The 62,013-nt window shown below is 38.2% G+C and overlaps 1 protein-coding gene across 4 annotated transcripts; it reads left to right on the plus strand.

Moving 5' to 3' along the window:
- Positions 1-7,916: 7,916 nt before the first annotated feature.
- On the plus strand, positions 7,917-49,283 carry mybpha (myosin binding protein Ha). 4 transcript variants are annotated; one of them, XR_005633052.1, is made up of 12 exons: positions 7,917-8,316; positions 8,410-8,544; positions 11,499-11,666; positions 20,059-20,147; positions 21,276-21,471; positions 21,669-21,808; positions 25,563-25,722; positions 30,114-30,250; positions 37,728-37,914; positions 40,491-40,538; positions 48,810-48,852; positions 49,043-49,269. XR_005633052.1 is itself a non-coding variant. In XM_039748747.1 (11 exons), the coding sequence occupies exons 1-10, from the start codon at positions 7,998-8,000 to the stop codon at positions 40,514-40,516; spliced, it is 1,557 nt and encodes a 518-aa protein (XP_039604681.1). In that variant the 5' UTR covers positions 7,917-7,997; the 3' UTR covers positions 40,517-40,538; positions 49,043-49,283. The 4 variants fall into 4 exon arrangements, 3 of the variants coding, with proteins under 3 accessions (XP_039604681.1, XP_039604682.1, XP_039604680.1); XM_039748747.1 differs by lacking the exon at positions 48,810-48,852 and having other exon boundaries at positions 49,043-49,283; XM_039748748.1 differs by lacking the exon at positions 40,491-40,538 and having other exon boundaries at positions 49,043-49,283.
- Positions 49,284-62,013: the final 12,730 nt, after the last annotated feature.

The raw sequence follows: 62,013 nt of genomic DNA on the forward strand, positions 1-62,013 counted from the left end.
TGCTGAAAGAGAGAATAACTCCTTAGTTTCTGAGGCAGTAAATTCTTGCAAAAAACACTCCCGCTCTTCTCTTAAGCTAGTCGTTCAAATCTTTTTTTAACTATTTCACTCACATCAATCCCATCAGTCCATCTTGAATAAGGCTCTTGGGGTGTTTGGAATGTAATCTGTGAAATTATTGAAATATTGCATTTAACATTTGAATATGCCTTGTGGTTCTCCTACCTGTGAACATTTGTACAGACCACAGTGAAATTCTTGGCTTTCACTCTAGCATCATTCCAGTTTGTGCCAACCACACATCTTTCTAGTAGAAGTACTCACATTGTCAGAGTAGAAAGTATGGAGAAATTCTTACCTGCATGTTTGACTAACATGTCGCCACTCTCTGGGATAGACAAGAATGCAATTCCATAATGTGTATTCTTGTATAGCATTATTCACTAAGCACAGGCTCCTGAGTGTTTAAATAATTCACAACTATAATCTGATAACAGTAAAGTGCCAGTCTTTGCAACATCTACAAATATAAAAACTAAAATAATTCAAAAGTTACATAAAAGGTAGACAATTTGTAAATTGGGTGCTGGGGCCCAGAGTGCATGTATACAGTGCCAATGCATTCAGTGCTTCAAAGGGCATGCTGATCATTCTAGGGAACACAGTAACTGTCTCAGAATGAACGAACACTGACATCATATCTTGTGATCATTTTTTATGAGCTATCTTGTACCAGACAAGCCCAGGATAGTTTTCAAGACTGTGTAACATTCAAGAACTTGTTCTCAGATCTCCCTGGATTAAGGTGACTCATTTCTCCATCAGGTCTATGGGAACCAAACTCAAGTGGGATAGCCTGCCATGGGGAAATACATCCTCGCATTTAGAGGCATGATTAGCCACTTAAGTGAAAAACTCAACTAAATAAGACATACAAAAATGTACTGACAATACTCCAACATCATATTCAGAAGTTAAATATGATGTCCTGCAAGATTTTACACTTAGACCTTTACTGTTTTCATGTTACATGTTTCCATTAAGAACTATCATAGAAAACATAACATTCATTTGCACTTGTATACTTATATACTTATACTTGTATACTTGCACACGTATATAGACAATACCCAACTATATATTTCTATAAGACAAAGTGATATTTATCCAAGAATGTCCTTAATTAAATGTGTCAGTGAATTTAAAGATATTCACAAAAAAACACAAACATTATTTATTGGGGGAATGATGCAGACTGAAATAATAGTCTCTCACTCTTTATCTAAGTTGGACAACCATTAGTTTTAGTGAATCAGCACACAACTTGGGCATTATCGTTGACAACAGTTTGTGTTTCGAAACACACATTACAAAACCATGTAAAATCTGTTTTTCCTGCTTAAATATATTAGAAAATGAAGATGTTTTCTAATTCATTCTACAATTAGTTGTTGTACAGTTTAAAACATGACTGACTGACTGACAATTAACTATTGTAGTGCATTATTCACTGGCTGTTCAAAACTGTTTTATATATAGCTTTCAGTTAATTCCGTTCCCAGAATCATTACAAGATATAGAAAGTAAGACCACATACCTTCTGTTCCAAAGTCTTTACACTGCCTTCCAGTTAAGCTCAGAGCTGATTTCTAAATCCTCCTACTCACTTACTATATAAAGCTTTAACTGGCGAAGGTGCTGCTTACTTAACTGAACTTATCATTACTTACATTATGATCTCAAGACTTAATGCTTAAGAGATGCCCCTGCAGTCTCACCTTCAAAATCTAGGCTGAAGACTCCCTACTCTAGTGTGGCATACCCTGAATAGAGCAGCTGATTAGCTGTGCATCTGTTTGTTATGAATTTATACAAAAATATAAGGAATACAATAAATATGAACCTTTACTAACCTTCCTGTATTCTGTTTCTCTTCTTCCTGCTCCAGCTCTTGATGCTACTGCTGTATTTCTAAGCTGTTTTCCTGTCCATAAGAAGACATCTGAGACATAGGGAGTGCTGAAATCAAACAGATAGTTAAGATTCTTTCATCACATATGTTTATTTTGTTCAGCAATGCTGCTGAGTGGAGTTTTTGTTTTCATCTCCTCTCTTGTCAACTAGCCATAATTCAATGATAATGTTAATGTATATAGATATTATTGAGTGGTGCAGTGGTAGCACTGTTGCCTCACAGTTAGGAGACCCGGGTTCATTTCCCGGGTCCTCCCTGAGTGGAGTTTGCATGTTCTCCCTGTGTTCCTCCGGGTGCTCCATTTTCCTCCCACAGTCCAAAGACATGCTGGTTAGGTGCATTGGTGATCCTAAATTGTCCCTAGTGTGTGCTTGGTGTGTGTGTGTGCATGCCCTGAGGTGGGCTGGCACCCTGCCCAGGGTTTGTTTCCTGCCTTGCGCCCTTTGTTGGCTGAGATTGGCTCCAGCAGACCCCTGTGACCCTGTAGTAAGGATATAGTAGGTTGGATAATGGATGGTTATTATTAGGTTCCATTTATGTTAATCAGTTGGAATATGGTCTATTTTACTGTGTGTGTAAGCAAATATTGTACATTTATAATTACATTTTATCTGTGAACTTGTTACAATGCTCAGAGTCTGGATTTATTGAAGAGCACCATACAAAAATAAATCCAGTTGAATTGAATTAAGATGGTTGCTTTCTTTTCCTTGCACAGGATGAAAACCCAACTTTGTGTCCTGAGACACCATTGAGGTCAGACCATGATGGCAGCATTATCCATGTAAAGAGAACCTGGTCATACATATCTATTGCATCAGATACTTTTTAACATCATACTAAACCCCTCTCCTCCTGACACTGCGGGTCTCAAATGCCAGTTTGCATTGCCAAGTCTGAACTTAATGGAATCATGCCTAACACCCATATTTTCCTTTCATGAGATAACTTCTAACAACTTCTTTGGGCTAAACTATCCTGGACTATGTTCGTCATCTAGACACCAAGTGCTCATTGTTAAATACCCCAGCCATCCACACAGGGCTTGCTTGAGGAAGGTTTGAACACCCATATTCTAATAAGACTCTTATATTGTTTAGTTGCAACATTAAGGAGTTTCTTTTGGATTATTCTTGTGTGGTCATCTGCGAGGACCAGAAGTAAATCATTAATTATGTTGTATAGGCACATCACAATGTTGAAAAATATTTACATGCAGCATTTTGATTTGGTAACTGATGCAGTCTTTAACACTGACGCTTCAGTGCTCCAGTAACTTGGGTTCAGATTCTGCCCTAGTCGCTGGCTGGGCCCACATTGTAGGTTATTCTCAAGTGTTTTTGGGGTTTTTCTCCTGAATCTTCAAGTTTTCTCCCATATCTCTAAGATATATATTTTAGACTACTTGGTGGCTATAAATTGGCCCATGTCAAAGAAACGACAAAAGAGCCACAAAAAGGTTTGGGGCAGCCTCCCATGTACTTGAACTCAGCTGCAAAACTGGTAAATAAATTGTACAGTACTGTACAGACTGGAGTCCAAAACAGAACTGACTGGGTGAGGTAAAGATTAAAGCAAGGCAGAGGAAGTGACGTCCTCAGGACCAGACGTGATGTTATCAGGGTCAGGACCGGAAGTTGCATCATCAGGGTCATGACCGGAAGTGACTTCATCAGGGCCCGGTGGAATTTCCTGAAACTGGCCTGCAGTGAAAAGAGAGAAAGGATTAGTGCACTCTGCCACCGCCTGGTCTGGCATGGAATTACCCTCATTTAAGCACTTTAGCTGCCTCCCATGTGCACATGTGTGGCACTTGGTATAAATGAGTGTGTAAGTGTGCCTTGTGATGGATTGACTTCCTATCTAAGGCTTTTTTTCTGCTTTAAGTATACCTTTAATATGACCTGGCTTCAGCATTTGGAAAAAATAGATTGACTATATTGGTAAAGGTTTCTTTTTGAAATTACTGAAACTTTTGTGGCTTCTACTTGGTGGGGGAATTGCATGCCTCAATGATCCTTACAATTAGGTTGTCTGGTGATATGTGATCCTAATGGCAAACTGGTTTACCAGGAGGATGCAGAAAAATATCAACCTATTAATGACCCTCATGAAAGGCTACAATAAATTAGAGGATTTCAGTCAGAACAGTGATACAGGATCTCACTCCTGGAGGCAGGCCTTGGAGCGGAGGTCACCAGGAAGTGCACAGTTGATGAAAGGTTAAGAACATTAGCTATATAACTGGATCTGTCTATAATGGGAACTAGACTTCTCTGTCAAAGTTGGTGTCTTTCCTACTCCGGATTTACCCTGCAGAAGAAGCACCCCTGGGAGGATGATAAGATGACTAAATTGCAGAGAGGAAAATGTTGCCTGTTCCATGTGTGTATGCACTGAACAACTGTTCAGAGTATTTAGGTGTTTAGGAGACATAGGATTTAGTGCTTGAAAGGGTACCAATAACTGACTCTACCAGCTGGGAGGCTTCACAACTTACATGGGCAATGATGAAGATATCTGGATGTTCATGATTGGAAGGAATTGATTGCCCAAGTGGCAAACTGTTTAGGGATTTCTGTGCTAACATGGATTGTCCACAACAGTGACATTTCTAAATTAAAGGCCAGTGGGACACAATCCACCAGATGTGACACAAAATACAATAAAATGCTTCCCTCAATAATTTAACTTTATAATGTTTATAACAATCCCAATTTTACATCATAAGCTTAATTTCTATACTGATTTGTTTTAAGAAAAAACATTGCTTTTTTATAACACATGACATGTTTTTTTGTGCCAGGTGATGCAGGCCTGTTTCGGCTCAGGGCTATCACTAATGGCCCTGCTGTGTTCTAGGCGTACCTGAACGTGTGTGCGCATGTGCAACCTGAGCCTGCAAGTTTAGGGATGGGGATTGAAGGCTAGGGCCCATTTGTTTTCTCTGCATTAAAATTAGAATCACCTTGGTTTTTTTTTTATCATGCATGTGCACTGGGATTCAAGATTTTCCCAGTTATGGTTATGCAGAGCAAGTCATTGAAAAGATAAAAAAACTCCAGTGCCATTTGCTCCCTTAAATATAGCCATATATTAAAAAGAAATAAAGATATTATGTAAATTAAAATAGGGCTCAGGAGAACTGGTTAAAAGCATTCATTTGAATAATCCATCAAGAAAGTTTGCTTACAAGCGCTTTTTCCACTTTGAGGCAAATAAGCCAGCAGTATGATGCTCCTGTTTCAGAGAAGTGCAGAGTACTGATGTGAAAGGAACGGTACAAAATTAATTTTTCAGTTGCTTTTTTGTCTTTCATTGACCAGCAAACACCTTCTTGAACAATAGTTAACTCTGCAGCCAGGCAGCCCCACAGTCTTGTGCTAGAGCCATTTAGTGTGTGTAGTCTTTATGTTCCTTCTCTGCTATTGTGTTTTTTGTTTTTTGCCACGACACCATTCGATTATATACATGCTGTTTCAAAGTAGGTAGTTCAGTGTATAAATCTCTATGGCTGTAATTTGTCAAATGATGTTAATGTCTGAGTGTATTGCAGTGATCTGATGCTAGTCTAGACAGACCAGGCATCAGCATCCCATTATTTGGTTGTTATTTGAGTTTGAACTTGCATATCTCATCAGTTGTTAGCAAAATAGGAACAGATGGTATTAGTTAAATGAATATAATATTAGATAAATCTGCACATATTAAATAAAATTCTGGTATGGCCCCACCAGAATTTTCATATATAACACATAATGATCATAAAGAACTCCCTCTCTGAACACAAAAATCCTTAAAGATATACTTGATACCAGAATACCTTGGGCCAAAGATTTATGATGGACTTCTCAGTCATGTCATCGGATATGAGGCTGTATGTTAAGGACACTCAGATAAAGAGGTGCAGAACTGTCATCTGATGATTGCTTGGATTCTCCCACAAACTTCATCCTGTAAAGAGGACACAACAGGGTGATGTATTTTCCATAGATGAGTACAATTTTAATAACCCGGTGTATTAAGTATATTAGATAAAAATATTTAAAGGTTGTTTCTATGCAGAAAAGGAAAGAAGGTTAAACATAATGCTTCAGCTATATAGCCTTCATCAAGTGTGCAACTGAAAAGGAAAGAGCAAGTAATATATATATGTCATGATCAGGGGAGTCCCGAAAGTACAGGTACGAAAAACATATTCCAAAGTTACCCACAGGGTGGGGGGTGGAAACCCAGACAAATACCCAGATGAGATATCCAAAGGGCCAAGACAAATCTTTATAAAAGTAAATGGTTTATTTTAGCAAAAAGGCAGTGCAAGCCCCAAAGCTCCAAATAGCACAAAGGGATTGTCTGAAAGGCAAGGAAATACACAGCAAACAAAAGTCCCAATACAGAATACAGAAGGCAGTGGTCAAAACAGAGCAATATTAAATCCAGAGGCAATGTCAAAAACATAGCAAGGCTTCAAAAAATCAATAATCACAGTCCCAAATCAAAATCCAAAAACAAAGTAGGAAAACAAAGCACAGGGCCAAAAATCCACAAAGCACAAGCAATGGCAATGGCACAGAAACTCACAAAAATTCTCCACTCGTTCAATGAACCACAAGGAATTGTGGGAAGCCCTGCTTTAAATAGGCTATTCCTGCCTGTGATTGGCAAGTGGGGCTGCCCCCTGGAGAGCCACCCACAACACACAACCTAGGTCATGCCCCTTTCCCAAGACACACACACACACACACACACTGAGTAATATGTACATTATAAACACAAGAAACATTAACACAAATAAATGAAACAAAACAGATGAGAAACATAACTGTGAACACCAGCCAGAGAGAAAATGCTGGATGAAACATAACAATATATAGGAAGGAGGAGAAAGGAACAAAGCCAAGGCAGATGATAGGAGACAAGGTGAGGGCAGGTGACAACAATTTGCAATTATAGAAGATTAAGGGAAAGATTAAAAAATTATTTGGTCATTAAGACCTGGAGAAATATGTGATCCCCAGCTGATAGTGAGATTAACTTTTTGTTTTCTTTTAAAAGCATCTTTGAAGCCTGAGAAAGAACACAAACAGAAAGATCAGTGTAGCTACGATCAAGGGATCTGAAGTGTTCTGCAATATGTCATGTGACATCTTTGATTTTTACTGCTTGAATGGGTACCAAGGAGGAGCCGGACTTTTAGTGCATTTCTTAGGAGTGATTCTGAGATGCTTGATAAACGCAGGGCCAGGTTCCTGTCTTAATCAAGTTACTCACCGGTTTTGTATGTGCATGGGAGCACGCTGAAATTTACAGAAATTGGCCTCATCACTGCAGTGGCGACAGACCCTAAAGAACTGTAAAAGAGTACACACAGTACATATCTGGATTTTTCACATTTTTTTCACATTTCTTTCTACTTATTTTTACCCTTGTGACCCTGATGTAAGTAGGTCCAGTAAATTTGTTCAGAAGATGTATCGGATTAATGTCGCAGATTCAGAACATAAATGAAAGCAGCTGCATTTGGCAGATAATAAGCAGTTGTCTCCTTCTAATGAGAATAAACAGGATTTTCTTTATTTGTTTCATCACTTCCTAAATCCGTTTAATCTAATTTATTCTCTTGGGATGCCACGGTCTATCCAAAAAGCATTGCGAACAGAGCAGAGGGCATTGTCTTGCAATGAAAAAGGGCAAATGCCTTAAAAGTGTTGAGTATGCCAGTATTCGAAGAAAGCTTTCCTTTACAAAGTGCCCGCATTAGCGCAGCAGTCGCGTGTTGGAACGAGCGGACTAAGATGTAACCTTTAACCCCCGCGTTCTGCGCGCGTTATTAACGGAACGAGCCAACGAGCACAACAGGTTCGCAGCGCGGCGCCTAAGCTCTGACTTGCTATATAAAGTTCATGAGGGCCGGGCTAGAGCGGTGTCGTTTACTTGGAAGTCTCCAGCTATATAAAGAAGAAGAAGCACCTCCGAGGCTTTCATCTAAAGGACTGGCCGTCCCGCAGGGCATTCCAGAATCATGCCAGCCAAACCTGCACCCATCAAGAAAGCCCCGGCTAAAAAGGCGGCTCCCAAGGCAGCTGAGAAGCCGGCTGCCCCTGCGGAAAAGGCTCCAGCCCCGGAGCCCGCTCCTGCCCCAGCACCAGCACCAGCTCCCGAACCTGCACCAGCCCCTGTTGAGGTTCCCGCACCGGTGGAGGCTCCAGCTGCCGAACCCGCTCCACCCGCCGAGGCTGCTCCTGCTGCCCCAGCCGAGGTAGAGGTTGCCCCGGCTCCCCCTGCAGAAGAGCCAGCGGCTCCTCCACCCCCACCTCCAGAGCCCGAGAAGCCTAAGGAAGGTAATGTGCACTTCGCAGGAGTTGAGACAGAGGTGAAAATCTGTTGACTTTTTAGCAGATTCTCTTAATGTCATTCATTCTGTGCATACACAGAGCCCACGAGCGAACCTGTCAGCGTGTCCGTGGAGGACGTCAATGACACGTCGTTGACAGTCAAATGGAGACCCCCGGAGACTGTGGGCCCCTCGGGCGTGGATGGCTATATTGTGGAATATTGCAAAGACGGAAGTAAGTTGCCTTTCAAACATGTAGAGGGGGTGAGGGGTTTGAACCCAAGTCTGTGCAGCTGCAAGCTGTGCCTTGATATGATTTATGAAATGATCAGTATTGATAAGGAGTTTATTTCCTTAGGAATTTAACTATTCTGGGTCAAAGGTTCATTGATAAAGTGACTATAAAGTCAGCTTTCAAAAGAGTTTAGCATACAAGGCAGTGCCTTTTTAATGGGTGCTGCTCCAGAAAGATAATTTTATTTGCAGATCCCTATCCGAAATGGGACTAAACAAGGCACTATGCACCCACAGGTTTGTGACTGTCTTAGAAACTTACCTGCAAGTTTTTAGTATGTAGGCATTAGAAGCATATTATTATTATTCATTACAGGATTCTGTTCTGATTTTGCTTTGCTCAGTTCAGTGTAACCCAGCTGTTCAAAGATGCAATAGTCTCTGTTAAATTTCACTCCTAAGCAAAAAAAAAAAAAGAACTTCACTTTGACAGATGTCTTCACAGAAGTTGCAGCTGTTCAAACGTTTCATGAAGAACAGGATGAAATAAAGCCAATTTTGGGCGTTTTCTTTGAGTTAAATTAGCCATACAGTATATTGGGCATGGGGCACCTTCCATTTTAGGATTTCCATATGCAGAACTAAACTAAATTTAGCAGGAGAAGAATGTGGAGAAAGACGTTGCAGCTGAAGTGGCTCCTATAGCAGATACTGAAGCAGGAAAGTAGTCAGCACATTCCGAAACGCCTTGTAAGCACATGCTCCATGTGAGAGTCACCTCACCTATCTGAACATTATCCATCTTTTGTTATTTAACAAACAAAGTGTCTGAAATTGGTAGATTTCACACACTGAGTAATAAAAACAGAGTGCTGCCTTAAGACTTCCAAGCTTGATTGTTCTTTCTGCTACTCTGAACTACAGTCTGAAGACTTCATGGTACTGTTAGTATAGGGAATTACTGAAGGCCTGCCCCTGCAAAAAGGCTGAAAAGGTAAAAGATTGCAATGGTTGTGTTTCTAGTCTTGGAATTAAAGTTTAGATATCTCTAAAAGAGACATTATTTACATTAAACAGGTGCCTCTGGGTGTGATTAAGGTGTTGGGAACATCAATTTCCTTGTTTTGCATCGTTCAATTTTGTAAGAATGTGTTGCAACAGTGGGGCGACTGCCACGGTATTCCATTAAATTAACAATATAAGTCACATGAAAGCCAGCAATTTCCCCAAAGTGCAAATTAATTAATATTTATTTGTCAGAGTAGTTATTTATTTTGTTGGTTTACATTGGTTTACAAATCTCTGCATTCACTAACATAACACTGAAATGATTTAACATCAATGCTGGATGAAAAAATGACAAAGTAAAACTGCCTAATAACTCCAGAAACGGCAAATGTTTGGTGTTTGCTTTTTAAAAGATACACGATATTAGGCATATACAGTAGTATGGTGTATTGGTTATGGTGCTGAACATTAACCTAGAAGGCTTCTGGTTTGGTTCTTGACCTGTCCATGCTGCAATTGTAAAAATAAGTTAAAAATTGTAATGCATCCTCATCTTATAATTCTCCTTGAGCAAAATAGTTTGTTAAAGATAAAATGATGTCAGATTCCATCAGTGATGCCATATGTTGCATACATATTTCTTGTAAAGTGGTGTGATGTTGAATTGAATTTAGTGAAGACAATATGTTACTACTGTCCAACACCATGATAAACAACAATGTATTTAAACACAAATATCCATTATATTTACTATCTACACAAATGCTTTTACTCGATGTCCATACCACTTGTTCAGTGTCTGAAACCATGTGAAAGACGTTCCATTGCAGTAGCACTGTATAGAGGTCAAAAGGGAAAAGTTTAAAATGGAGCATCACATCAAAGTGATCCAAAGTACCTGTAAAGAGTTTGAGCATTATGCATTTATGTGTCTGTAGAGTTAGAGGGTAAGAAGGCAGAAGTGATTCTAGGTATACAGTGGCTTGTTTAGATTGTTAGAACTGAAAATGGAAGCCGGGATTTGTTCCAAAAAACCTTTAGGCTGTTCTCATTCAAATTCTTTTACCCAGCTATATTCCGCAAGAGGATTTTTCTTAACTACATTTGTTTCCCTTATTTTAGATTGTTGTATTGAATGGTGCCTGTCTAGGAGTTCTTCCTGTCTGGTATCAATCTGCTGCTATTACTGAAATTGATTAAGTAAATATACTGTACAGACTGATTGATTCATTTGGGCAGCAAAATTGATTGGCATTGCCACTTTACAGATGCAATTTTTCAATCCTACACCCAGGCATTGTCTGTGGATTTTTATTTGATTTATTTTTAAGGAGATCCTCTGGTTTCCCTCCCAAATCCTAAACACCTGAAGGTTAGGTTAATAAGTAATTCTAAATTGCCTAATATGTGCATGAGTGGTTCTCTGGATTGACTGGTCCCCAGTTCAGGGTTGTTTCCTGCTCTGTGACCAATTCTGCCAGGATGGACTTCTTTTCACCTACATTACTGAATTGTTTGAGAGTGTTATATACAGTATAATTGTTACTTTCAGAAGTTGCCCTTAAACAGTTGACTATCTCTCTGTTTATTTTTTTCTTCCTGTAAGTACTCTAGAGAAAAGCCAAGCAAAATGACACCTTTTATTGGCTAACTAAATAGATTACAATATGCAAGCTTTTGAGGCAACTCAGGCCCCTTCCTCTTGCCTGAAGAAGGGGCCTGAGTTGCCTTGAAAGCTTGCATATTGTAATCTTTTTAGTTAGCCAATAAAAGGTGTAATTTGTCTTGGCCTTTCTCTATATTCATAATGGCTAACATGGTACAACACCCTAGTACTATAAGTACTCTATAAAAGTTTAAGACACCTGTGAAATGTTTTGGTTTGCAGACACTGGATTTAATTTAGAAATTGTGAATTTAATAATTGGTTGAACCTTATTTTAAAAGCTCAAGACTGGATCTCTGCCAATCAAGACCTCATCGTCTCCAACCGCTTTGCAATCAAAGGTTTAACAACAGGAGAGAAACTGCATGTCAGAGTCAAGGCTGTTAACCCTGCAGGTCCCAGCAAGCCTGGGGCATTGGAGCAGCCAGTTCTGATTCGGGAGATTGTAGGTAAGACATAATTCCTCCAAAGCCTTAACTTTTTTCTTTGCATTATTTGCTCAATTTTATTTATTTAAATTCTAAATTCTAAATCACCATTTCCTAATTCTTCAGTGTTTTTTTTTCTCTCAATGAATTGACTTCTGATATACTGTAGTATTGCTGCCTTACAACATGGCCAAGAGCAGGGCTGTGGAGTCGGTGCAGAACTTTCAACTTCAATTCTGAATCCTCAATTTATGATACTACTGACTTTGACTTTGCTGTTTAGGTCAATATACAGTACCAGAGGTCACCCAGAAATTTTCATGTTTTTGATAGAAATTCTTACCTTTTTTATCAAGATGCCGTTAAATTAATTTAAAAAACGTAGCTAAGACATTACTAGTGTTTATAAAGGATATTACTGCTTGAAATGACTGATTTCCATCCATTAGCCAACCCGCTATATCCTAACACAGGGTCACGGGGGTCTGCTGGAGCTAATCCCAGCGAAAACAGGGCGCAATGCAGGAACAAACCCTGGGCAGGGCACCAGCCCACCGCAGGGGACACACACACACCATTTAGAATCACCAATTCACTTAATCTGCATGTCTTTGGACTGTGGGAGGAAACCGGAGAACCCAGAGGAAATCCACGCATACATGGGGAGAACATGCAAACTCCACACAGGGAGGACCCGGGAAACAAACCCAGGTCTCCTTTCTGCAAGGCAGAAGCGCTACCACTGCGCCACTGTGCCACCCAATGACTGATTTTTATTTTATTAATTATTTATATGTGACCACAAAACCCCATTTTCAGCAGAAATTGTTTCAGTGTTGTAATGGCAAACTCCTTTAGCCTATCCTTTAATTAGTCTTGTGTTAATGCTAACTGGCTATTAGAGAAACCTTTCTAACTGCATTAACATCAAGATACTGGCATTCTTAAAGGTTCTTGCAGAATGAAGGCTATTCCATTTGACAGACTGCCAAGAAAGTAAACATTTCATTAAATGTTGTACATTACTGTCTTGAGGTGAGAGGGGAAAAATTAACCTAACCAGGACAGAAAAAGGAGCATTTGACATATATTTAAAGGAGAAGTCATTTGAGGAGCAGTAAGGTGTTTGTTTCTTAAACTAGAGATTCTGGTGTTCTTATTTTCTTTTGCAGTTATCCATCTCAACCTTCCCCCCTCCTTTTCTGTCCTGGTTAGATCAATTCACCCTCTTCTCTCAAGAGAGAAATTGACACCTTTGTATGAAATCTTCTGCTTCTTGTCAGTCTGTCACATGGAATAGCCTTCATTCTGAAAAAAAAACAATAAACCAACATGTTTTCTGAGAAAGCTGTTAAATTTTGGCTATTTTAGGACCCAGAACTGAACTTTAGGAATTCCAGTATCTTGCAATACACATGAACAGAATACCAGGTTTCAGTGGTGTTAATGCATTTAGAAAGTTATCTCTAATAACCAATTAGCATGTAAACTTGACTAATTAAGGATAAGCTAAGGGAGCTTACAATTAGAACACTGCAGAAATTGTTGCTGCGAATGGGGCTTTGTAGCCATATGTAATCAATACATTAAAAATCAGCCATTTCAAATTTTTTAAAGGTCATATTTTTTAATGCTATCTAAGTATAAAAAGTCTGCATTTCTATCCAGATATGAACATTTCTGGGTGACCCCAAACTTGTGAACAGTAGTGTATTTACTATATTGACTGAATGCACACAACATACAAGATACAGAGCATTTTATCACTGTCGATGTGAATAACTGGGTTACCTTTTAGTACTCTAACCGGTCAGTTTTGTTTTAAAGGCTGTAGTGATGCCATTGTGGTTTTTTATGCTATTTATTAAAGAAGTTACAAACATTCAGTAACATTAAACAAAAAAAAAGCTTACAGAATAAAAAAAATACATTACATTTTTATCGAAAGGCTAGAAGAAAAAATAATTTATTTGAATTAGTATATGTGACATTGGACATTTTAACACATTATGTTACAATTTACATTTAATCGGAGACAGTACATTTTTACCGACTCCAAATCCAGTAACCCAATAATTGCTTCCAACTCTACAGCTCTGTTCAAGAGAGACTTCATGTCTTGAATTTGCATGTCTAAAGAGCTCTTACTACCTCCTAACTGGTCTGGAGTGGGGACTGTATGTGCAAGTGCCTGATTATGGATAATCTCTTGTCCACAAAGGGTTCCTGGCAAAGAGTTCACTGCACTGCCTTTCCATGTTCATACTACCCTAAAACTCTCCGAGACAACAAGAAGTATTTATTGCAGTTTTACAGCATGAAAATCCATATGCAGTTATAGCTAGAGACAGAGACAGGTGGATAGAAGGAGATTACATGGAACCATTTTTTAAAGGTTTAACATATAATGCATGAAGCACTTCCTGTCATTTTCATTTGTGTTTATCTTTACACATGAAATAATTTGGTCATGCTTATTCAATCTTTGAACTGAAGACATCATAATATTAGAGATTGTCCAGAGTAACATGACAAGGCTGATAATGTGACTGAGTGGCATTACCTATGAAGAAAGACTGAAGAAGTTGAATCTTTTTAGTTTAGGCAAACCAAGATTAAGAGGTAACATTATTGAAGTATTTCAAATTATGAAGGGAATTAGTACAGTAAATTCCAGCCATTACTTTGCAATGAAATATTTGAAAAAACAACTTAGACTTGAAAGGACACTTGTAAAGGGTTAATTTCTCACAAACATTAGAACATTGTTCTTCACACAAAGAACCATAGACACAAGTAATAAGCTGCCAGGGAGTGTTGTAGAGAGTAGGATTTTAGGATCCATCAAATCTTGACTTGGTATTTTTTGGGAGAAATTAGGTGATTACGTTCTAATATTTTAATGGTATAACAGGTCACTAGTACTGCAGTTTGATTGACAATACCTGACATCTAAAGTGATTTAAAAACTGTTAGTCTGTGTTATATAATCTCTACACTGCAGAGTTTTACATCAACATTTTCTTAAGATCTTTTTACATCCCAGTGGTTCTGATTTACTGGTTATAGTTATACAGCATAATAAAAATGTCCACACGCTGTTTATTCATGCTTAGCTATTTCCAAATCCATCATAGGCTCTAGTTAAATCTGATATTAAAAAAAACTGCTCTTGAGCTGCTGCTGAATGCAACATATAACATACACAACACACTTAGTGTGCTAAGATAGCTGCAACTGTTACAAAGAATAAATCCCATACAGATAACTCCTAAATTCATATTTCTTGAATTCTACTTCTGTTTCTCATTCTGTTCAGAAGTTTGACAATTTGTGTGTAAAATGGCAGGAAATATACAAGGTAGATTTTTTCAGTATGATTTCGTGAAGAGAGTAGGAGACTTAACTCAAAACCCAACCTGTGTGGAATATGTCATTCTCCCTGTGTTAGAATTGTTTATTGCCATATTCCAAAGATGCGCCTGTTGGTGAAATTGGCAACTATACATTTGCCTGCTGTTACTATATGTAAATGTGCCCAGCAGTGGAATGGCACTTTGTCTAGCATTGATTCCTGTGTTGTAGTCAGTGCTGTTACAATTTAAATAAGTAGGTTCTGAAAAATTTCTGGTTAGATGGTCAGGAGTATGAGAATGTTGGCACATGGCGAAACTCATTGCCTTTCTCTATGCAACTCAGGTATGTCATGTTAAGAATAGCCACTAAGAGGCAATGCTATATGCATCATTTATTATTTTTTATGCAGCAGTTAAGATTGTTTATTACTGTCCAGTAATAAATTGTGACACACCTAAGTGTTCCTTAACTGTGCAGACTGTTGTTTAGTTACAGTGCTTGTTGTTTGCAATTCCTTTTCCCAGAATTTGTTACAAATTAGCTGGAATGAATGTAGGAAAACAGCCATTGTGCTAAATTTGATACTTTTGTGGAAAAAAAAACTATTTTATTTATTTAGTTATATCTGAATTAATGAACCTGCCCCACCTTACAACAAGACAAATCAAACTGGCCACAGTCTTTGGCAAGTTTTTAATGCACTCACCTAGGACTATCGATTTTGTTTTTTTGATTTCTGGGCACAGTCTGCACAGTTGCAGAATTTCTCATTTAATTTCTTTAAGCTGCTCAGTTATTAAGCATAAAAGTTAAGGGCAGATGCTTTTATGTTCAGTCCTTATAATTACATTTTTTATAATACTTCATGTATATAATTTGTTAACATCATTGTTGTTTATGCTTTTTTTTCTTTGCCTTATTGCTGGTTATGCACTAATGCTGTGAGATGACAGTACATGTGTAGAGGCCATTTTGCAGTGTGCCACCATATCATTTCTTGGAAGTATATATATCATCCACCCATTCTGCTCAAATTCACTTCGAGCTGAAATTCATTACTGTAGCATGTCAGTTAATCTAACAAACCGAGATACACACGCTTCTTTGGGATTTTGGGGGTGGGGGGCCCAAGTGGACATGCAGAGAACACAAAAACTCGGCACAGATAGAAACCAAACACAGTATTTAAATCCAGAACTGTGGAAGTGTACATGCTTATTTATTATGTCAAATATATCAGTGAACGTGTGTGATAATAGAAAGTGTCTCTGGAAAAGAGATTTCTTGATTTACTTTTGTGAAAATTGCAGGTCAGATATCATGAGTGTTAAAAGACAAGTATGCATTCACATTTATGACCGCATACAGGTTCCTTTTTTAATTTCTGCACAAAATGTATTTTTGCAGTTCACTCACTTTTAAAGTAATATTGTGTAAATGTTCATGTGTAGCTCTTAACCATGGTTAGAAGAGGCCATTTCCTTTGCAATAAGAATAAGCAAGAAAAAACTGAAAAAAACATGCCCGATTATTTATAAATCTTTTGTTTGCAGCCAGATGTGCAACTAACATCTATTTAAAAAAATATTAATAGATTTTTGTTTCTATTAAAAAATGCAATGCAGTAGAGAATGTCATTTTAACATTGGCATTTCTGGCCTATTCATGTACTTAAAAGCCCTAACTAACTTTTAAAAAAATGTAATTACTTCCTTTTCTTTGTTGAGCCCCATATAAGAGACACATTATGTGCTGCAGTGGATACAGGCAGCCATTAGGAAACGGGTTCACTTAGAGGTGTTTGGCTGTAGTCACTTAAAGGGGTTTACCAATTATTTCTCGTAAACGAATAGCAACATATAATAGAAATACTTGGAAAATAACTGGGAAGTGTAGTGATTAACAAGGATTAGAAAATAAGAAGTGCATGCAGGTCAGAATCCTTCACTGGAATGTACACTTCAGCTGGGTCACATTTCATGAGTCCCAGAAGAGTGATAGCAACAAGTGTCTGCTCCACTGGAAAAAATGCCAAAGCTCCTGGTGGAATAAAGGGAAGAGAGGAATCATATGTCACAAACATCAATTGGACCTCTTATTTGTCTCTTCACATAGGTCTTCAGGAAAGAGTCCACAAGGATTTAAAAATGGCACTTCTAATTGTTGTCATCAAAATGAACCTGTGAGCTCTTAGATTTTATGTTGCATACAAATGTCAGTATGCTTCTGTAAAGTTGTAGATTGTTGTAGCTTAATCTAAAGGAAGCCATTCTGAGATGGTTCCCTGCTGGTAAGGGTTTGTAAGACCACCAGGCTGACTACTGGCAATTTGTGCCTTTTAGCTAGGGAAACTAGGGCCAGGAAGCTCATTGGAGAATAAGGACAGAAAGGACTGATAGAAATCTAACACTCTCCTTCCTAGTAATAAGGGCAGTACATAGCCCCTGCCTTAGAGGAGAAGGACTGTGGTTTTCTTTTTTCTTTTGTTTTTTACAGGTCCAGCATAGGAAGGCATACTGTAAGGGCAATTGAATGTTCCAGGTACAAAGATGTTGTGAGTTGCTAGCAATTGTTCAAGTCTGATATCACTGTAGGAAAAATAGGGCCATCCCTGACCCTGAAAGTAGTGCCATTGCAGGATTTCAAAGAAATTTGTAGTTTGTTATTGTAGGAAAAAAAGCAAGGGAATCTAACTTGCCCATGGGACTGCAAAACATGGAAGAAAAGAAAGGACTGTAACTTGTGTAATTAATTATCAGTCTTGCCTTTGGCAGTGTCGGCAATTAATTAATTTGGTAAGGCTCCTACTGTATTTTCCTTCCCAGGTGGGACAGAAAAACATGTAATACAAAGTGGCTGGCTATTTACTGCTTATCTTGACAAAAAACATTTTGCAATACCACATCATTAAGGATTCTTCCTGTGCTGAAGTGCACTCTTTCTCTTTGTGACGTGGACCTTTGTTTGTGGTATACTATGCTTTTCTCAGTTCACTGTTGAGCTTTCTGCTGTGTCCTCTGCAACTTCACTGGGTAAAGCATTTCTCTTTCTGGCACAAGAGTTTAGATGCAAAAGTTCCCTTCTTGAAGTGTTTCTCTTGTCTCTGTCATTCCAAAAAATGGTGAATCACAAACAATAACACTGTTTTTACAAATCCCATACCAAGTGACATATAACAAAGATATATGCATTGCATTTTGCTCTGTAAACGTTAATGGTAAGGTCTGCACTGATTACTTAGATATTAACCCATCTTAGACAGGTAGCACAGCTAGTGACACAATAAATGTGCTGGAGTTTGCCTGCAAGAGTGGGTTTAAAGCTGCCTAACTACAGAGAATGTAGAGTTTGGATGAAAGTTAAACCAAAGGTTGACTGGCAGGGAGAAGAGATCATAGTCCTTGAAAGTAAAAAATTAAATGAAAAAAAAAGAAGGATAGTGAGAGTGACAGTAAAGGTAGGAAGTGCAATGGCAGTATTTTAAATTAAGTAGACAAGTAGCCCCACCAGGTACACAAGGATCTTTGTAGAGAGGCCCAACATGGCAGCAGGATTTAGTTTTTGTTGCTTGTTTACTTTTGTCTTTGTAATCTTTCTTTTTTTGTATTTTTGTAGTTTATTATCAAAAAAGACTTCATGTTGTAGATATTTTGCGTCTTTGGACATGTTTCTGGGTGTAGACTCAAACTCAGGACACTAACTCATGCTGCACTGTGTAAGTGAAAAGGGGCTGTTAGTGGGTTATCAGAGCTCAATCTTCAGTCTTACTCTTAATATAGATGTCCAGGCTGTGGTACACTACAAACAGTAGAACATAACATAGGTACATAGCATTTGAGTTCTGTATAGACTTGTACAATTTCAAAAACACCATGCTTAACTGGCTGCTAGTTAACACATTTTGAGGTGTAAGTGGTGATATTGTCTTTAAATTGCCTCGTTATGATACTCATGTAACAAGACACATATAGGTAAACTTGGCAGCCTCAAAATAGTGAGATTATTCTGCCCACGTTTGATAGGACGTCTCTCTTGTGTCAAAGCAAAATCTGTTTATGTGAGTACATTGACCAAAGATTAGAAGCTGTATTTTTTTTCTGCTCTGAGATTTTCATGAGGCATTTTATACTTTGTAGAAGGGTCATCTGAAACCAAATTTTGTAATATTCTGACCTATACACTATGTGATTTAGCCATCCTTCACTCTATAGGTCTCTTACTGAAATCCGAGCCATGTATGTGGTCTAGCAAAGTTATCAATGGTATTTTAATATATTCTTGTTTATCATGGTTCCAGAGAGTGTTGATGTTTTGCATGTTAGTTGGACATATTAGTAAAAATTTCACTCAACTCAAGTGACAATAATGCTGCTACTACTAGTACTACTTTGATGTGCAGTTGGCTTGGCACATATTGGAATTATGCTAGAGTGAAATTTAAGAAATTGTTTTCAGTCCACTTTATTAACATATTGCCAGTCCAAAAATATTTTTTAAATTTGGGATGTCTTTTTGAATCATTAACATTAGAGTTAAATATATCTGAGTTTTATCCTACATACCAAATATATTTTGTACAAATTTGGAATATATTCTAAAAATGTTCTAATTGTGGTAGTGGAACATATGTGATTAGCAGTCTCTGGACCATTTTCAGAAGGGCAATGACAGTACTTCCTCAATGTACATCAGGAGACATAGAAATTTGTAAGGGACAGCAATTAAAAAGCCAGAGAGAACAGGTGGGCTTTCAGTCTGGATTTGAATATCAAGACAGATGGAGCCTCACAAATAAACATAGGAATGAGCATTTGCTCTGAGTTGAAAAACTGTAAGAAGACCAGTGTCAGATGATCTCTTGTTTATAGAGTGTGGTCTGTGTAGACATGTACTGTATTTATTATAGCAAAATCTGGGGCAATTTTGATTTCAATTGCTTGGCTTTTTGATAATTGGTATTTATTCTTTTGAGAGTCACCTACAATGTAATTCAGTAAGCACTGTCACAAGTTTCAACTAAGAATAACAAAGCTTCTCTGCCTTATTTTCTAATTAGACAGACCCAAGATCCGCTTACCTCGCAACTTGAGGACAGTGTTTGTGAAGTCAGTTGGAGAGACCTTGAATTTGGTTATCCCATTCCAGGTATGCATGTTATATTTGTTTGAAATCATTAAGTTATTTTTAGGTGCCCTGCTGTAATGTAGTATAAAATCATAATATGGAGGCAGGTATCTGTCTTAAACTATGAAATAAAATCATTTTTTTTTTCTTGCAGGAGGTAGAGCCAAAGAAAATATAATAAAATTAGACAAACATAAAATGGCATTGGCCATCTTTTATGTGTCAGATCTAAGCAGCAGTTGGCATATAAAATGAAATGATAACTATATTCTAGAGGACTGTCCATTGTTGTACTGTGTTAGCAGTTATTGTTTTTATGTAATATAATCCAAAAAAATGTATTCCTGTTCTGGGATATTGGTGTGCTTAATACAGAGAAAGGCCATAATGAATTGCAGTGTAGGGCTCAGGCTCTCTTTTTATTCAACAGAATGGTTATATATGCTGTAAATATTTGTTTAATATCTTTCATAGATGGGCTTGGGTGCATCCTCTCCTTCTCTTCCTTCACTATCACTATTCTGATAGTATTTAAGAATAAATGAAGCTAGGAATGCAGCATATTAAACATTATCTGATATAGTCTGTGCACTCTTTGGGGAGATAAATGAGGTCTAGTGCCTGAGAATGGCCTGTAACTTATTATGTGACCCAGAGGATGTTTCTTCACCAGTTGCACTTGCAAATGCTGTTTGTTATAATAGATAATTGTAGTTATTTGAATACAATATTGTACATTCCACATAGTATAAAGGGTGTGAACTTCAGGAGAATTATTTTAGAATAATAAAAAGTATTGCTCAATTATATAATTAAGTGTTAGAAACCATTCAGATTGGTGGAATATGGAGGAAAAAATTATTAAATTCAAATGCATATTACAGTTTCCCAAAAAACTCCAAGGTTTAAAAAACAGTGAATAAATACCGTATATCAGTTTTATTCACATCCTACAAAATCTCTTATTCAATGTTCTAGAGCCTGGCAATTTCACAAAAATGTCTTGAACATTTTAGTGAAAGGACTTTGACACACCATGACAGTGATGGAGCGGTTCAAGACATTGACAGAACTCTTGCATTGGTGATAGGCTCAGATTCAGTTGGAAATACTTTTGCTATAAATTAATCAGTCTGCTTTCCTGTTTAGGGAAAACCTAAGCCACAGGTGACATGGACAAAGAATGGACAGCCTTTAGATACCAAACAAGTTGGAGTGCGCAACAGTGATAAGGACACCATTCTCTTTATTCGCAAGTGTGAAAGGAAAGATTCTGGCAAATATGAAGCAACGGTTAAAATTGATACACTAGAAGACAAAGCTACCATTGACATTCAAATTGTGGGTGAGTGACAGGAATGAATGGACCTGTTTTAAAGAGCTATTAAAATATTAATTCAAGAATAGTGCACTTTCAGATTTTGAATTTTTGTTGCGATTTTATTTTCCCTCTTTAAAGTACCAAGGGCAGGAAATGTGAGATGCTCCAAATCTCAGTGTCTATCTTTAATAAACTATGTTTTGCTCTTTTTTCCTTTCCAGAAAAGCCAGGTTCCCCTCAAGGCATAAAGTTGGTGGATGTCTGGGGTTTTAATGTTGCACTGGAATGGACACCACCTAAAGATGATGGGAACTCAGAAATTACTGGCTACACAGTCCAGAAATCAGATAAGAAAACAGGGGTGAGTTGGCAATTTTCAAGTTTTAGCTAAGACATGTATTTGATCAAATAAAGGAGATCCAACGTAAATTCAATTTTTGAAACACCCAGGTTTTCTTCTGAAGGGTTTACTACTTCTAAAAGACTATAATGTTTTGTGTGTTCACACCTCTTGTCACATCTCTTACTTGCCATTGCCTGAAGACAGAGTTGTTTTGTATTGTCTTGAGCCTGCCTAATATTGCCTTGTTTACAGATTTGTTTAAGCAGACTCATTGATTCCATTGCTAATCTGGATATGGTGCCTGCACCCTTAGCTTTTTTCATGGTTTAAGACATTTGCTTAATTACAGCTTGGCTCCAATTTTTCACATTGCCCTTTTTGTATTCAGCGAGCCTATTTAGGGTTTTAAATATTTTTAATGACATTCTCCTAAGCTTTTTCCTGCTTCCTTTACTACTTTTTAAACCTGTTCGATAAGTTGAAATACTTGCTCTATCTTGTTTGCCTTGTAAAATGAAATGTATTCTTAAACACAAGCACAAGGTCCTTTTTCCTTGCTTAATTTTGTTTATTTAAAGGATGAGACATTCTGCCTCTTCTGATATGGTTCATAAAGGGATCATCAAATCACATGATTGCTTTTCATCTGCAAAAAATGGTGTATTAAATGATATAATAAAAATGGGAGATATTTATATAAAAGAATAAGCTTTTTTGAATTCCACTACATATAGCAAAATACACAATTATAAATTGGAAGGAATACCTCTTACTGAAGAAGTTTTGATTCACTCCAAAAGGAAAAAATCAATACTGCAAGAAAAACCTTGCCTAACAAAACCTAAATGTCAAAATATAAAAATACAAAATAAATAATATAGATTAACGGATATAAAACAAAATCCACTAAGTTCGAACTTTAAAAGACAAAGAAAAGAATTGAGATTCACTGTAACTTTGACAATGGCAAAAAATCCACAGTCCGGAGTAAATCTGAAATGACTAAACCAAAGTTCTAAGACCATCAAAATCCAAAACTTAATGGCCAGAGACCACAAAGTTTACAAAAATTAAAAAAGCAGAAAGGGTGTGGTAGAAAATATTTGCTAGAACTAACACCACTACAATGAAGCAGTGGGCACATGTGGTTTGAACCATCCTCAAATAATTGCAGTCAGGCTGATTGCAACCCCTGTGGGTTGCAACCTAATTAGAGGTCCCACCCCACTACTGTCAACTGTACTGTATAATTTAAATAGTGAGCAAACCATGTTATGTGTCAATGTAAAATAAAACAGTTTTCAGTTCCAGCACTGTATGTGTCAGTAACACGATTACGCTGATTTACTGATCTTCCTCAGTTATTACAGTCGTGTATCATGTACATTTCTCCCTTTTTAATTCAACTCAGTCCAGTTATAAGTTTGTAGTGGGTGGTTGGGGTTGGTTGTCAGTTTTGAAAACAATAAAACACACAATACCCAGTAAAAACAATAAAAATGTGTAAATATACAATAAAGGTTATGTCAAAATACACATTTTTTCCAGCGATTTTCATTCATAGACTTCATTCATAGTCTTCATTTACATATTCTTAGTAAGAAAGGGCAGTTGTGAGGCACCCTTGCGTGACTGACAGCTGTGTAATTTTACATTCAAAGCTAATTTGTCAAATCAGTCTTCGTGTGGGCAGGTGAGCTGACAATCTCTGAATGCTTTCCTGGAAGTACAATGCAGCCACAAGGAAAGAAAGGAAATGAGCTGAGAAAACAGAAGAGGGACTTGTATGTCTGATATCTCTGAATTACCTCACCATACTGTTTTTTTTTTTTTTACTGTTTCTGAACCTTCCTTGATGTGTTGTGTTCTATTTAAGATTTAAAAACTGGAGATCCCAATAATAAGGTTTATTATCCCAATCAGTGTTAGGGGTTAGAATTATTTTGCGTTTTATTGTGGCCTCATTTTTGTTTATTGTGGGCATTCCCATTCTGTGTGATCTTCATGTATGGTTGTTCAGCTGTTTAATTCCTGGTATGCCAGGAGTGTGTGTTGTGTGATAAAGGTCAGTGCCATGTGCTTCATGGTCATCTGAGATATCTGGTAGAAACTTCAGACTTTATTGAGTGTGATTACAAGAAAACAACCTAATGCTCTGGTATTTTCAAATATAAGGTTTTGTTACTGATATATAAAAGTATAATTAAATGAATATTTTTTTTTATTGTCAGAACAAGTGACCCACAATTGTGAATTAAAATAAAAAAGAAAGTCTATAAAGAGACAAAATAAATACAGTAAGCAAAAAAGAGAAACGGTAAACGGAGGGTAAACAGAAATAATCACAATATTCAAATGAATAAGTAAGTTTAATAAAAATGGTAAAGTAAATCTGCTTAACTCACTTAGTGTAATTACTGTTTTTGATACTCAAAATCCAGCTTTATAAACGGAATGTCTACAACAGATATATTTGTGCTTTATGTACATGTTTTTCTTTCCTTCCTTTATCAGTCATATTCATGTCTGAAGTAAGTCTCGCAGATGTGTTTTAAAGCATTCTTTAATGGGAAGATTGAACCTCACTTTCATCTACCTGGATAGACTGCACTGTAGTAAATATCTGACACGTACACTTGCTGCTTAATACCTTTGCTTGCGACTCTTCTGAAATTATAGACCTGATAATTCTGATACAAGATCTTGCTCTTCTCATTGGCATTAAACAAATGCTACTTGCTCCTACATCTGGAATAAAAGATTAATTAACAGTTCTTTTCAATAATTAAAAAAAAAACTAATATCTACTAATAGGTATACTGGAGTCAACTTTCTTCTAATCTTCAAAAAAACAATCAAACACAAACTTATTTTTGTCCCTGCAGATGTGCCCTGCTTAGTTCTACATTTCATTTTTCATATACAGTAGGTTTGTGTTTGCCTGAACTGACCATCACCTGCTCCCATTGTCTAGGACCTGTAAAACCACAACGAACATCCACTTCTCTACACAATTCTGTACTATGTTGTTCCCTATCTTGTGTTGTGTTTTTTTTTTCATTTGATGTGACAATATATTTGGCAGTTGATTTATATTGTGATTTTAATCAGTATGACTAAATTCTTTCTATATGTAATACATAACAAAAATAATGTGAGTGGGCATTAAACCATTATATCTCAGTATTGTTCTACAGACTATTTTGACTTGTATGACTTTCATGAAGGTTACGGCTCTCAAATGGGATTCCTTATTATGTTGTTTGAATTCACCAAAAACTGGTTCATCTGTAAATTCCTAAACTATGATATTTGAGAGGTTAAATCATGGTTAGAGAATATGTGGATTTAACCAGCATTTTTGAAACAGATTTTGTCATGCTCAGTTACTAAAGTCTAATTTACTGATATTTCTAGCTTTGTTGTATAATTTGCTGACATTTAAATTATTTTTTGAGAAGGTTGGCACAATCAGACATGTATCAGGTTTATTTAAAAACTCCTTCACCCAGGCTTCTCATTTTCTTAAGGAACGTTAATATTGAATAATTATATATTTTTTAAGCATTATGAAGTTTGTGTTATTGTGTGAATTTTCTTTTGAGAGTCATAAAATATATTCGTTTAAAGTCATGTTTACAGGACACATTGGATTTAGAAAAAGCTCTACAATGCTATGGACACTTGTGTGATCACTGACTTACTATTAAATGTTCTGTTGCTTATGGGATCCTAAGATATCCTAGAATGTGCTGTTTTCTTTCTCTTACAGGAGTGGTTCACTGTTTTGGAGCATTACCACCGTCTGAACTGCACAATTTCTGACCTCATTATGGGCAATTCCTACTTCTTCAGGGTGTTTGCTGAAAACCGTTGCGGCCTCAGTGAACAGGCAGCTGTAACAAAGTCTCCAGCTCAAATTCAAAAAACAGGTCAGTAGACATGAAGATGTTTTAGCAGCAGATATTAATAAAGGCAGCCATATAAGTCAGATTCACAGTATACTCCTAATAGAGGCAGAATTAGTGTTGAAATTAGGAAAAAAAATGTACTCATTTAGTTTTAAAGCATATTGATTTTATGGGTTTGAATACATATTTTTGTCAAACATAGGGCTCAATGAGAGGGCTTGGCAGTGTAACATTACAAAGATATCAAAAGGCAGTGTACACACAACCTCATCACTCATTTTCCAGGCTGCAGGGTTTTGTTTTGTTTTTTGGGCACTTACACACACATTCATTCTTACTCTATCACTGTTGCACGGGTCTGTCACTGCAAGTGCTGTATGCTGAGGGAAAGGAGTAACTTCTTTGAATTATGTATAGTGTGTTCAGTTTCTTTTGTCACACTCCTTAATTACACTCTTCTCTTACTGCACACAAAAACCTGGAATCTGTTAGCTGCCTTTAAGCTACTGGGTAAGGAATAAATATTCACCCTCCTCTACTGCTCATGAATCTGCTGACTTATAAACTGTACATTATTCTGAAATTGTATAACATTATTTATAAAACATATTTGACAAACCACACATGAAACTCTAACCGCCATCAGTCAGTTATTTAGCAATCTCTATCATGGATTAAAAATATTACTATTTAATGGATGGTGCCTACATTACAACTGCCAAACTCATAATCACTTGGCATACATACTGTACAGCCGATGTATTTTTCCCATAGTCTGATTAATTCACATAGATGCATGCCGATATGACAGATGAAAAAGAAATGCCAGGTTGGATAAAATGTATTATGATTTTGTGCAAATATTCTCATTATTCATGTACATTAACATACTTTTAATAATAATAATAATAACAATAGAATCTAAACATGTTTTGAAAAGCCCTGTTTTGTCAATAAATATAAAAGCACTTCTTACAGTTTAGAATAATTTAATATTCTTAAACCCACTTTTTCCAGTTCAAGGTAACAGAGAGAGTACCTTCTCACAGAGACATTGGGGTAAAGCAGGAGCTAACCTTTTGACAGGTACCTGTATGTCACTTGGCCCACTTACACATGCAGTTTCACAGGGCCAGTATAAAATGGCCAGTTAACCTAAAATACAGTTCTTATCTTTGTAATGTATGAGAAAAATAAAGCATAGTATGTATATACTCAGAGAATGTGCAGACTAAATGCAGATGATGATCAGATGTGAGGTTTGAACCCAGGATACGCGTACTAAACAAAACCCCAAGTTCTGTATCCCATGTTTTAGAATTTGTTGGACAGATTTTGGGTAGAGCTGTCTTTGTAAGGTAGTTTTATCTGTGCATGTATTCATTCCAGTACCGAGTAAGGCTGGCATTATAGCACCTGGTAAGCGAGCACATTCAGTGGAGTATATCATCGGTATTATTTGCATATTCACCCAGAATGCTAAAGTCCCCAATCAAAGTGATCACAAAGACATTTGTCTTTGTTTAAGGCTGACGTATTTTCCTTTTCACCAAACCTCATTAATCTTCTCCAGTCCTATTGAACTGGGTAACGTTCATCTTGTATAGCATTTTTGAGACCTTCTTGCAATACTGGTCTAGCTACAGTTACTACTTATTGAGCTGAAAATGGTGTTAACCTTAGGACCTGTTGAGGTGTGACAGTATGTGTTAAGATTTTCCATATGTTTTCATAAATAAAATGGACACTTTTCTTATTCCATAGTCAATACAGGGTAAGCAAATACTTCCAGGGCTTCACAGTCTTATACTGTATCTGTTTAAGAGTACTGTGTTTAAAAAATACCAAATTGTATAAGTTTAAAGTGATTATTCTGTATTAAAACATACACTATATGGCCAAATGTTTGTAGAAACCTGACCATTACACCTATATTAACTTGTTGCACATCCCATTCAAAAACCATGGGTATTAATATGGAGTTCCCCCATCCCTTTGCGGCTATAACATCCTCCATTGGGAATGTTTTACACAAGATTTTTAAACGTGTCTGGTGAAACTTGTGTCCATTTAGCCTCAAGAGCGTTTGACTTCAGGTAATGATATTGGATGAAAAAAAAACTGGCTTGCAATCTGTGTTCCAGTTAACCCTAAAAGTGTTCAGTAGGGTTTAGGTCAGGGATCTGTGCAGGCCAGTCAAGTTTTTCCACACCACACCTGGATTTGTACACAACAGCATATACCTGTTGGAACAGCAAAGGGCCTTCCCCAGATTGCTTCCACGAAGTTGGAAGGGCGCAATTGTCCTAAGTGTCTTTGTATTTTGTAGCATTAATAGTATGGCATAGAACATACCATGAAAAGAGCCCCAGACCATTATCTCTCCTCCACCAAAAATTTTCAGTAGATACCATGTATCCGCCAAACCCTGATTCATCCATCAGACTGCCAGATAGTAAAATGCCGATGCCTGGCATTATGCATAGTGACCTTAGTCTTGTGTGCTGGTCGGTCTGCCACTTCATGGCTTAGCTACTGTTGCCACTAGATGTTTCTGCTTCACAGTAACACAGATACACACCAATGGTCACTCATACCTTGCCAGATAGTCTAACAAACCAGCATCTTTGGGATATGGGGAAAAAGGCAAAGCATCTGATGAAAACCTTTGAAAACATAGGGAGAACATGAAAACCCAACAGAGATATTGACATGGTTAGAATTGACATCTAGGACTCTGGAGTATTATTGTGCCACTTTGAAAAAGTGAAGTTCTTGTAAAACTGTAATGTGGCATAATAGATTATGGCCCACTACTTGTAATGCTCTATTGGGATAAAAGGTACCATAACCTGTAATTTTCATACTATAGCTAATTTTGCCTTATTATATTTGTCAACAATCATTTGTATATTCTGTTTTACAATTTAATTTTAATTTAATTTTAATTTAATTTAATTTGTTTTTAATGGCAAATATTAAATGTAAATAATGGCAAATATTTAGATGTCTGACATACTGTTAAAAGTACCACTGCTACTCCTGAGCATGTGCAAATGAAGGTAGCTTCTTTGCTGTCTTCCTTATTCTACTTAACACTGCTCCTTTTTATCAATTTCTAATAGCACTTTCAACACTAATTCCCTGGACTGCCAGTCATTTAGAATGCTTCCAGTTTAGAAAATGCTTTGTTCTACAGTTTATTGATATTTCATCTATTGATTTTCCACATCGATTATGTTCTTTTTTGGAGAATGTAGATTTTAGGATAAGGCACAAAACCCAATTAAACATATAAAAGATTTGACTATAAATAAGTTTTTTTTTTCATTTGAGTAATTTTCCTGAAAATATTACATTCCTAAAATGCTATTTATAGATATGTGTTTTTTTCCACACTAAAGGTACATCCTTTCCCATGAGAAAAGGATTCCCTTGGTGGAACTTTCTTTCCTAATTATAATACTTCAGGGTAATATGGATTTCAGGGGTCAAATCTACAGATTATATTCAGATCTGTTCAGATGAGTGTGTGGGAGTCAAACTTGAAGTACAGCATTTGGATAAGGAGTGTAATAAGGTTCTCCGCTACAGTCATTCATCTTCTGTCAGTATCAGACACTCCTTCATGCAGTTTAAGAGTTTACATTGTATACACTTCTTCCAGGTAAGATTGGCTTGCATATTCCAAGATTTTGATCCTACTTGTGATCGATGTAAACAGGCCCCTGCAACTCTGACAGACATACAGTATTTAGATACTGCTTCTGCCTGGTCCCATAACAGCCTTTCCATATTTAAATCAATATCTGCTATTTTGCAAAACTTTTAAATATTGACAATATTTGCCAGGTCATATTCCCTAAAACAAATTGCTTACTATTTAAATCAGGTTGTTTGCTCTGGGCAATAAAAGCAAATTCTGCTCCAAATAGCAGTCGTTTTTAATTCCTGTTTCAGCAAATGTTGTCCTCTTTTGCATTTAGATGTCCTATTCTGTTCTTTTCAGACAATTTCTACTGTGTTTAACTCATCAATCCAAAGGAATTTTTAATAAAATATTTAATTTAAAAGTTATTTGATATATTTATGTTTATATGTAAGTACACCTTCCTTTTAATTTATAATAGGGGTTATTCTTTTGTTAGTATGTTATGTAAATGTATAAAATCTATAAAACACTTCTATATTATCGGAATAAGCTGCTTATACTTTGCAAACATTACTTAAATGAGACTATTATAAAGGTGTTTTTCGATTGATTTTCTGCACAACTAATGACTTTTCTGGTTGAATTAGGTTTAGTAATAGTAGAGGAAAGATGAAACATATTCATTGTAACAAAAACCTCTTTTTTTGTACTTAGTGTATTGTGCCTTCAGATACATTATATACTCTTTATCACATTACAGGTATTGATTACAAGCCACCCGAATATAAAGATCATAATTTCTCTGAGGCTCCCAAATTCACACAGGCTTTGCAGGATCGATCAGCAACTATCGGTTACAGTACCAAGCTTCTATGTGCTGTCCGGGGCAATCCCAAAGTAAGTGACTACTGTCTTTTAATTGTCTTACAAGTAAATTGTGCTCTCTTGTGTGTCACATGTAGATGCAGTTTTGAGATGATTTGTTGTCATGATGAACTCTCATGCAAATACACTTTGGTGGTGTCACAGAGTTTCTTCTATCAAATTTATATGTGCCTTAGGTCTCTTTACGATCAATTGTTTTGTCATATATCATTGGTATGGTCTAATTTTTGTCTACCTTTTTCCTCTCATGAGGTAAACATCATAAGAAATAATTGTATTTTCATTTTATAATTTGATTAATGGTTTGCTTTTGAGATCAGAATATGATAATCAAGTTTGAAAATTTGGATGCAGAAAGAAAAAAATACTCCCAATTGTTCTTATCAGATTTAATAAGTCACATTCAAATGGTCTTGTGTGTATGTACTGATCTTGCTGTCAGATTTAGCAGGTTTATTATTAGCAATTTAATTATAGGAAAGCCTGTGCACAGCAATATTGCTATATGGATTTTTTGAATGCAGAACTGAAAATGCTTAACCATTTTTTGTCAATGGCCATAATGAATGTTACATTTTTAACAGTATGTCATGCTATATGTATCACTTTTTGACAGTCTGGGTTGGTTGCAGCTACCACACTCCTTGCACCTGGGACCGTCAATAGTCATAACTGAAGATGAGCTGTGCAATGAGGACGCAAACAAGCAAGAGTAAAGTGTAATAAAGTGCCTAGTACTTTTATTGAGACAAAACAAATTGTTCAAAAAGCGCAGTGCTCCATCCATTATATTAAATCAATCTGGGATAAAAACAGTGTCTTGAATAAAGGTTAAAAAGTCAATTAATTAATAGAACCATAAATAAATCCATAAGATTTAGGTTAAAATTCATCAGGAGACGTCCATCTTTTAAAAAACGACCCAGAGCCACAGTGCTTTGACTCGTAAAACCAATTCCTTTTCTGCTTTTGGAGTCTCTGTAGCCAGAGGATATGTCCATCAACAGGCACAACTGCAGGATCCTTAGGAGCCAGCCTGATCGCGTATTCACATGCATATAAGGGAAGATCACTCAAGTGGTTTATTTTACACCTCTGAGCAGGTGGAGAGGTAAGTGGTCAGGAGTGAGCTTCAGAGGGAGGTGCATGTGGCCACCACACAACGGAGCTGAAGAAGATTCTCCTGCTGAGCACTTTACGGAACAGGAGTGACCCATAAACTTGGAGTAGGCTTCGGCAGATGGTGGGGAATAGCGGCAAAAGTAGCAGCAGGGCCCGTGGGATTCCTTTTGTAAGGACAATGAATGACAGCGAGGGACACAAGCTGGATTTTGATTGTTGAGTGCATCTGTCAGCGGGCATCTTCTTGTACTGTAGGGCACTTACAGGATAAGCAGAGGAGACACTGATTTTTAGAGTGATGCACTGGGGTTCAGGGTTTAATGAAGATCTACCTGGATTTTTACTTTGTTTTTATGGATATATTTATTTATTTGCTTACTTTTAATCTCCACAACCACTTCATTTTATGGATTATTTATTTATGGAAGAGCACTGCACTATTTGGCATCTTGTTAGTTTTGATAAAAGCAGTGAAACACTTCTGCATCTACCATTGCTGACTATGTGTGTACTCATTTGCCCATCTCATTCTTGGACATGTTATCGACTGTACTGGCTTCCAGCTGCCATGGACCATGGAGCTAACCTAGACTATCAAATTGAGCAGCATGACTCTTTTTTGCTTGGTGCCACCACATCTCTGGTTTTTCTGCGCCCAAATCTCTCTTATTGGTATATTTTTAGTCTCAGAAATAGCATAACACAATAGGTTAACACTTCACAAGTTGACTTATGCATAATTCATATCAGATGTTAAAATTGATTGAGTGATAAAGGTCTTGCATGCCTTGGCTGACTAGATGCACTGGTGTGAGGTTTAACCTGATTTTCTTCCCTTTCCAATTCAATACGTTTCTATCTTGAAAGTAGTTTTTGTGGAGTCTAAAGAGGTGGCTGTCTCTTTTATTTTTTATTTTTAGTTCTATACAACTATCTGTTAAAGCAACTGGAGAGACACTCAGTGACAGCTTGTAACAGTTTGGCACACTGGAGTCCAATTTCCACAGCTGTTGTAGTTCAAAGGTCTTGTGCCCCTTTACATTTTATACTGAAGATATTTTAGAATCTCCACATGCTAAATCTGTTTTTCCTTTTTCAGCAGTTCAGTTGACTTATTTCACTTAAGCCCAGGTTTGTTGGAGAGAATAGGAGAGTTTTATTTACACTGCCAAGCCTGCCATATGTTTTGGTATGGCTTATAAGATAACCAGAGCAAGCCATCTAAAAACCTCAAAAGTCCACTCAGTCCAAAAAATCACAGTAAATGAATGTATAATAATAACAATTATATATCAGACATGTACCTTTTGTTCCATGCCCAGGTAAAACAGAATTAACATCTCAAATCATGAAGCACATATTAAAGTCTCTGTGCTTAACCCTATTAACAAGTACAACTTTTACTTACCCAACCAATTTTTAAACCCATTTATTGCAGTACTGGTTTACTGGAGACTGGGCCCAGTTTTGCCACAACTGAAAGCAAAACAGATGTGTGCATGAGTAAACTCAAGGATAGACTGATGCACTACAAACACACTCACACTGGGGCTAACTTAGAGACCTGACGAGCATAACGCATTGATTTAAAAACACTGAACCACTTTTTTCTTGTGATTGTTTCTGGTGTGAGTGTGAACTAGAATGTAGCAGAATATCAAAAAACATATATCCATCCAGTTACTGAACCTGAACCATTGCAGAGTCAGATCTAAACTCTATAGCATCAAGAGCCGCACCAGAACTAGGCAACATCCTTAAATTATCATATTTACGCATATATCAAAACCAGACGACTTTAAAGATCTCAGTTTGCTTAACCCATATGTTTTTATGATGTGAGTGTTAAAAGAATAGTGAGAACCCAGGAGCAGTGCCAGGGTAAACAGCCATGCTACACTTTAGGATCAGCTTGATTTCAGTGTTCTCAATCAGCGCTAATCATCAGCAGTCAGTCTGTAATAAATGTTTCATAGTCTGGAATAAGACAGAGTGTTCTTTACAAGAATTGAGAACTCCCACTGTCGCAATTAGCTGAGTGCACCCAGGGGATCAGAGCCTATCTTGAAAGCATATTTTGGCATTATGTTATCTGCTAAAAAGAGTGTTAAAACAATGGAATTAGATAACACATTATGACAAATGACATTGTGCACACAGCTACTATGTGTGCAAGCAAAGAGAGACTGCTGCATCTGTCATCAGGGCAAGACTGAAGGGAAAAAGCCCCCCTGCCAGCTTTGCAGTTGTAGACACACTTCTAAATACTTGAGTTCTATTTAAGGGAGAAGTCACATCACTGGGTGAGCTTGATTAGCTAAAAATGTCAGTATGGAGCACCTGACAGCTGTACTTTTGGCAAAGTATGTAGGATGTACATCTTGTATGGTGGCAAAATTAATTTTGTTTGTATGTCTGTGTTTTAAATTCAGGTCATGGCCTTCCTTACTTTAGTGTCCTTTGTTTTCTACCCTGGATCAGACTCTAATTGTATCTAATTACTTTACAGGATATCTGTCTCATTAGATTTGTATGAATAAGCATGTTTGGCAAACTTGTTGATTTCAATAACAAAGTCATAAAATTAATTTGGGATCATAGAATAAACTGGGCCAGGTGAGGAGTCAAAAAACTGGGAGCAGCATTGCCATTACCAGTCTGAGTCTATTAATCTTTTTCCTTTTAAACAGTATAGGTGAGAAATGCACTAATCCAGCTGAGATGTAATAAAGGCCAAGTAAATTATTTTCTAATTAATGTTGAGAAAGGTAAGGTCAGGCTGTGGAAATACTGAAGCATTTGAATTACACAGTGCAGTTAACACTTGTTCAAAAGAACTCCACACTGTGACAAGGCTTATGGAGTCTCAGACCCTATTATGAGCAGCATAGGAATACTCAATCCCTTCCAAGAACATATAGCACTAATGAGGATAGCATCTGGGGGAGTGGATTAGGTGTTAAATTAAAAAAAAATGGAAAACAGCCTGCTTGATTGCATTCTGACTGTTTGTTATGATGGGCTCTTCTTGGACCATGTATCCATCCTTTCTGGAGTTTATTTTTTATTTCAGAAATTAAAGAATCAGAACTGTATTTACTATGAGCCTTTGTTTAAAAGTTTGACGTTTTTTCTTGTTTTGAATTTGGATATAAAGAGCGTTACAGACAATTAATTTTGTTTGGTATTTTCTGGTTATTGAGACTCAGTTTTGTTAAGAACGTACGACTTTGGTCCAGGAGAATAAGAAATCATTCTCAATAAAAATCCGTTTTATTCAAGATAGAACACCATGTCAAAATAAAAGATTCCTGAAGTTGTTTCCCTTTGATTTTTTCCATTCTGTAACATTATTAGCATTTTATGCTGCGAGAAACATTCAGGCAAATGATCTAGTGATTTGTTTTTCTGTATGGTTTTTAAATATGCAGAATCAAAATTTGTAAAAATGTCTTAATTTCATTGTCATTTTGATGTTATGGTTGTTTTTTACCATTGTTTTGTTTACATTTTGCCCATTTCATTTGGGCCACTCTCATTTAGAGTTTCTCTCACAGGCACCAGCATTTTGTGCATTACCTGTCAGATGCAGCCATTCTTTTGGTACCCCCAATATTTAAGTTGCTGTTGCTTCTTAAATCTTCAAATTTTCAACTTTCAAGTATCTGGATTCAAAAAACTATTCTTCCATTTCATAATTCTTTGAAGCTAAAAAGCACAGGGGTGTGCTGGAGTCTATCCCAGCTCGCATAGGGCTCAGGGTAGGAACAAAAACTGGACAGGGTGGGTCCATTGAAGGGCTAACACACACACATAACAAAAGACACACAAGGACACATTTAGCATTGCCTAATCACCTTACCTGCATGTCTGAGAACAGTGGGAGCATCCAGAGAAAACCAGCAGAGACACAGAGAAAACATGCAAACTCCATGCAGCGAGAACCCAGGATCAAACTCTGCAAGGCTGCAGTGCTACCATTGTACCACTGTGATGCCTAGTTTCAGATATGAAGCAAAAAAAATTAAATTACACCAGTTACATGGCTTCAGCTTTAGACAGTTCAAAAATAGTCACAAGTCTACTGTTCTAACTATTATTGCAGTAAACTCTACAGTTGTTTGCTAAATTTATATAAAACTATTTTAAAATTGTAAATAAATAAAGCTTCTAAAGGAATTAGAAGAGTTAACTATGTTATTGTTCATTGCAAAAGATAAAGTAAAAAATAACTCATATTTATATAAAAAAGAATACATTTAGAAACCTTCATTATCTGGCGTATCTGTATCTTGACTTTGTGTAGTCAGAATGCACAATAATTTAGTGCCTCCAGATTTTGATTAAAATTTAGTTTGCATAACGATTTTTGCTCCAAACCCCCTCTGTTACTATGCTTGTGCAGCTCTTCCTTATTTAAAACAAGGTAAGTTTCCATTTAGTGATTGGCAAAGCCTGGTAAATCTGCTACTTTAAAGATGCCAACTGTTGCCTCCCATTTTAAAGCAGAGTGCCAGGGTTTTTGGATTCTTTCTTCGTTACTATAAAATTCTTAAATAAGTTAATGTAATCTAAGCTGAGGCAGGCGTTGGGCAGTCCCTCTCCACATATATGCATAGAAAGGAGCATTACTTTGTTTAATTCATACACTCTACAAAAGTAGGGGTTTCTTCATGTGCAGTAATACATTTTACTTAAAAAGGGAACAATATCTCCTAAATTGGCATTTTTGTCCTTAAAAGACAGCAGTGAAAAAATTCTAAATCTAATCTCGCGCCTGTTTTTCTTGTCAAAAGGGTTCAATAATAACTGAACAGAAAAATTATGTCTATGGCAACACAGCTGTGCCCACAGTGGGGGTTCCATAATTGACTCCTTTCTTTATCCAAATTGTAAACTGTAAAACTGAAAACTGATTTGTTACAATAATTCAGGTTTTAGCATGTTTTATAAAGGCTAGAGCAGGGGTGCCCAATACGTCTATTGCGATCGACCAGTAGATCGCAAAGGTAGTGCAGGTAGATTGCGATACATTCAAAAAAATTTTTTTTAAACGTTAGTCTATCATATATCCTCCCTATGGCAATTGCCACTTGATTGACATACAGGGCGGAAAGTCTGAGATCTCCTTTCTTCAAACACACTGGTCATCCTGCACACACGATCAAACACGCGAGCTACTGCAAAACTCCGGCTATCTAAGTGATCTAGTTAGCCTTCCAATTTATATCGACTAAAGAAGGGATTTAAAAAAAAAATGTTTGGGGAGGGTAAGGGCTGGATGTAGAATTGGAAGAAGATTTTTTTCTCACAGTGTCACATTCGAAGTGCGTTTGTCTGATCTGTCAATCTATCATTGCTATTCCAAAGAAGAAAATGTGGAAAGGCACTTTCGAACTGTTCATAAAAACTAAAATCGCAGTTAATCGGACAGGCATCATTTTTCACTCAACTGAATTCAAAAGCAAAGGCAGACACACCGAAGCATCGTTCCAGGTGATATTTGGGGAACATCCAAAACCTCCAAAGAGCTGGAGACGCAGTTTTCAATCTGCTCTGTAGCGTATGCGTGTGCGCAACTTGACAGCATTCGCTACACAGAGCAGATTGAAAATTGCCTGTCAGACTTTGACAGACGGTTTCAAGACTCAGCTTTACTTGAGCCAATCGCTACATTTAAGTGCTATCCATTTAGGGAAGATGTTGAGGGTGATTCACCCGTATCAAAAATTGCAACACTGTTTCACCTAAAACTCCTCTACAGTGGAGGATGAGACTTTGACACTACAGGATGACATTCAGCTGAAGTCTGGGGCTCTTGGACAGTTTGGGAACTTACTCACAGAGGAAAAGTACCCAAACATGAGGAAATGTGCTACCTCCTTGACTGCATTATTCGGCTCTACTTATTTATGTGAATCAGCCTTTTCCCACAGGAAATTTATTAAATCCAAATACTGTAGTGCCCATAAATGTATTGAATTGTTATTGTGCCATTAAGGTTATTCAGTTATGAAAGGTACGACAACATATATTTTATGTATAAAGTGTACTCAGTATATATATATAATTTTTAAAGTAGGATGATCATTTCAACCTGGTCATTTTAAAAGTAGCTCGCAAGCCAAAAAAGTGTGGGCACCCCTGGGCTAGAGATTCTATTACAATGTCTGACAGCCATTGCAAATTTTTAAGTGAATTTATTTAAAATTATTATTTTTTTTTACTTTTTTCTTTGGATATATCATCTAGGTCTAAGTAATTAACATGTCAAGCAATTTAAAGAGGTTAACTTGTTTTCCCTCTAACAATAACTTTCATGCAGCATGTTTTCATTGACTTATTTGTTTGTTTGTTATGCTTCCAGCCCAGAATTGTGTGGATGAAAAATCAGATGGAAATTAGGGACGATCCTAAATTTATGCAGATTTCCAGCCAGGGTGTGTGCACTCTAGAAATTCGGAAACCATGCCCATTTGATGGAGGGGTGTATACGTGCAAAGCCATCAATGTCCATGGGGAGGCAGCAGTTAATTGCAAACTGGATGTGAAAGGTAAGTAGCCTTCCTCAATCCTGATTCAAGCAGGACTTGAAACCAAATGATCTCAACAACACTTCCTCACTAGCTGTCATATATTACCAACAGACAATTTTGACAGTAGGAAGGAAGTCTGCATTAAAATAGACACTTAACATATCGTTTGTCTCAAAATTTGTTATTCCTTTCTAGGTTTAAGTAAGATGTGGTATGAGAGACATAGTTTACATCCCTGGGGAGGCAGAATCACAATACTATAAATTCTTATTTTTATTCCAGTTTATCTTTTAATCTTGCAAATTCCTGCCTTTACTTGAGCTGTTTGGATGTTACATGCTTCCTTAGTTCCAGATTTATCCTAAAACTTTCATATATGATATTCCTGCCAAATTCCACATTTTTTATTTATTCTACAAACATCAGATACTTGCGGTATTTGCAGCTTCCTTTTGCTTTTGATTTTTGAAGAGAATCCAGTTGCCAGTATGCTGTACTTTCACACATTTACAGGAGATGCAGAATAGGTAGAATATCTGTATAGTCTATCATTACTTGAACCGCTTTTTGCATTGTAAATCAAACATTTTCATCATATTCTTAAACCCCTTAATTCTGTTTGAGATGGTGGGGAGGGCGAGAAGCTGGCTGAGTGTATTGTGGCAGCATCAAAATAATAATAAAGAACTGGTGGATAAGGAACAAACTCTAAAAAATACAACAGGTTTGTTGTACCATCTAGTCAGTACATTTTTGAATGATGTATTGCAGAAGCAAAAATTATAAATAGTAGATTGTGTATCCTTTTATTAAGGAATTTGTCATTGATTAAGAAGTTGTCCGGAATGAAACCTGCAACCAAGCTCTTGGTTTGGGAAGATTTGAAGGGAGAATATCACTTGAACCTTAGTGTAGTGCACCACTGCCAGTAATCACAGGAGTCACAGGAATGCTGTCAAGCCTTAAATAAATAACACAGAGATGCTCAAGTCTTTCTATTCAATGAAGAGTTTTATTTGATATAAAGTATATATCATTGCTAATTTTAATTATTTTGCATTTTTATTCTTATTTGTTATTGCATATGGTATTGCAAAAGGCAAATTAGAAAAGGAACCTGGAAAACATCAAGTTTCTGTAACTACAGAGGTGTACATTTATTTATATTTAGCTGCAGCTTAATATGTTCAAAGGCACTTTGATTTCTATATTATGTGCTATATTTCAAGGAACATATGGTATATTTACAATATCTATTTTTTTCTTGTGTTTATAAAAATATATATCTGCAAAAAGTCACATAAAGTTGTCAGTTGCACTGCTCTGATATTAAAACGCTGTTATAGTTCAGGAAGTGTTAAATGCAGTATCATAACAGAATCAATATGTGTGGTTTGTAGTCAAAATTATAAATATGAATGAAGTAAATTAACAAAAGCTATTTTTTTTCTTTATGTAAACTTGAATAAACCAGGTGAGTCAATTGAAGCCCAGTTTTCAGTTCTGTTAATGTCTATAACAAAAACAATTAAAACCCCTTAACCTCTCTACATTTCTTATGCTGTAGATCAAAAAGTAACTAGATAACATTTTAAAAATAGCAGTATTTATGAATTCAAGGTCTGAAGTAAAAATGTACAGAGAACTTGTAAACATACTTCATCTAGTCTCTATCCTGGATGACACTACCTCAAGAGACTTTATGTGCTATCAAGTGTGCTTTACAGATTCACACAGTATAATGGCTTTCTGATCATGACACATTGAGTTAAGAGGTGGATTTAACCCTGCTTAAAATAGCAAGGCCAAGAGTGAAGAAAGACTTTACCCCTGCCAGACTGTTTCTGCAAGCTAAGTGGATATGCAAGCCTCTCTTTTTAACCTTGTACTTTTAGCATCTCCAGCATAATGAATTTAAAGACTAATGGGGTTTAATTGGTCAAGTGATGGGGTGACGGAGATGTTACACTCTTTTCATGTTATTTGCCAAAAGAGTACCCCATCATGCATTTTAAGCAATATAGGGTCAGATTCTTCTAACCATCATGTTGGAACTGTTCAACTATAGTATATATTTACATCATATAACTGAAGGAACTAAATTGTTTAAGTAAAGAAACAGTAAGATGCAGCAGTTATTAACAAACTCACTTTGCAAATAAAAAAGCATAATAGAGAAAATACAAGAATCCTTATACTGGTATAAGGAGGAGTGCAATTAATGACACTAGAGGAGGCCATTTAGCCTGGTGTAGTCCATCTCTGCCCAAGCATGTCGGTAAAGGGGTGAGAGAGAGGACCCTGTAGCCTTAAGACTTTTGCATGGTGTGCAAATTTTTTTTACAAATATTTCTTTAGAATTTTTAGCAGAATTCTAATTAAGATTGCAGTGTTGTTAAGTTTGCATGGGCATGTTGCATTGAAACCAGAACTTTATTAAACCACAAACTAATAATTAACTATCCTGTCTGATAACTCATGGAAATGCAATATCGTCTCCTGTTATCCATTTGTTCTGATCATTTTGCATGGATTTTGTATTGTTATGACCATCTGTGTATGAATTGCATCTAAACTCCATCTCCATCTGCTAGCTACCCAGCCACCTCCAAGCAAATAAGATACCATCTGTGTCTAATAAGGTCAGTAAAGAAACTAATCCTCTGCATGTGATAAAATCTCAAGCACCAATTACATCTGCATTTCCTTTTAACACTGCATCATTCTCTTGATGTATTGTTGATTGTACACATGTACATTCTGAGTGATTTTACTGATAAACATGTCAACCAGATGGCTCCTAGTGTTGTTTTCAGCCCAGATTCCCAGTCATTTTAGTTTTTGTCATACTCTACTTTAGATTAGAGATTAGTGATTTTCAAAAGTACATAAATGAGTGTCTAAGTGTTAAGAATATTAAAAATAAAATCCTACTGGTAATAATAGGATTGTTACGTTACCTACAATGCACTATTAGTGCTCTTTAAAGACTATACCAAAGAGGTTAGAACATTCAATGTGACTCCCATTACACACAGAAAACATCCTCATAAGAAATCTGAGAAAGTCAGGGTAGCAAGGTACAGTGTGTGCAGTTTTTTATCTCATGCGGACTACATTTTGTGAACACCACAATAGTGGATGGTAAGCAGCTGCTGTACAACATAGTCATGAATGTAAAAACGATATTCTTAGATGCAGAATTGAGAGTCAAATCTCATGCAACTTTATTAGATGTGGTAGTAAAGGTCATTTTGAAACTGCAAAGCACACAGGTCTAGTTATAGTGTATAGATAAGCCATCCTACCTCTACAAATGACAATGATGTTGTGTTGCTACTAAGGTAAGTATAATGGCATGCTCCACCATGCTGTTCTTGTCAGTGCCAGTGCAGCCCTGTAGTAAATACCTCCATCTGCCAATTGTTTTTTATTTTATATAGTATTATTCAAAGGGCCTATCATCACAAGACAAATTTCAGATCAAGCAAGCTTCTTTATATGAAGTGGAGTCTAAATGTAAATTTCTTCTCCACTGTCTTCTGGTATAAACCTGCCTATGTTTAAGGAAACTTTGGAAAAAATACATCATTTATTTTGCAGGTATATAAAAAGTCATAAAATTTTTTTAACATATGCTTGGAGGCTAGATCTTAACTCTGCAAACCACATGCGAAAGCAGAATTGAACCCTTAAAAAGAAGAGCATTGAAAAACAAGCCCTATTTGTTCACGATAAGATGTTGCTCGTGCTCAGATCCCTTACTTGGCCTTTTCGAGTGACAGCTTCTCATAGCTCAATTGATGTATGGGCTTCAGCCGCTGCTACTCAGTACAGACTGCCTGCTATCGTCTTATCACATTACGCTGACTCAGCCACCCACTTCTATCCTACCGCTGAATCATCACTGTATTCCTGGGATGTAGAAGGACTGCCAATTCCAGATGGTTGAGCAGTTACAAAAAAGTTGTTGAAAGCCAAAGAGGTCCTTCATTATTTCATTAAAAAATAATTCTATTACCATAAAAAGGACAACTAGAGCTAAGTGGAGGTTCTAAAATGTTTTTTACTCTAAATTACCCACTCTTCCAGATAATAGACCACAATACAATAAACAAATGTGCATCCAGGGTTACTTGTTGCTTTGCAGTCAGTGCTGTCAGTATAGATTCTGGCACTCTTTGTTGGAAACTGATGGATAATTGGAAGAAACCCGGAGTATATCAAGCTCTGCTTTTTAATTCCTGTTGTTAAATCACAGGTACCAGATTTTGAACATAACAGGGCCGCAATGTTGGTTTTAGTAACCAGTTAGTACTAAAAATGGAGCAAACGTTTTTGCCTTAATACTAATTAACTTTTTTTAAGAGTGAGGACTCTAAATTGCTCGTTTTTCTTTAACCAGCAACCAAACAATAAAGAGATGCAAATAGAGCCAACAGATGACCAATTAAAGTTAGCTTCTTGAGGGCCTTCATTTTTTTTTTCATCCAAATTCGTAATTAGATGGCAGTACTTTCTGTTAATAAAACCTGTTATGACCTCTTAGTGCCCTCACTGATCATTTCCACAATTGTTTGTTTATGTGGGTGGTGGTGGTGGTGGGGGGGAGGTTGTTGTCGGCTGTACTATTAACTGGAGTTGTGGACCAGGTCAGATCAGTATTTCTCAGACCCTGCCTTCTTTCTTTTCAAATATCTTTGTGATACATCTATGTTTTGAGTACAAGGGTGCAAGTTACCAGTTCATCTGTGGTTATGAAAAGAAGCAGCCACAGTCACATATTGATATGTCTGTTTAAAATCTGGTTGATTCAAAGTGATTATTTCCACATACGTTGAAGAGAATAAAAATAGTCTTCACTGAATACTCCACTAGAGTTCAATGTGAAATACCTCAAATTTTATATCACCTCATTAAGCCACAATAGTTAGACCCCAATGTTCATTGTGCATGTAGTTGACAGTACTATTGTAGTTAACAGTACAGCTGAATGTTGGCCAGGACTCTTCTTGAGGACTCTTCTTCTTGTAGCCTCTTCACATCACATCAGGCATCATTTTACCCCATCTTGATCCAGCTTCAGCACTGCAAAGCCTCCTCAATTCACAGTAGTGAAAGTTACTTGTTAATTATATAAATGGCCGTCTCATATTTTAATTTCATCAGAATGATAGTCTAACGTGTATCAAAATATTGGGTAAATACTGTCAGTTAAGGTAATTTTACACACTTTTACATTTTATGATTATTTACATTTAAATGTTCAAAGTGTTTGGATTTGGTCTAATGAACTGAATAGTTCATAATAATAGAATAATCTACACCCTAGACTGAATTTATTTCAGGAAGGAAATAGTATTGTAGTGAAATCTTTGTCTGCGGTGGGTTGGCACCCTGCCCAGGATTGGTTCCTGCCTTGTGCCCTGTGTTGGCTGGGATTGGCTCCAGCAGACCCCCGTGACCCTGTGCTCGGATTCAGCGGTTTAGAAAATGGATGGATGGATGGATGAAATCTTTGTAAACAAGTGAAAGTGACTCTGTGAGTGGAGCATTGATGCATTTATATTTACATCTTTTATTTGGCTAAACTCTTCATTTTCTAACCTACATATTTCAGGTTTGCCAATACTTCACACTATCCAAAATATTCCCTTTTTAGACTCACTATTCAGAGGAATGCACATACTGTAGAAAGCAGGAATACCCAGAAAAAAGCCTACACCGATGTGGGGAGAGCATGCAAACTTCAGCTAGAACCGAGACTGCTAAGCTGTAAGTCAGGAGCAGTAGTTACCAGCCATTTGTAACCTTAACCACCGCACTGCAATTTCTATTCACATTTGATCTTTCAGTATAAATTATAATATTTAAAGGAGATCATTTTAAAAAAGTTTCAGGTTTCTATCGGCTCACTCATATGTAGGACTTGAGTCCACTCTTGTGATTATTAGGAGGCAATGGTATTAGTGGTCCCCTTGTAACTTTAACAATGGAACCAAAGTGACCAGTGGCATTTTTAGAATGATATTTCCTCCCAGCTGCTAGCAGGATGTCATCCCTAAAATAGAAGCAATGCTGGAGCAAGTAGCAGACATACAGTGCAATGTGGCCTGTACAGGACAAGCTGACTGGCTTCTGTCTCCTGACAAACTGGTATTAATAACTGTGCCAGGTTCTAATACAATAAAATAACTATCTACTAATATAATGGACTTGTTAAAATATGTTAGACTGTGAAACAGAAACTTACAGATACTACAGTGGTTTGACAGGCTTCACACTGCATCATTATTGCCATGTCCACATGTGAAAGTAATATTCAGTTTCAGCAGCGTTATGTTCAAAAGCAGTTTGACTTCATTTCTTGTGATTGAATGTTTATCTCAAAGGGTGCTCACATGCAGATGTGGTTCTATTTCTGAACTTCTGTCATACATTGTGATGTATAAAGTCCATTCATCTGTATTCATCCCAGTTCATGCCTGACTGGCTGAGTAAGCAGTACCTTCACAAGTGGATGGGAGTGGCTGCACAAGATAGTAGGAGGCATGAGCATACGATGGCAGTACACACCTTGGGCCTTGTGTATAAATGGTACGCCCGTTTCCATGCTCACGTTGAGATGTATAAAAACTAAACTTTGCATAATGCCACATACATATTCACAGCAGCCTGAGACCATGCGTACGCACGTGATTTTGTAAATACGTGGTACCCTGTGTCAAAGTGGTGCTACTGTTTCTGTGTGGTTCTCTTCCTTTTTTATACTCACATCCATGACACAAGATTTATTAAATAAACCAAAAATAATTGCATATTATTTACAAATTTAAAGCACTTGATTGTAACAATATAATGGTGCACTGAATAGCCAAGCTATTCCAACTACCATGACTGCTTTGGCGTTGTTAGAAGACACTGCAAATGGAAGAATTAGAAGAGAGTGCGTATTTAGAGATCATACTGATTTCTTGTCTCATGATGATGACTGGCTTTTAAGTTGATTTCTTTTCCCAAGAGCTGTCCTCTTGGAGCTGTGTGCTGAACTGGGGCCAGTATCACAAAGGCAGACTTTAAGGAATTGTGCTCTACCTAGTGCTTTGCAAGTTCTATCCACCTGTAGGTTTTTAGCCACAGGAGATTTTCAATGTGAACTGGCTGACCGATCAAGTATTTCTCAGTGATCATGGAGTTACGCTATGCCAGCTGTATGGGATGGTATTATCGGTTTGTCATCCAGATATATAAGATTTCCTTATACTGTGGTTGAACAGGCAAATATCAAAGCACAATTCACAGCCATGTCCGGTTTTCCAAATGTAATCTGAGTGGTCAACTGCACATACATTGCTATAGGCGACCCTCAGAGAATGAATTTGCTTATATACATAGAAAGCATTTCCAGTCTATTGATGTGAAAATTATGTGCTATGCAATAATGTTGTTCTGAGATATACAAGTGTCTCACCAATAATTGCAACAACTTGCTGCTCAAAACGGTGTGAGCCCCAGAATTCCGCTACTCCCTTCAGTGGTGCTGACACTTAGACGGTGGTCTGAAACTTACTTTTTCATGTTGACTTTCATCTCTGACAACAACTTTTTTATTTCAAGCTCTGTGAAACTTTCTGAACTTGAACTTTTGAGTGACTCTGCCACGCTGTGCCACTCTATCAATTTCCGTTTGTCTTATACCACTGCTTAAGACACCAAATAGCATGTTTTTCTTTGCCTGCACTTCACTGAGCAGGACCTCCATTTTACATTCACTGAAATTCTTCTCTTTTATATATGCTTTTTCTGTTGTCTTTTAAGAAAACACTGAACAGAGTTATTTATATTGATTTGCATATTCAAATAGGGGAAGTCTGGGAGGAATCAGGGTGGGGCTGTAGACTCGTGAATGTGCATTAAAATTCACGTTGATTGGAATTTATAAAGGGAGCGTGTGTTCAACTTTGCTTACGCACAGTTTTATGCATCTGATTTTTTTTGGGCGTACGCACATTTCTAGTTTTGTCTATATGCCAAGTTATAGTGTGAATTCAATGCAAGAAATAGATGAAGAAAAGCACCACAAATACATTTGTATATCAGCATTTAAGTTTGATGATTTGCTTCACCGCATTAAACCATTCATTAACATCAAAGCATGTCCATTGATCCTGTAGGCTGTCACATGTTGGCAGTAAACACAGACTCTAACGTCATGTTTCATCTTAAACACACTGCACCAACCACCCCATCCCTGACATCTTGACAATACTGTAACTCATGTACTTGTCACGTTAATTTCTGAGGACATGCTCAGAGGACACTTCAAATGAGTACTGAGAACGTGTGGCAGCCATGATGCGTGGGTGTACGGCTTCTGAACTTGAAGTATAAACCAGCCATTAGTCTTTCACGTTACCTGCAATTAAATTCAAAGTTCTGGGTCTTTCTGTGATGAATTCCTGTTTTTGTGAAACATTAACATGTTATGGTTTTCACATGTGAGCTTGCTATTGATTATGGAGTATTGTTTTGGACAAAGTTAAATGAACAAACAATAAAAATGTTGTGAAATGTGATCATAAATAAATAAAAGCACAATATGTGAGCATAAATAATTAAATTTGTAATGAAATATGTTTTTATTTAATATGTATGTATTATTTAAAAAAATGTTGGCACTGCATGAAACATGAAATGCAGCTTGGAATGAAAACTAATTTTCATCGCTCAAAGTTGAGGGGATGGGCTGTAGTGAGTGCTGTGATTTTGTTGGTGAATTGGCAGTAGAGTGCAAAAACCTCCATGTTCTGCATTTATAGGCAGTCATCACACATCAGATGCAGACACCCGAGTTTCTTGCATTAATGTCACTGCTTTGTGCTGTAATCGTGTCCAACTTTTTCTTGCAGTCATATCAGCCGTATACAAACACACAGTCACACCCTTTAGCCGTGCTTTCCTTGCTTTGGAGATCCTGTGGTGCATAGATTTGTGCAAAGTTACAACTGCAAGTGTCCACTCTACCAGTGATCCACCAATCAGAACACAGCACTCACTAGAGCTCACCCTCTCAACTTTGAGGGATGAAAATGGCAGTTTTCATTTCATTCCGCATTCCATGTTGCATGTGGCGTCTCTGAAATAAATAAATGAAATAAGTAAATGAATAATTAATTATCTAAAGAATCAAGCAACAAAAAGTATATTTCATGGCACATTTAAACTCTTGTGCTCACATAACATTGTTTTTATTTACTTGTATTATATAATTCATTTATTTATGTGCTTATGTATGAAAATTTGCAAAATAATATAAATATATACATACATATGGAGCCACTTGTGAGGCGTTATGCTTCTTCTGGACCACTCAGGTCTGCTGTTGTGTGGTGTTGTGTGTTCTTTCCTCTGTGTGGTATCAAATCTCAGTCCAGAGTCTCAGTCTCAGTCCAGAGTCTTCATGTGTAGCTCCTGACTGGTGGAACAAGCAGCCCACCACCATTCAAGCTGCTGACTACCTGAAGGTGTGTAAGAAATGTCTGAAGAATCTCTTGTTTGGTAAATTTCTGTATAACTAATACGTGTTAGGTTTTATAACTTAGAAATTGTAACTAGCTTTAATTATGTTATGAGATCTTCACTTGAAATGATCAATTCTGTAACTTGTCCTGTAACACTAGCTCCCAAGCAGTCCCACAGACTGATGTTTACACGATTATGTTAATTTTTTTTTTTTTGTAATTTGCTTTGGATAAAAGCGTCTGCTCAGCAAATAAATGTAAAATGGTGCAAATGGTGCAAAGTAAAAAGGATGAATGTGGGTTTTGGAAGCCGAATAGTCACTTGGATTCATTTTCAAGTTTAGTCATTTCAATAGATTTGCACTTCAAGATGGCAGATAAATAAACACAAGATAAAATAAATAAACACAAAGCCATTTAAAAGTCAATGTGGGGCCAGAACAAACCACACAGAAGCCTAATAAATATAAAGGGACATTACAAGGTATGTTGAGTAGAAAAAGATAGCGGAAAGCAGGGCCATCTCAGACAGCTCTGCACACCATGTAACAGTTGTGACATTGGAGACGTGATGTTGACACACACAAGGCAGACAAAGAGGAGTGCATTAGCTTCTCAACTGCTTTTAAGACTTCTGCTTTTGGTCTTATGACAGCAGTATTTGGTGCAGATCTCTGCTAATGATGCCAGTCCAGTCCTGAGCTGAGCTGACCTTCAAAGATTTGTTCAAAGTTACAACTGCAAGTGTCCACTCAACCCGCAATCCACCAATCAGAACACAGCACTAACTAGAGCTCAACTTCAAAGGGCCCATCTAGACTTACCTCTCTGTGATGCCACTAGTGTGGATACTTCATATGGCACAGAAATAAGACTCCAGGAGCTCTATTCACTTAGCGTTCCTTGAGGCAAACCGATTACAAGAACTTATCATAGCTGTCACAATGTGTAACTAATGTATTGGTCATTTTGTTTTGTTCTGTTATTTTTTTATTACTTCAGTTTTTCCCATCAAAGTCATTGTATTAGCATTTTGTTTCTGTGTATGGTTTAGTGTCTTGGTCCAGAGTTGGTATTCTTTCTTTGTGGCTCTTATTGTAGGCCCAAAAAAGTTTCCTAGGTAAGCTATGGGTGTGCATGTGAGCATGACTGCTGGTGTCCTGTCCAAGGCTGTGTTCTGCATTGGGTTAGTGACTCTGTAATGGCAAAGGGGCTTCAGGAAGCTAATGAATTGATTGGAAGTGTTTAAACTTGGCGTAGGTCTGCCTGCTGCTTTTCACACTACACACCCAGTCTGTCAAAATAAAGCACCTGCAGAAAACTGGCTGTCACGGCCAGTGAGGGTCTCAGTTTGAATGAAGTTTTCACTTTGACTTCAACATTTTTTTACAGTTCCGAATTAAGGCACTCAGGAGAGATGAATGTAAATTACAAGGTGAGTCTGCAGCAGTCCAAGAAGAAAGGAACAGACTGCTCGGTAAAGATTAGGTCAGCGGTGGCTACAGCCTCCAAAACAAAAACGTAAAACTACTGCAAAAGACCTCAATGAATTTCACAATTTTTGGAAAGTTATTAATATGAATATGAAGTAATGTCATTTTGTTTTCTTTTTTCCTTCTTTATAGAAAGCATATGGATATCTCCGAAAACCCCAGTAAAAAATTGAAAGGCGATGGGATGTGCAATGAAGCTGTTGTATCTGTTGTTCTATTTATGATTTGAAGCTTGAGCAGTTTGTCTTTAGTGCAGGGAACAGTATGGTATCTCAGATGGGTGAATGTCCTTTTGTTGTCTTTCGGAATTTCATTGTACTCAATAAAAGTCAGTTAAACGGAACTGGTTCTGCAAGTAAGAGAGACGGTTGAAGTTGACGCATATTAAAGTGGTTTATGTCACAGTTTCACATGATTGTGTGCTGGAGAGCAGGCACAAGGGTTGCGCTATACAAAAAAAGTAATGTCAAACTCAGTGGCCTGACTTAGGGGGAGTCTGTCATATTGAACTGGGTGAAGAAAAAAACAAACAAACTGTAAATCTTGTCCGGGATTTTTCTGTGTCATGTGCAAATTTACATTTAATTTTTTAACATATCTTGTGGCCATCTCTACCTTACAGTATATACTGCATAGATTTGTGGGGTTGATCAGCACAACTTTAAAGTGGAGAACCTAAGAAAAAAGACGTGTAGGAGCCATGGAAGCTGCAGTCGTACTTCAGCATGTTGGTCTTTGGCCTACTTAATACAAAAGGGCATATTCGTGAATGAATACGGGCCTGTCCCCTTGGGTGTCCCAGTGTGATCAGACCAGGCATGAAGCAGTAACATAAGAAAACTTAAATCAGTTACAGTTATTCATACACGCATACAATATATGAATACCACTGCCTCTTATTTGTCCACTTATCTAGTATTAAGGTGGACCCCCTTTTGCCACCAGAACAGACCAAATGTTTGTTGTCAAACATTCAGCAGAGTACACAAAACATTGCTTAGACATTTTGGTAAGTTTTGACTCCCTAGAATAGACACCCTGTAAATTCTTGAACCACACCTTCATGCTGCGAGCCTCCTCATCACAACTGGGGTCATTGAAGTGGTGTGAGGTTTGTAACAGGGCACATTATCCTGCTGGAAGAATTAATTTGAAAATGGTAGGACAGCAGCTATAAAGGAGTGAATATGGTCAGCAGCTCAACAACAATGTGGAGGTATGGAGCAGAAGTCGGAATTAAGAGGCATAATGTGCTCCACCTCTGGCAGTTTGTACCACTGAAGCCACCACACGGTTTACAGCACAACACCATCTGCATGTCTCAGCAGAAATCTCTTTATCAAACAGGAGGATACTTTTTTAATCAAATTTTTATGGAACCCTCTGTGGTCTTATGTTGCTGTAGCCTATCGACTTCAAGGTCCAGAGTGCTGTGCTTTTAGAGTTACCATTCTGCATGACAGTCTCTTCTCAAGAATATTTATTTGAATATCTGTGGCGTTTTGTTAGCTTGAATAAATCTGGCCATTCTCTGACATCTCAGTACAAAAGAACTGCCAGTCTGTGGGTTTATTTATTTGCACCATTAACAGTAAACTCTGGAGGCTACAGCTGTTTAAGAGAAGAGGGAGCCACCACTTGTAGCCCCACGGACACTTGCATCATACAAAGGAGGCAATTCTGATGTCTAGTAGGTGAACAATAAACCTCCTGGCCATGTCTGCATGTGATTTAAAGAAAATGTCGGTCAAGTGCTTGGTGGTTTGCATTAAGGAGCTGCTGTACCTAATAAAGTGGCCACACACACATACTGACAGAAAGGACTCACTGGGTCATCATTCTATTTGAGTCCTTGAAGACAGAAGGCAGCAGCTGCCGTGTTTGTTGTGTTTTGAGTGAGGACGCTCCTAATCTCTAAAACGCTAATGTCTATAAAACCTCAGAATATTTGAGGTGTTAGTTCACTTCGTCTGCTACCACTAGTTTTTATAGTGGGGAAAGAAAAAACGCCACCTTTTAGGGAGTAGAACTGTCATGTTTCATACAAATATGGTTAGACTCTTTCATTGCTCTGCAGTACAGCAAAGCAGCAATATGTTTTTCCTATTTAATCAAATACATAATAAAAAAAAAAACTACCAAAAATGCACTGAATATCCAAATGAGCAGGCTGATGCAGGGGCCCTGGCTCCTCTATGGCTGCAGCTTTTCATCCAGACCCCCTACCTTAATTTTTAAGTAAGCTGTCACTTCCCAGTTTGCATTTTGCTACCTGTCAAACTACACCACTTGGTGTGCTAAACGTTTCATGGGACGTGCCAAGCGTTTATGTCTGTATGAGCTGAGCTAACATATGAGACGGGCTGAAATCAAAGTAATCGATGTAGACCTCAGCATTGACGTTTGCAGTGCACCATCTGTTGGAATGCAGATAGTAATAAAATGCATTGCTTTTGTTATAACAACAGATGGCAAATCACAAACGTATACTAATAAAGTGCACCGTCTGTTAGAATGACACGCAATGCATACGTCTTTGTTGTATGCCATTTGGTATGGGGTTCCCAAAAGCAGTGCTAATGTTTGTGATGTGCCTTCTGTTGGATAACAGAGACTGGGCAGCCTTCCAGACACACAGACTCTTGTCCTTTGTATTAAGGTGGACTATGGAGAAGATTGTGTGTGTTTTTTATATTTTTATGTCATCGTCATGATTTCCATTTTGCATTCCAGGTGTTCTGGCTATCTAAGTCATTATTTTCCACTTTAGTAGACCCAAAACCGAAGTAGCTGCAGCATTCAGAGTTTTTTGCCCCCATTTCTGCTTTACTTATCATTAATTGTTATTGTTAGGTTACAATGGGGTCATAGAAAAAAGTAATTAATGGGTAAATGACAGAGAGGGTTAAACATTTAAATCTATGAAAACATACAAATATGTCTAAATGTCTTAAATAAGGCAGAATAATGAGCCAAAACAAAAAATGACTGGCTAATGAAACAAAGAAATCCGTTTGCAGTGAAAAGCTTCACAGATTATGAAAATGGTCAGAACAAAAAATGTGCAGTCACAAGGGGCCCATAGCACTGAACTGGAGAACCTCTGCAATGGGCAAACCAGGAACACGCTGGAGAGGACGTTGGGAACGTCAGCAGCTTCAGAATAAAAAGTGACTAAAAGTGAATTCACTAATGGAATGCTGACCATGGAGCTGTGCCATATTAATGTCTTCCCTTGAGATTTGGCCTTCAAGGTTTCCTGGTGCAAAACAGCGTTTTTTATTGCCTGCATTTTATTGGCTACCTGATGGCTAACAAAGGTGGACCTCATGTGTTATTACAAATGTACCTGTTTGACACAAAGTTTCACACACGAGAAGATTGACTTTGGTTCCTTAATCACAGCAGACTCACTTTCGCAGAGTATGTCACTTTATGACATTCATACATGTGTTGAATTGCTCACAAACTTGTGTATCCTGATTACACCACTGGCCACCACAGCTTAGTCAACTTCTAGAGGGATGGACCTAAAAAGCCAATTGTACTCCAAACAATCAGATATCTTGCTTTTTTATTTTATTTATGACTGGCATGTGCCCAGTTACAGGGGTCCACAAAGCCTTGTGGATCAGCGCCACGCTGCACTCCTCACAGGATGTTGCCTCACATGGCAGATGTCAGCCACTTCTCTGTGCAGGATGTGGACAGTTAATGGCAGTTTTCCTTGTATTGATTGTGATCGAGTGCCCAGTGTGCCAGCCTAACTGGACAAAGTCACTCACTGGCCCAAACATCCCCTTTCTGTAAAGTTTTGTAAGGATTATGTTAATACTGACATGTGCCCTCATGTAGGCGTTTTACATTCTTTCTGTGCTGCTAAGAGTTCCCATCCTGTTTGAGGCATGAAGATCGACAGAACGTCTGGATCCATCGCTAGAGTCCTGCTGCAGCTCAGAGTCACAAATCCCCAGCATCCTGCTGCGCCCTTTACATTTCCACACATCCACAGTGGTCTTCGCAGGTCAGTTGGATGTCGGATGACTTTTCTCGTTCAATACATGAGATTAAAAAGTGGGAGCCCTTTTATCTAACTGTATATTTTAGGAAAAAGATCAGGATACAATGTTGTAAATTTGCAATAATAGAAGGAGTCGATATGCAGGATGTTCATTTAGCCCCCATAACTTTGGGTTAACGTGCGTCTCGGCTTTATGTCTCCTAAAGTTGGTTTTAGAGTCAGCAGGCACACAACAATTCGGAGTTGAGCCATTTTTATAGAATGGAGCAGGCCATCAGATCAGAAGGCAAAATACGACCAACTAGGTACAAAACATACTCTGACTGTAGGGTGGGCAAAAAGCAGGAAAGAAGTCAATGAAGGAGTGAACGGTGGTCCCTAAAGACAGCGACACCAGCCAGAGAGTGGAGAGCTGCACTTCTGGAAACTTCACAAGATACAGAAGAACTTCAGAGTGTGCTGCAGAGCTTAACAGAAATCTGTCTAAACACTCCCTCATGGCGGGCATCTCTCAAAGCAACTCATTTCCATCAAAGATCCACAGAAATCAGGTTAATTCTGTTCCAGAAAACCTGGATTAACCTGCGTTTCTGGAATATATCAAACCATAATTACATGATCCGTAAGGCCGAAGGTGCAGATGACTCACTAGTCCTGCTTTTGGGAACAGGCTCAGAATTTTCCTGTACCAGAAAGAATGATTTGACGAAATCCGGCTCAGTTAGTGGGGCAACCAATGCTCTGAAACTAACCTGCAAAATAGCAGGTTTAACATGCAGGATTGCACTTTGAGGTCGCAATAATTAAAGAGCACAGCGTCCATCCAGAAAAAGTCCTGTCAGAAATGCTGATCCCAGCTGCCATATTTAAGAAGCAGAGAAAACAGTGGAATGTTGAAAATGTTGCGGTCCATCCTGAATGAACACTCAACATACAAGCATAACACCTTCCCCAAATTCCACCCCAGAAAAAATGTAACCAGACCTCGATCAGATATTCTGGCATGAAAGCAAACAGGAGGGGGGTCTGCATGAATGAACCATTTTACATTTGAGGCTTTAATAATCTGAGCGACCTTATAAAAACATGACCTGCTCAGCGTCTCCCTTTGAGCTGACATCGCCAACATTCCTGTGGTTTTTGTATTTTTGTTTTGGTAAAGGACAGTTTTCTTCATTCTTCACACATATTGACAAAGTGACCACAAAAAATGCACTTACCTTTGAAGCGGTATCTGCACACATACACACTCACACACACAGGGGCTGGCTTCCTGAGACAGAAATTAATAAGCACTGACAAAGAGAAAATCCATGGTGCTGCTTTTAGGACAATCAAATTTAGACAACTGTGACATTTCTGATCAATAATAACTGGTGATGGACTCACTGGTGGATCAAGCAGACCACTTTCAGGCCTTCTCTGAAGTTTCTTGCCATTTTAACGGAATGCCTCTGCAGACTCCCAGTCTGCTCACTAATGCCATATCGTAGATTAAGACAACACTTTGACCACCAATTTGAATTATCGTTCAGTCAGCTGACAGTTGTTATGAATGATGCACATGTACGGCTATCGAGTACTTAGTACAAACATCAATGTGTCCTCTGACCACTTCTTAAAATAATATAAGATGCCTCGCACATAATCACTGCATAAATGTAAAGGCCAAGTATCTGGGGTCTCAGGTGTGAATGGGGTAAGTTGCCTTTCAAAGAGTGGGCTCAGAGTCTTCTGTTACACATTTGTTTGTGAGGGTCATTAACCTTTGGGTTCTTCTGTCACGGAATTACCGGACAATACAGGGTTCAGTGCAGGCAGAAAGAACTAAGACATTTCTGGCAGTAATGACTACAACTCCTCCACGTATCTTCTTTTGGGCTGGTCCCATTAGGGGTTGACACAGAGGATCATCTTCTTCCATATCTTCCTGTCCTCTACATCTTGTTCTGTTACACCCATCACCTGCATGTCCTCTATCACCTCATCCATAAACCTTGTCTTAGGCCTTCCTCTTTTTCTCTTACCTAGCAGCTCTATCCTTAGCATCCTTCTCCCAATATATTCAGCATCAGCGCAATCTCGCCTCTCCGACTTTGTCTCCCAACCATCCAACCTGAACTGACCGTCAAATGTACTCGTTTCTAATCCTAATGTCATCCTCGTCACACCCAATGCAAATCTTAGCATCTATAATTTGGCCACCGTCTCCAACCTATATAACATAGCTGGTCTCACTAACACCTTGTAGACCTCCCCTTTCACTCTTCCTGGTACCCGCCTATAACCACAAATCACTCCTGACACTCTTGTCCACCCATTCCACCCTGCCTGCCTTTTTCACCTCTCTTCCACACTCTCCATTACTCTGTACTGTTGATCTTAAGTATTTAAACTATGTTGAGCACTTATTGTCATGGGTCTTACAATTTTTGATATTAAAATTATAAAAACAGAATACAATGCTTACTTGAAGACATAAAACACTTCAGTAGAGTTACAGCGCCAGGGAAACATTTTGCAACAATTTCCCACATAAAGTTTCCACAGATTTCAGTGATTAGCCCTTTTATGTGTTCATTCTTTCTGTGATATTCCTCAATATCATCTCTCTGCCATGTTGCTCCCCTATATTCTTTTCACGCCGCTGTCATGAAGGTTGTCCCCTCTACTTCTCAGGCCTGTAGTCCATGATTGATCCATCTGTTCAGTGATCAACTTATAAGGCTTGTAAATGTTTAATGCATGTTAAACGAGATCACCCTATCAGGGATTAGGAGAGCCAAATGAAATTGGTTTTCTGGAACTGTCAAATCCGCTGGTGAAACATCTCACTAAAGCAAACTGAAATTCGTTTTGAGATCTGGGACCAACTAACCGCACTTTCTGTAGGAGACGAAAGGTTGTGAATCGCTGGACCTGAACTGTGAGAAGCCATTGGTCAGCCATGACCAAGGAGCGGCTGTTCCACTGCAGTTCTCTTCCACTTTTTTCTTTGGTGGATTCTCATTGCTTTGTGTAGTCCAGAAAAGCTGGCATAGAAACAGTCAAATAGATTTTAAACTTGGGGTGTTTAACACATCTAACAATAGCAAGAAAGGAAACAAAAAGCAAACTCACTGAAGCCTTCCTAACACTTGAACCCAGCTACTGCCATGATGGCTCCTGCTTGCACTCCCAGGGCCCACTGAAGCAGCAGGCCGTCACCGAGACCAATACCCACCTTAATTAAGCAGACTTTTGTTTCCCAGTTTGTGTGTTTCGATGCGAATCTAGAAATTAAAAAAATGTGTTGGAACGTAGCAACTATTTCTGTACATTGATGATAAAATTTTGCTTATTATTCTTTTGAAATTTTCATCATGTTCTTGACTTTCGTTCTGCTTATTCAATGCTTTATGTTCTACAGAGCCCATTAGTGGGTCCGACAGTGGGATGGTGCCAGCCTTTCACCTTTTGGCATTGTTTGCCTGGGTGGTCCAATGCCTCTGTACTGCCTTTTTATTATTTGTCATTTTTAGGGTGCCACTAAAGGCGGTGGCACATTTGACAACTTCTAGTCTGAGGGGATGTCACACTTGACCACCGCAGTGGCTGATCGTGTCACCTTGAGCATGTCAGATGACACGTCTCCATGTTGATTTTCCAAGAATTGCACCCCACATTCTGTTGTGATATGTAAAACATGAGACATCAGACAGACGAGCGTCTCTTCGGTTTTCAAGGTCTAAAACACCCGCGGCCCTAATTCCTCATTGCTACATTCTATGCATTGCACATTTGGACGAACACTCATTGGTTGTCAACCTACCACTCTGCCTTGTGCCTAAGCTCTTTGGTTTTATTGGGGGGAGACACCAGGCCGTCACATTACACGACTGCCTCCAATTTGTCAAGACTGGGTAATGAAGTCTGCAACTGAAAATCACTGGAGAAGTCGTCTCATGTGACGCGGCCCCCTGTGGGGTGCAAATGCCTTACCAAAAAAAGGTGAATTAAGAAAACCGTTAAAAGAAAACTGGGAACTTCAACCTGTGGCAAAAACAAAATACATTTTCATTTGTTATAAACGTAAATCTCACACTATTGCTCTTTATTAAATGTAGAATGAGGGAAAACAAGATTATCAATTATAACACTGAGATCAAATGGAAGTAAAAAAAAGGTTTCGGTCCCGCCATGTGGAAATGACAATGCTTTTTATACCTGGTTTCCCATTTCAAAGCACCATAATGTTTGTGATTCCTCAGATGTGTTTCAGTGATGTCATAAATTACCTTGGCCTGCTTCTACCCTTAGGAGTCTTTAGCTGCCATTGTTCAACATGAGGACAAGTGCTATGCCAATGAAAGTCAAAGATGCCATTATGAGGCTGAAAACAAGAATAAAACCCTTAGAGACATCGGCAAAACTTTAGGATTACCTAAATCAACTGTGTAGAATATCATTAAGAAGAAGGAAGGCAACGATGAGCTCAGTAATCGCAGAGGGCCTGGTAGGCCAAGATAGACCTTCAAAGCAGAGGACAGAAGAATCCTCACTATGGTGAAGAAAAAAAAACTCTAAATGCCTGTCCGACAAATCAGAAACAGTCTACAGGAGGCAGATGTGTATGTGCAGAAGACTTCATGAGCATAAATACAGAGGCACACTACAAGGTGCAATCCACTAATTGGCCACAAAAACAGAATGGCCAGATTACAGTTTGTGAAAAAGAACTTAAAAGAACCTGCAGAATTGTGGCAACAGGACTTGTGGACAGACATGATGATGACACCGTGTCAGAGTGATGGTAACAGCAAAATGTGGAGACAAAAAGCAACTGCTCAAGTTCCAAAGAAGACCACCTCATCTGTTAAGCATGGTGGTGGGGTTGTTATGCCTTGGGCATGTATGGCTGCCACAGGTGCTGGCACACTTATCTCCATTGATGATGGAACTGCTGCACAATGACTTCTGAGGTGTACAGAAACATCTGCTCCAGTTAATGGTTCCCAACTTATTAGATGGCGCTTCATCCTACAACAAGATAACAATCCAGAACTTACTGCTAAGTCAAAACTCAAAAATGAAAAATTCTTGAACGGCCAAAACAGTCACCCAATTTAAATCCATTTGAGCTTGCCTTCCATATGCTGAAGAGATAATATAAGGGGACAAGCCCCCCAAATCAAGCAGGAGCTGAAGATGGCTGCATTAGAGGCTTGGCAGAGCATCACCAGAGAAGCTTCTCAGCCCCTGATGATGTCTTTGGGATATGAAACAAAGACACAGCTTTAATGGACCTGCCATTGCCCTGTCACTGACTTTATGGTGCTCTGAAGTGGGGGACTATTTATAAAAAGTGTCATCATTTCTACGTGATGTGACCTTGTGGACAGAGCAGTATCCCGATACGCTGCTTTTCATTTTAACATTGAAAACCACCGCAAAGGAGGCTTTGCACACAGATGGCCACCCCTCAGAGTTGGGCTCTTTCACAGATGTAGCCCGTAAGCCACTTTATGTGTGAATTATGCACAAATTCAGTAATTATTATTAAAAGCAACCCCACTCATCCTGTTACTCCTCTTGTAAAGTGTTAATAAATGCGTCACACAGTCATGGCCACCACCCAGAGGTCGAGCAGATTCCTTGCGAGCAGACAGCATTCCCACACGGCTAAGTGTTTCAACACTCCTCACCGCAGGCGATGGCACCATCCTGGGAATGTCGCCCAGTCTCAGCAACATGCAGCGCTTTCTGATCACCAGCTATTTTAAAGGCACAAGGCCACCATCTGGCTATCTGGGTGGCAGCACATGCTGCACAGGCACAATTTGAACGTCATAAGCCTTACGTTCTGTTGCTCTGTGCTGCCCCATCTACCAAGACTCTCAAACTGTGAGGCTCATCCAAACTCTGCTTTCTTCACAGGACTCCAGGACTGTATGTGGCTGCCTGACTGGACACCAATGCAAAGGGCAGGGCGCATGTAGTCATCCAGTTCTCGGGGTCTGCAATTCCTGCTATCTGTGGGGCTACTATGGAGTTCAGTAGAGGCCTGGCTGACAATCTGGGCAGAAGCTTCTTCAAAAGAAGCTACCAGAAGAAGCCCCTCTGGTGCCCATACAATTGTTGCCAGCCTAGTATGGCAGTGCCTAAAAGCCAGGCTCAGCAGACTGCGGGTAGACAGCAGCGGGCACATGTCAATGACAGTGCATGGCCAGGCCAGGTCAGTCGACTCGGCTACCGCTCAGAGCTCCACTCTGGCACACAGAGTTGAGGTTTTAGATATAAAATGGCCGATACGGTGGCCAGTAAAGTGCATTTTGGGGGTCTTGACCTGCCACAATCCGCAGACATGAATGAGCACACAAAACTCGGCCATCGTTCTTTTCAAATGAATTTCAATGTAATTCTCACAAATTAAGTGAATGCGTTTAGACTTTACAGTACGCTGTGTTACCAGGCCAGGCCCGGTTAGTGGTGGATTTTCACACCACTTTTAATATTCAATGCTGTTACATCAGGATGTTTAAAGTTATTTTGTTTTTAAATAAGCAACACATTTTTGCTATATTTCCATGAATGGATGTGTTTAAGTGCACTGGGTTACAAACGTTAGCAGGACAGGACGTCATTTCTAACCAGTGACTGCCTGGTCTGCCATTGTTAACAATTACTTGAGAAGGACATCTCTGTGTAAATCCGTAACTGAACAGCATCCTGGCGGGCCATTAGAGATCAGAACACTGAATGAAGGCGGAGGGCAGGAGTGTCAAGAAACCCGCTGGGATGAAAAATGTGGTGTATGCGTGAAAGACTTGCAGAGTTATTTAACTAAAAATGTCCTATTACTCGGACACAGTCTCCCAAACTTCTGTTAATTGATTACTACTTTGAACACTTGGTCTTGTGAAAAAGAAAGAGCACCCCATGTGAATAGTTGTCTTTTTCATCATATCTGAACAGGCAAATAGTACCTACAGATAAAGGTGAGATACTTGGAACAAACGACACAAGAACTTGATGTTGGATGCTCATTCTCATAATCTACATTAACAACAATGCAGACCTCCCACATGGAACAGTATGTCGACGCCTACATTTATCACCTCTTCAAATCCCTATCAGCCTCCAGATTTGCTGTTTGTGATAAGAACTTCCCAAGGGAGTATGCAGGTAGAACCCGGAGGTCCTGGTGTTCTCTTTCCTATTGATGTGTGTGGTGTCATCATGCCAAGCTCAAAACAGCTCTGTAATGGCCTCACATTGAAGGCTGTGGATGCCTTGGAGTCTGGCAAAAGATTTAAAAAAGGGTGCCAGATCATTTGAAATCAGTCATTCCAGTGTGAGGAAATCATCTGCAAGTGGTGTAGATCTCAAACAACTGACAATTTGTACAGCATTGGTGTCACAGGGCCAAACATAATTCTCAAGCAAGGGTATACGTCAGGGACAACTCACGAAAAAGTGTGTAGTGAAGAGCAGCGAAATCTGCTTCTGCAAAGACTCCGTCTCCAACCTCTCAAGTCGCTGGGGCTTCAAGGAGAGAGCAAATGAAACTGAACAGAAGACTTGACGCGGAGAGAAAATTTAAAGCTTAAACTGCTGTTATCCATTCAGGAGCTCGGCAGCACAAGGAAAGGGAAGCTTAACGAAGCCTCATGATTAAGGTGTACATTTTAGTGAAAGCAGACAAGCACACATAGAGCACTACAGCTACTGGGTTCCACGCATTTGAGACCTACTTATGTCTGCTACGATAGCTGTCTGTCATTTTGAATATTGCATTAGTACATTGCATAACAACAGCAAACAGAATTTAGATAACCATTGTGGTCTATATATATACACAATGTGTGGCGCTATATTCTGGAATGGCATGTTTATATTCCCAATTTGACAGTGACGTCAACTTCCTTCAGTTATTCGTTTAGAGGCGTAGTCAAAAGGTGGACATTGTGTAGCATCGCATATGCTTTTACTGTTGTGGTTAGGCAGATATGTTGCTTGGGGTGTTTTGAGTATTGAAATCTGCATCTCCCATGGCTCTTCATTATCAGCTCTTTTAAAGTAGGGTGTGACGCATTGTTTACTTTGAATGCATATTTTGGAGTTCAAATTTTCATGAATGTAGCTGCCAATTCTTTCCCCTTCACATCAACTCTGAAAAAGAGAGTACACACAGTACCCGTCAGCGTATTGTTCACTTCAACCACTAGGCCGCTGGGGTCTTTGAATGCCAGTGATAGTTTTAGAATAGTTTTCCCCTTGCAATAGGTTATGCTTATTTTTAAACACATGCAATGGGCTCTCCACACACTTCTACTTTTAATGAGGGTCTTACTAGGTGTCTTTGAGGCTGGGGCCAGTTCATCGTAATCAGAAGCTTGCTGTCTGTCAGACCAGATCAACATGAGCACCTCTCCTCTCTGCAGTTCAAAATCTCCAACCCCCTACTCTTAATGAGGCATTTGATTGGTTTAGAAAGGTGACACTCAATGAGCCATCTACTCGTTCCCTCCCAGTTTAAACCAAACTCACTCACGGTGTTCCACACGTATATATTATACATCTGGCTCAGTGAGGACTGCCTGGCCCAGCAAATTCACCCCAAGAGCTCACCATTTGATAGTCTCCAAGAACACCAGAATTTCACTGGGGGATCTACTAGTAAAAGTTTGTGTTAAAGTGCATGCAAATACAACCAGAAATTGCCAAATTTGACCTGCCTGTGAGATTGAGGAGGGAAAAAGCCTTTGACGTCCAAAATGAACATTAGAGGAAGACAAGAGTTTGCAATGATTCTGGAACAACGTGTTCTGTCCAGCTGAATCAAAGATAGAGCTGTCTGGCCACAGTGACAGTAGACATGTTTGGTCCAGACTGAGGACAGCATTGCTGGTGAAGAGCCTCACACCAATTGTGAAACATGGGGGTGGAAATGTTATGGTCTGGGCAACTTGAAGTCATTAAGTCAACTATGAACTCTGCCATCTGCCCAAAAGTTAAAGCCAAACCGGAAATGCACCTTTCAACACAATAATGTTTTCAATTACACTAGAAAAATCCAACAAGGAAATACTCAGAAAGAAGG

Source organism: Polypterus senegalus, chromosome 3 (assembly GCF_016835505.1).
Source record: "Polypterus senegalus isolate Bchr_013 chromosome 3, ASM1683550v1, whole genome shotgun sequence".
Taxonomy (NCBI): Eukaryota; Metazoa; Chordata; class Cladistia; order Polypteriformes; family Polypteridae; genus Polypterus; species Polypterus senegalus.

Coding starts and splice junctions, on each gene's coding strand:
- mybpha (XM_039748746.1), top strand. CDS start 7,998: ATGCCAGCCAAACCTGCACCCATCAAGAAAGCCCCGGCTAAAAAGGCG. Junction 21,472..21,668: donor CATTGACATTCAAATTGTGG/GTGAGTGACAGG, acceptor TTTCCTTTCCAG/AAAAGCCAGGTTCCCCTCAA. Junction 37,915..49,042: donor TTGCAAACTGGATGTGAAAG/GTAAGTAGCCTT, acceptor CCTTCTTTATAG/AAAGCATATGGATATCTCCG.